Source organism: Ambystoma mexicanum, chromosome 8 (assembly GCF_040938575.1).
Source record: "Ambystoma mexicanum isolate Mex_15411 chromosome 8, UKY_AmexF1_1, whole genome shotgun sequence".
Classification (NCBI taxonomy): Eukaryota; Metazoa; Chordata; class Amphibia; order Caudata; family Ambystomatidae; genus Ambystoma; species Ambystoma mexicanum.
The window spans coordinates 1,534,579,422-1,534,651,510 of NC_090929.1; positions in this window are offsets into that span (position 1 = coordinate 1,534,579,422).

Here is a 72,089-nt window from a genome sequence, read left to right on the forward strand (position 1 = left end):
TTGTTGTGCAACCCCTCCTCAAGAAGCCATCTGCTGATCCTACCTGCATGGCAAACTATCGCCCAATCTGTACGACCCCTTTTCTGGGAAAACCTTTGGAAAAGCTGGCCATCTCCCAGCTTACTCTCACACTTAATCTATTGGTTGTCTCCATGACCATCAGTCTGCGTTCAGAGCTCCCAGAGGCACAGAAAATATTCTCCTGAACACCTGTGAAGATCTGCTCTCTAACCTTGATTCCAGCATTCCTTCTGTCCTCATCCTCCTTGATCTTTCCTCTGCTTTTGACATGTTCAACCATGCAATCCTGATCAATTGACTCTGTGAGAACCTGGGCATCACAGATCAGGCCCTGGAGGAGCCGACCTCCTTCCTCTTGGACTGCCTGTTCCAGGTCCAACTTGGCCCCTTTCTCTCCGGCACCACTCTCTCTACCTGTGGCATTCCCTAGGGCTGTACCCTCTCACCCTGGTGTTTCAACCTCTTCTTGGCCCCCCTAGCCCACCTGATCTCTATCTTCTCCTCTAATTATCTGTGTTATGGGGATGACACTCAGCTTTCCTTCAGGCTCCCCTCAGCCTCATCTCCTCTCTCGCTCATTCCTGACTGTCTATCTGTGATTCAGGAGTGGTTCCCCTCCAATGATCTCTGCCTTGATACCAGTAAGATGGAGATCCTTCTCATTAGGACCCCTGCCCCTGCTTTCCCTCTCTCACTCTGGTCACCCACCACGGGCCCTCGTCCTTCGCCTTCCTGTGAGGTAAAAAACCTTGGTGTCATCTTTGACTCCACTCTCTCTTTCTCTCCTCACATCTCGGATGTCACCAAGAAGACCCACTACCAGCTTCACCTCCTCAAAGTGACTCTTCCCTTTCACACTTTCCCCCAGATGCTCACTGTCTGCAGTGCCCTAGTTCTCTCTGGGCTTGACTACTGCAACAGCCCCTTTCTCAATCTGTCTTCCTCTAATCTCCGCCTTCTGCAACTAATCCAGAACAGGACTGCAAGACGGTGGCTGAACGGATCACGTTCAAGACCCTTTGCATTGTCCACAAGGCTTTCTGGGCCGGGGCCCGCACTACATCCAACGCTTCCTTCCAAAATACCTTCCTTCTCAAGCCCTTTGCTCAGCTACTTCCAACTCTCTAAGGGTTAGTCGATTCTCCAGGCAGAGAGTGGGGGGGGGGGGTAGATCTCTCTCCTCTGCAGATGCCTCCCTCGGGAATGACCTCTGAGACCCTCTGAAACCTGAGCCGGACCACCTCATGTTCCGGAAGCAGCTCAAAACTGTTCTCTTCTCCTCTGCGTTCTCTCTCTCCCTCCCCTGCTGACCTGCCTGACCTACTCATCTACTGTACTGACTGGTTGTTTGGCTACCCTCAGTATCTCCCTGGGTACCAGGCTCTTTCTTGACCAGTCGCCCTTGCACTGCCTCCAGGCCTATCATGCACTTAGGGGCTATAACTGTAACAATAGTGTCCCTTCTTCTTGCACTACCCAGAGCCACGCTGCCCTGGCTGCACATACTCAGAGCATTGTTGCCCTGTTTTCTACTCACCTCTCCCTTGCACTCCTCCATCCCTTTCCAATTGCGCTTCTCATTCTCAGACTTGCATCATCTGACTGACACAAGGCCTAGTAAGATTGTTGTCCTCCTTCTGTCTAACCTCCCTTGTCTTGTCACGCCTAGAAACAGGCGTGTAATACATCTTTTATCATATCATATAATTTTATTATTAAACCCAAACCAAAATTCTCATTGCATATGATCACTGCTAAAAATATGAAACAATAATCACAATGGCAAACCAAGCTTCTTGGTATTGTTCACCAGTTTGATTGAGTTGAAAATGCGACAGTCACTTTAGTGCAGCGGCAAGCAGATATCGAGGTGGGGTTGAACTGAAGGCGGCTGTCATTACTCGAGTGATGCGGGTCGTGGAGATCACCATGTTTGGCATGATGGTCATGTTCCGACGATAGATGGGCTGATGTCAGGATGCACAAGACCAGTTGGTTCAATGCTGTCATTGAAGGTTGCGGTACGGTAAGGATACCAGGGTCGATTGGATCATTGCCTTCTTCATTGATGTAAAGGCTGGCAGTATTAACATTGGTTCAAGCAATGCAGGTGCAGCAATGCTTCTTGGTTGGAGCCAAGGCAAAAATGCACTTTTAGGTGGTACTGTGCAGTGGTGAACAAGTTTGAGCATGTAGGAAGAGGTTTAAAGATCGAAGATTGCCAAATTCAGCTATGTAGTGTCCTGTTAGTTTGATTGTGGTGGAACGAGCTTTAATCATGGCTTGCACTGGCTCAACACCAAAATGTCTGCAAGCATGGCTTCCGTAGCTCTCTGGTGCTCTGAGTCCCACTCCAGGATTTCAGGGGAAGGCAAAGTCAGGTTATCTGGCTCCCAACCAAGTGGGAAAGCTTGCACACACCAGCAGAGGTCTTTTCTGCAGGTTGAGATCCGGGGCTCCAGTGTGGCTGGGCGAGAGGCAGTTCTTGGACCAGCAGCAAGTCACCCCAAATGTGCCTTGGAGATGCTGAGGGGACTGAGCTTGACTCTGCTTTGGACTACCTTTCTTCACCTCACAACTGGAGGACTTTGGAAAGGGCTGCTCTGCCAACATGGTCCAAACAACATATTCTTGAAGGTTTGAAGTCCCGAGATGATTCAGAGAGGATGTGGGAGACCCCTTCTATTAAAGGCAAAAGTCTACAGGAGGGTTCAATATATGTTCTTGAAACAAGTGGCCTTCTAATATCCCCCCAGATTGATTTGTGTTAAAGGAAGGGAGGGGACAGGCAGGAAGAGAGATAAAGATATAAAACAATATTGTGGAATGTTTCTCCAGATGGTATAGGCTAACCTTGTGCCCTTCCTTTATCAATAGTATCAAAGGTCTTTTTGGTATGCAGCATGCTGGTGTGAGGCTAGCCCTTTCTGAGCATGTGCACTTTGATTCCTGTTCCCAGGACAGATTCCAGTGGAATGGCTGCTATACTCAAGAGGATTTTAGCTGGGTTTGGAGTTCATCAGGTTTAATTTGAGGGTTGAGGGTCGATGGCAGACGAGGATTTCAGGACACATGATGGCCTATTAGTTGGATGTTGTTTTCCAAGGTCGCGGTTCAGGAAAAACACCAGGGCATAGCTGATCAGGGCTCATAGGGCTGACTCGTGTGATATCAACTTGATGAGGCAATACTAATTATGAGAGATACTAGCCACCATACCTAAAACCTAGGTATGGCTATTATGTACTGTTTAATGTGCCACCAGGATTGGATGTTTCCTACATATGTGGTTTTGGGAACACGGTGCATGTATTAAATGCAGCCCCAGTGCTGCAAACACTTTACTGTAACAACAGCTGTCAAGAGGTCACCTGTGGATTTAATATACATTTACTGATACTTTTGAAATCGAAGAACCCCAGGTTCAGGTAAGCAATAACTCTGGTAACCTATTTTGGATGCCACACAGCTAACACAAGGTAAGTAAAACCCACATAGTTTAACTTCACAATGAAGGGGAAAGTAAAACCAAATATCACACTTTGCTGAATAGGTATTCTAGGTAGGCAACAACCTAATATAGACTTATTAAGGACAGGCTAGCAGCAAGTCAGGGGAAGCAAGACCCGGTTGGGGAACACTCATACAGTTATCCTAACAGGACTAACCTGGTGATACCAACAGTTGGAGGACACTCATACAATTACCCTACAGGAATAATCTGGTGAAACAAACACATTACTTTTGTAAAGAGGTACAACCTAATCACAGGAGAGTAAAATACCTTCACATCTACTTTCTATTAGACTGGAAAAACAGTGGCTAAGGAAGAAAATATGTTAACCATACTTTAAAGAATAGTGCATCACACATTCAAGATCAGTAAGAACTTTTGTAACTTTTCACTCTTTGAATTACAGTTACCAACCAGCTCTTTACAAGTAAGCAAAACACTTGATTTCTTTTCTAGGCAGAAAAGAAGTGTTCTCAGTGGCAGAAGGGGGGTCACTAGGACTAGTGACCAACAGGCAGTGTTAGAATAAGTTGTTTAGTAGCAAAAGTCAGAGTTCCATAGGAAAACTGGGCAAACAGGTGAGTACTTTACTTCTAGAGTTAGAAGAGGGTCCAGGGGCTACACAGAAGACACCCCAGCAGGATTCTAGCAGTGGGACTGAGTGCACTGGACGAGGGACCTCCCAATCACAGAAAACACCCCAGGACTACACAGAAATCCCAAAAGGCTTACGGTAAGTATATACCTAAGCCAACACAGTACCTCAAGAGTGAAGAAGAGATTGCAGCAGGAGAACTTCGGGGTCTGCAGCCAAATACCTGGACAGTGGATTCCTTGTCCTGGAGACTGAACAGAAGTCATCAGAAGGGACTTTGCAGCAGGAATCGATGAAGAAGTCTCTAGGCAAGATTTCCCTCATGGCTGAATGTGGTTCTGCGGAGTTGGCACCTTTTCAAGGAGCACAGAAGAAGACAGAAAATCGTGGTTGAATTCTCGAAATTTTAAAGGTCCAGCACTCTTGTGAGGGGACTTTTTTGACTCAATTCATGTCTCTGGAGATACACCAAGATGCCCACGAAGTTTCAGCGAGATTCGGAATTCGGAAGACCGTGCAACGCACAGTGGCTATAGGTCCCAGGGTATTGGGGTATTGCAAGAATGCAAGGTTGCAGGAACCTGGGATGGCTCAAAATGCAGGTCTTCTTGAGTCTCGTGGGTCTCACTAGGTTCTGGGTTTGGGTCTCTGTTTTCATAGACCCCAGGTTGATTGGAAGGAAGCGATGCAGCAGGTTCCGGTTATACAGCAGGCTCTCTGGTTGCTGGAAATCATCTCCGCCGCTTTTCCTTCATCATCCCCTTTGGTTTCTTGTTCCAGTGGTCGACATCACTTCAGATTCCAAGTTTCCAGTATTTATCAGGAACTACAGTACAACATCTGCATTCTCTCCCCACATTTTACAAGAAAGGGGTGTCTGGTTGTCCAATCAGGACAGCCAGCACCCCACTGGGATTTGTCCCAGTGGAAGCAAGGCGCAAGACAAAGGATGGGGAAGTTTTGGACTCCTCCCCCACTTCCTGTGCTTACAGACTAACTGGAGCCTGGGTGGGGTGACCAGGGGACTCCCGCCGAAGACAAAAAACACACAAAAGATTTTCCTGCCCTGGAGGTCAGGGGAAGGAACACAAAACTATAAAAAGCACTAAAATGGCAGCAAAAGAAGACAGGGGTCATTTTGGTAAAATGAGCACCCTTAGGTGCCTTTACTGCAGCTGTGATCACAGTCCACGGTAAAGGTGCACCAGATTAGTAAAAGGTATCAGTGCCACCAGCCATTAAAGGTAAGCTTGTCATTGTAACAGAATTGTTACAGTTTTAATGTGAAAGGGGATACATTGCATCTCCCCAGCACTCCTCATAAGGTGAGGTGTGCTGGTTTCACAGAATAAAATGTAAAAGGGATCCGAAGATCCTTTCTACCCTTGGGAACTGTAGTTCACTCAAGGTTAGCACAAGCAAGTTAAATGGGGAGCCCCTAGGGCAACCCAGCAACAGCAGGCACTTATTGCCAATAAGTTGTTAAACAAGATAACTTTAAAAATACACTACGGAGGGTCTTAAAAATGCCACCCATAAAAAGAGTTAAAGATTAGGTGAGTGTGGAAAAGGGTTCCCACTCACTGATGTATTAATGAAAAATATCCCACTAGAAAAGCAAAACGTTCTGGGGTTGAACCAGGAAAGGACGATTTACCAGCTTTGTGGAAATCTTACCGAACACTTGTCCCCCCAGATTAAGGAACAGGAGAAGCTAATCCTCACCTAGATTGATCTCTTGTTTCAAGTTGGTTAAACTGTTTGCTGAGTCCACTAGCAATATTTTTGTAACCCTTGCTGTGATACATTTTCTTGTATTAGTTATCATTTGCAAACTATATTTCCTACAAGTAGTGGTGGGCACTTTACTCTTGTCTATGGTATACGGGATCTGATTTAACAGTCCCTCAGACATTGTGACAACTTCTGAACCTACAATAGGCTTTTTAAAGGGGTTCTTATTAAGAAATCCCTTAGACCTAGAGGGGTCTCCACGATTCCTCACCACCTCTCTCACATGAGCAGGTTGGGTCTCAGGTATCCTATTTGGAGGGGTTGTGTCATAGCATTGTACATCCTTCCACTTCCTCTTAGATCGGTTTTTACCTTGGTTAAGGTTTTCCCTTCTAACACCTGGATTTAGAAGGGGGTCTTCAGCAGAAGAGCCCACAATGTCAAGGGGTTTAGCCTTAGACATATCTTTTCTGGATTTCCACCAGCTTTGAGGTTTACCAGTCCTCAAAGGCCTAGTTAGGATTCCAACGTGTCTATCCACCCCTTCCTCAGAATCAGTGTGGATCAAAGACTTTAGCATTGGAACTGAAATGGTAGATCATGGTTTGGGCTCCCATTTCCCTAATAGTCTAGATTTTGATTTGCCTTTGTTAGAGGTTTCCCTTATAACATTAGAACTTTCAGTAGGATTCTCTATAGAGGATCCCAAAGGTTTAGAGTGGTCTCTTGAAACAGAGACCCTAGCCTTGTCAGAACACCTATCCATCTCTCCTGTAGTAGTTGGAATCACAGGCTTTTTTATTAGAAGGCCTAGTAAGAAAGCTGTTCTTAGGTTTCTTATGACTCTTTTTGGCTTTCAGTTTTTCAGGCTCGGAAGTTACATTCTGGGCACTCTGAACTAAAGGAGAAAACTCAGTTCCTACCTTGGGGTCAAGGAAACTCCTTGCCCTCTTAAGGGTTGTTAAAAAAACCTAAACTGTGTACATCCATCTGGATCATCTCCACTGTAAGTGGAGTTTCAGGTGTATCCATGTTTAGAGTTTTAGGAACCACTTCCAATGTAAGTGGGTTTTCAAATGCTTCAGCCACTACAGGTTTAACTGAAGGGGCCTTTATTCTAAAGGACATACACCACACAGGGTGTGAGACATGAACACTAAGGTTCTTGTCAGTTTCAACAAAGTTTTTACACAGTGTTATGGATTGGAAAGGAATATATACGTTTCTATCCACAGGATGAACCACTTCCACTCTAGGCGGGGTTTCAAGAGGTTCTTTCAACTCAGTGTTAACTGAAGGTGGGGTCACAGCATTGGCCTGGTTAATGGTATTACATCAGATTGGTAATATGACAGAAGTGTTTACATTTCTGAGAACTAGTTGAACCAGTTCCACTACATGTGGTATTTCAAGAGGCTCTATCACCTTAGTAGCAGCTGAAGATGGGGTCAAATGTGTGGCCTCTTGCTTTGTGTGACCACAGCTTTTCTGCTATACTTAGTATTGACAGATTTCTTATGGGATGAGGAGACAGCACTTTTTGACCTATCTCTATTCTCAGAGTCCCTTAAGGGGTTTAGATATGGAGAACCTTTCTTTTTATATCTATCTATGAGAGCTATTTTTACCCTATCCCAGTTAGCTCTTTGTACTTCATGTAAATCCAAGAGCACTTGGTAGTCTCTCTTGGGACGTCTAAAAAGAACCCAGTGTATTCTATCACTCTCACACAGACCAAACCTTTTACAAGTGAGGTCAAACGTTTTCAGCCATACAACAATGTCATAGTTCATTTCATACTGACTCACTCATTCTGGGAACCTGGAAGCTGTGGACACAGAAGACCTGGAAAAAGAAGAGGGGTGCAGAAAACTGTCTTCTACAGACATGTTATACTCTTTCCCATATTCCCACATTTCCAGATTGTTTTTCCACAGTTATTTTCTTATATCCAGTTCCTTAGATATCTCAGAGCACATGGTAGGTAGTAAGGTAGAGGCAAGAGAAAGAGAGGGGGTGTACTAACATCCTCCTCAACAGAACCCTCATGTTCCTCCTCAGAGGAGTTTGGACAGCTGCCTGATCCCTCATCATCCTCACTCCCAGCAATATTGTTAGAAGTGGACACAGGTTCACTGAAACCATGCATAATGTCCCATAACTTTTGTAGTAAGTCAAGCATACTTCCTTCACAATTAATGCCCTTCTCTATACGCACTGTGACCACATTTTCCATTGCAGCATAAGAGTAGTCCTCAGGCTTAAAGCAGGCCATGGTGTTGGTTCATGTGTTAAATACAATAAGTACACTTTAGCTTGGCTAAACAAAACCTACTGGATGGTTTCCTTTGGACACAAAGTATATCAATCATCAATGTAATGCAAACCACCTTTATCTCAGAGCATGCCAACAGTGTTAGGACAGTTTTTCTGAAGTCCAACTAAGGGCCTAATAAAACCATTCAACTGAGGCAGTACAAAACTCCCCTCTTAGTATAAGCCTGTACCACCTGAGTTCAGGGTAGTGTAGACAGATCAGCCAGGCATAGATTAGGAGGGAGAGAGGGCAGTAGAGAAAGTAAAAGTGAAACTTTAATGTAAATGATCCAAACAAACAGTGAAACACTATGTATTGTAAAAATAAAGGATTTATTTAAATACAGGTAGGCCTAGATAAATCTAGAGGTAAGTAAAAACTAAAACATTCTAAGAAATCACAGGATAAAAACACAACACTATACTTGAAAGCACACAGCTCCAAGTATAAACCTTATTTGGAACACCTAACAGTAGTTCTAGGGAAGTCAAAACCTTGTTATACACATTTAGTATAGGTCAAGCCTATTGTTTGGGCGTAAAAGACCAATGGTTACTTTCAGATTACATTCAGTAATAGAAGGGCAGTAGGCTCTTCCAGTTGTACATTGACTCTTGGCACAAATCACATAAACAGTCAACTGGACAATATACTTTTGGTGAATAGTTAAAAACTTATCATAGGTGCAGTAAAAACCTATAAATACTTGTGTCTTAACACACAGTTATACCAGGTGAGTAAAACCTAAGGATATAATATACAATTACTGATGCTTTTGAAATCAGGGAACCCCAGGTTGTGGTAAGCAATAACTCTAGTAACTTATTTTGGATGGCACCCAGTAACACAAGGTAAGTAAAACCCACATACTTCAACTTCACAATGAAGGGGAAAGTAAAACCCAATGTCACACTTTACTGAATAGTTATTCTAGGAAGAAAATAACCTAATATAGACTTCTTAAGAGCAGGCTAGCAGCAAGTCAGGGGAAGCAAGACCCAGTTGAGGGACACTCATACTGTTATCCTAACAGGACTAACCTGGTGATACCAACAGTTGGAGGACACTCATACCATTACCCTACAGGAATAATCTGGTGAAACCAACACACTGCTTTTGTAAAGAGGCACAACCTAATCACAGGAGAGTAAAATACCTTATAATCTACTTTCTATTAGACTGGCAAAACAGTGGCTAAGGAAGAAAAGATGTTAACCATATTTTTAAGAATAGTGCATCACACATTCAAGATCCGTAAGAACTTTTGTAACTGTTCACTCTTAGAATTACAGTTACCAACCAACTCTTTACAAGTAAGTAAAACACTTGATTTCTTTTCTAGGCAGAAGTCCCAATTCCTTCAAAGTTGTTCCCTTATTCTTGGAGCATGACTGTTCTCAGCGGCAGAAGGGGGGTCATTAAGACTAGTGACCAACAGGCAGTGTTAGAATAAGTTCATTAGTAGCAAAAGTCAGAGTTACATAGGAAAACTGGGCAAACAGGTGAGTACTTTACTTCTAGAGTTAGAAGAGGGTCCAGGGGCTTCACAGAAGACACCCCAGCAGGATTCTAGCAGTGGGACTGGGTGCACTGGACGAGGGACCTCCCAATCACAGAAAACACCCCAGTACTACACAGAAATCCCAAAAGGCTTAAGGTAAGTATATACCCAAGCCAACACAGTACCTCAGCAATGAAGAAGAGATTGCAGCAGGAGAACTTCAGGGTCTGCAGCCAAATACCCAGTCAGTGGATTCTTTGTCCTGGAGACTGAACACAAGACCTCAGAAGGGACTTTGCAGCAGGGATCGATAAAGAAGGTTCTAGGCAAGATTTCCTTCATGGCTGAATGCGGTTCGGCAGATTTGGTGCCTTTTCCAGGAGTACAGACGAAGACAGAAAATCACAGTTGAATTCTCGTTGTTTTAAAGGTCCAGCACACTTGTGAGGGGAATTTTTGGACTCGATTCATGTTTCTGGAGATACACCAAGATGCCCACAAAGTTAATAACTACTATAACAGAGGTCCAGCAATAAAAGTAATATAAATGACCAATACAATAGAAACAGACTCTCTACTGACCCCATACAGAATTCACTCTCTGTGATGGAACAATAAGTATGGATTACTGCTGGACTGACCTGGCGTGCTTCTTACCTGTCTCAGCAGATCAAGATGCTCCTTGGGCATGAAAATAGCATCAGGGGTTGTTGTCCAGTAAGAGACATTGCATTAAAAGCGTGATCAATTAAACAAATGGGTCAGCCCCAAATAATCCTACATGAAAAGAAATGGTGTTTTGTCATCCAAGCCCAGGACACACTAAACACGTGAAATCTGATGTACTTGTTCTTAGGATTGACTATTGCTCACGTCTGCAGCCAATGATGGTGCAAGGCAAGACAATGATATCTGTACACCAAACGCATGTATTGTAACACAATATCCCATGTGAGCATTATAGACCCAGGCACATCAGAAGTAAAATACTGGAACTATTATTCCATAATGCACTTGTTTATATCTGAGGACTACAGTCCTGGAATCCACTTTTATTGCACTGTATATATAGCACTATTGTCTTCCTGGATAGGTGTAGGTTCCTAAAGGTCCAGGCAGTCTGTAGCCTGCCAGGTAAAAATGAAAGCAAAAGTGTTCTTTTAATGAATAAATAAATAAACAAAATTCTGGTTAACTGCATAAATCTGTAGTGTATCCATGGCCTGCTATATCCATAGGTAAAGAGATGCCACACAGACTAGTCCTTACAGGGGCTGCACCCTAAATGACTACCATCCACTTCCCTAACATCAGAGGAGATCTTAAAAATTAGTTGCTGGGGTATCATAGCTGCCGGGGAAGGCTCGCTGTGAAAGACCAAATAAATATTGAGGCTTAGAACAACCAAAATGAAATACGCCAATCACGAGTTCAGAGATACATGTATTATTTATTTCTGTACAGATAGCTATCTGGCACCCAACACCTCGCAGTGTGTACCAGCAGACACCGTGGGGTGAGAGAGTGCTGGACATTACAAAGCATGCATCTTTTATACACAATCCCGGTTACATCATGCAGCCCTTCTCCAAGTTAACATTTTACTAGGGTTCATACCCAGTTCACATGACAAATACAGAAATGTTGTCTTCAAACACTTCAGATGTTTGTTTATACACAAAATACAATGGTAACATTGGTTCTCCAGCTTAATAAAGTAAGTCCAGTTTCAAGAAATGAACACAATGGGTTTCTGCAAACGCACACGGTTGCAGCTATTCAGTTTTATAATCCACTGTTTGAACAAGGATGAAGCTATTGGTGCAGACAACATCTAAATTGAGGTTCAGTTCAGCTCCAAGGTTTCTTAGTTCAGGATAAACATTCTACTTCTGCAGCCTCAACATGTTGGCACAGTGCAAAGTTCATGTTTCCCTGCTACAGTCAAAAACACACTTTAACATGATACAGAAACAAGAGTTAAACAAAATGGCGGATGATTCTAAAATGGTGGCATAGTCAGCCTCATTCAGGTTCATTCAAATGCGGTTTTCAGTGCGATGCGAATGTTCTTAGGGCAATGTTCATTATCAGGTGGTATTAGGTGAAATATGGTTTTACAAACCCTCCTTTGGCCTACACAAAGAGCATAACTCAAACATGTTCACTATAAAAATACCATGGGCCTCATTACAAGGCTTGCGCTGATGGAATGCAGGAGGCCGGTATGGGACCGTCGACCTTCATTCCGTCAGGGCTGACTACGGGGTTCCCTTTGCTTGACCCGGATCAGACGTCTGGTAAAACGTCTTTTCTGGGTCCCGCGAGGGGAAGAGGGAGGTAACAACAGGGCACTTGTAATGTGCCCATTGATACCTCCCTCACCATTCCCATTGAGCCCTATGAATGGATGGGGAATGGTTCCTGCAAGAAGGATTTACCGGGTCCTCTTATGTCGGAATGACCCGTTAAGTCCCCATTGCAGGAACCCAGTCAGAGAGCCCCTTTTTGCAGGCAGCCATGGAGCTAATATCTCTAATATAGCCATTAACTCCTTGATGGTAATATCCTGCATTACTAAGACATTGGTAGCTTTTTAAGGCATATGTATCTTAGGTCCTAGTGCACCTATGGCTTGTGCACAACATCCTCCTATCATAGAACAAATGAAAGGCAGACATTGTATACAACAACAGCAGAACAGAAAAATGCCCTTGATTACCAATAAGATTGCAAAGATTTTCCAACCCCAAGATGGCAACACGTCCCAGAGCCATATGCTAATATTCCAGTTTCCATCTGGGACATGTACTTCAGTACTTAAGGTATGTAGATTCTGAATTGCCTTAAATATGGTGGGAGAGGAATCGGGTACAAAAACACAGCATGCAGATCCCACCATTTTACATACTCCACCACACTCAACTAAAATGATGTCTAACACCATCCTATTTTTTAGGGCTACTAATCTAATTGGCTTCTGTTCTAACATCATGTTATACAAAATATAAGTGGTCCTATTGATGGTTTTCTCCAATACCTTTGCAAATTTTTCTGATGTCTTGGAAATTCATTATCTGTCCCCAGAATGGCACGAAGGATTTGGCAACATCACCCAAGACTTGTGAAGGAGTATCACCATTTTCATTCCGCTTGGGATGAGTTTTAGAGACTTTGGCTGTGGTGTCAACATATACTCCTGGCAGCAATATACTCAAATAACAAGTACCCTCCCAATCTCTAGGTAACCAGGGATAGGCTTCATTGCCGCAAACAAAGTAAACAGGATCTCCTACATACAAAGGTCTACCCTCACTGGTTAGAATTGCCATGTTAGTACAACCATCAAATGTACCCATTGATTGATAACCTTCTCTTTGTACGCAGAATGGAACAGAATTGGACCTATGATTGATAGTATAGGAAGGAGGCATGACATCCCTATTGCCTACGGGAGCCATATTAAAGGTAATCAATGACTGAAAAAGGCTAGATAATCTGTCAGAAGGCCTAATAGAAGCAACATTTAGCGTGCTCCTATTTGTGAACAAAGAACAAAGAACATCCTAGAGGTGTTAAAACCTGCTTTTCAAATCCATTAAGATTAGTCCTGTCAAAATTCCCAGTGACACTATCATTCCAACAGCCAAAGAATAGTGCCCTAAGTGAGGCACTGCAAGCAGTAGTTTAAGGGAGAGGATGAATATACCAGCCCAGTCCTTTTTCCCCATGTTGCGGTAAATGCGAACACACCCAGCAATGTATTTTGTTTAGAATGGCATGGGTTGTATTCATAATCATTAAAAGAGTGTTATTATGATAACTCCCGCTGTATTGGAGGTCTCGAGGAGGAATGCAGATGCACATAAGGTGGAGACACAGTGGAGATACTTCTAGTCGGTAACAAAACATCAAGCTTGATGTATATTTTCCAAATGCCAGAACCCAAATGTCAATGTAATCACAAAAATGCCTGCTATTGTAACCAGTAACCATTTGGTTCTTGAAGAACATGACAATTGACGGGCAGATTCATCATCAAACAAGTGACCAATATCCTTTTTAGTACAAGTGTCTTTTACAATGGGCATTGTTTTTCAGTGTCCGTTAAGAAGCCTCACTGTTCAGCTTTTTTAGTTCTTCTCGCGGTGGCTCATGACCACATGGCCTATGTTGATATGCAGAGGAATGATGAGAGACTGGCGCAACTGTGGTTTCTTGTGGGGTCTTGTGGGCACAGCCTAGTGGTGCACTTTCCTAACCTATTTACATTAACATAAATGTCAGCAACTCTAAATCTAAATCTGATTCCGTGGTTGCATATCGTACCTTGAGACTCCAGGTTCGGTATGATCTGTGAAGAAAATGTCGTCGTTTCCTGAAGATAATGAGGAACCTGAAGCAAGATCGCTCAACGGTGAAGATGAATTTGAAGAAGAAGCAGGATCCACTGACCAGGTCAGAGTCGATGACCTGGGCCCTCGTACTTTACAGGGAGGGCTGCTCGCACCTGTTAATGAATCAAATACAAGTTTTGAGGTAACTGGTCACAGTAGTCATAAAGAAGCGGATGTTCGAAATTTTTCAACAATCTGGGTTTTGGTATATTCCATTTATTGGCTGGCCACCCATGATGATTTCATAAGGGGAGAGCCATGTCTTTGATTGTGCGGTCATCCGCATTGATAATAAGGCTATTGGTAAGGCTTCAGGCCATTCAGGCCATTTCAAATTACTATGTGCACAAACTTTTGCTATCTTGTTCTTCAATATACCGTTATGGTGTTCTACAAGTCTGGCACTCTGAGCATGCCTGGCCGAATGGAACTGTTTATCGATCTGTAATCCCGCGCATACTTGCAGGATGACAGCAGCCATAAAATGTGGACCATTATCAGACAAAATGACTCTCGGCAAGGCAAATCATAGGAAAATATTCCTTCAGCATGGTTTTCGCCATTGACATTGCTGTAGCATCTTTTAGAGGAAAAGCTACAACCCATTTACTGAAGGCACAGATAACTACCAAAACATATTTATAATTCTGATAATGCTCAATCTCAATAAAATCAAAATGTAAAACCTCAAAAGGCATGGGGGGCAGCAAAACTACCCTTTGTTGTTGGTGTTCTTTTTTCAATATTTTCCAATTTTATGCTGCAAGCATATCATGCAACTCTGGAGAAAACTATCAGCAGTCTTCTGAATATTACTATTGTACCAGACAGTTTGCACATCTTTTTGGCACATATATGCGTTGAACCATGAGCCATTGTCACCATAGCAGTAACATAGGATTTTGGTAGCATCCATCTTTGCTTTTCACTATATACCCAACAACCCTCATCATCTAGACTCGCTGGACCCTTCGCCCTTTGTTTAGTTTCACCTGGAGTAGCGTCAGCCTGAATTTCTTTTATACAACCAATTCCTTTTTCTATCATACAAGTATCAGTGACCCCTTTTGTTGGATCTAACCTGTACATTTTGGAATGCAAATCGTGGCAGTCTGTTTAGCTATTCTGTCAGCAAAAGCGTTTCCTTTTCCTACATCATCTGTCACCTTCTGGAGAGTGGCACACTTCATTATTGCTAACTGTGTAGGAAGCGCAAGTGCTGAAAGTAACCAAATTATTAAAGTGCCATGCTGAATCTTTGTTCCATGCAAGGTCAAGAAACCTCTCTCGGCCCATAGTCGACCAAAGTTGTGAACTACCCCGAAGGCATATTGGCTCTCTGTGAATATATTTACACTGAGCCCTTCAGATATTTCACAAGCTCTAGTCAACACAATAATCTCTGCGGCCTGCGCAGACTTATGCGGAATTCATTTGGTTTCCACAATAGTGCTTAATGTGGTGAATGTGTAAGCAGTAGTGGATGTACCATCCAGGAGTTTAAAGCAGGAGCCATCACAAAACTGCTCCCCTTGCAGATTCTTTAGAGGTGTATCACTTAAACTAATTCTACCTACAGTTTCTTGTTCTGTGGTATAGATGCAGTCATGTGACATTTTGTCACTACAATCAGTTCCTTGTGGAAGAGGCAATAGTTTGGCCGGATTTAATGAGCAACATCTCTAAATTTGGACATGGGGAGCAAATAGAATCAGCGCGTACCTTGTTAGTCGTGCTGATGTGAGATGTTGCACCTGCGTTCTGTTCAATAGGACGTCTACGGAATGGGGTACCATCATGGTTAAAGAATGACCTAAAACCAAACCCTCACTTTGTTTTACAGATGCAGCAGCAGCAGCTACAGCTCTCAAACATCTCAGCAAAGCGCATGCAAGAGAGTCTCACGATGAGGAAAAATAACCTCATGGTCTATTCTTGCCCCCATGTTCCTGTGTTAAAACAGCCAAAGCGCATCCATCACATTCATGCACATGCAACACAAAGATCTTTTCGCTATTTGGTGTGTCCTAAACTGGTGCTGAACACAACACAGCTTTGAGCAGATCAAAAGCGTTCTGGCAATCCATATTCCACGGTAAAGGCAAAGAAATGCCCTTCTTGGTCAGTGCCAACATCGGTTTTATCATTAATGAAAAATGTGGGATCCACTGTCTACAGTATGAAGCCATGCCTATTAAAGCTCTGACTTCTTTCTTTGTTTTTGCGACAGGCATACTAGAGATGCTTTGTATCGGATCAGGTGTCAGTCTTCTTCCCTCCTTCGACAGGAGATAGCCTAAATAGGCAACCTCCTGTTGACAATACGGAAACTTTTTTAATGAAGCACCTGCAAGTACTTCAAGTATACTGTTGATTGGACTGGATGGACTGGATGGATTGCGAGCGGAAACATTAGCATTGGAAAAAGACTTCTGTTCATGGATGACAGTGTGAGCGATCTGCCGCAGTGAAGCTCTGCAAAAGGAGAGGATGCCCAAAGTGGCAACACAGAAGTTGCCTGACTTAGAGATTTTGTGATTGGTTTGGTGCTTAAAGTCCCGCCCAATACTTCCCTTGGACAGCTTGAAATACCCAGGGTGCAGGGCACTGCGCACACACCTGGAAGTACTTCAAGTATACTGTGGACTGGATGGACTGGATGGATTGCGAGTGGAAACATTAGCGCTGAAAAAAGACTTCTGTTCACTGGATGACAGTGTGAGCAGTCTGCCGCAGTGAAGCTCTGCAAAAGGAGAGGACGTCCAACGTGGCAACAGGGAAGCTGCCTGACTTAGTGATTTTGTGATTGGTTTGGCGCTTAAGGTCCCGCCCCAATACCTCCTTTGGACTGCTTGAAATACGCAGGATGCAGCGCATCACGTGCGCACCTGCAAGTACTTCACGTATACTGTTGACTGTTAACTATGAACGGTGAGCGGTCACTAGAACATAGATTACGTTTTAGCACTTTTATTTTATTTTTTATGCTAGATAGCCTGTTTTAACATTACAACATATAGATTTTATCCATATTGTGTACAGTTACTTTTAAGTGTATCGCTAAGCCATGGAATTACTTTCAACAAAAAATTGACATGAGAAAGGGAATGTTCCAGGTGATTATAAAATGAAGCAAGACTATGTTGACAATGTGAGTAACTTGAATGAATCTAGAATTAATCGTGCCTGTAAACAGAAGATTATATTACAACCCGGGCTCCTGACTGACTGTAAATTTGCGAAGATGACTACTTTCTTTAGTAAAATAGAACAGCCCAATGCTAAAGTGATTCAAACAGCAATTCCATCTATGACCGCTAAGTAAATAGAATGTAGTACCTCAGAAATTATGAGTGAATTAACCATGGCTTTCCCATGCATCAGCAATAAACTACTGGCACAAGTGATTATTCCTACTTCCTTGAACACAGAGGCAAATATTTGCTCCTCATCTAAACCAAGTATATCTGAAAATACTAACACAGAAACACAAGTAGAACTCATAAGTGCTGACATTGAGGAAGAAAACATTGACTTCCTAAATTCTGGTGAGCAGTTCGAAATTGACCCAAATTCATGGTAAATTGTTATTGGGCAAACAAGGCTAGCTATTAGCAATAAAACTCTAGAACGACAATTGGAAAGTTCCCAAGTAATATAGAGATTTTAGATGAGACAAGCTTTATTAGCATGGACACAGAAGAGCTATTTCAAGCATTGGAAAATGGTTTAGTAACTTTAGTTGAAAAATGTAATTCAATTGAAAGTAAACTTGCAATACATTCCTTGTTATTATATGAGATTAGCACAAAGAATAAACATAAGTGCTTTTATAAAAGTACAAATACTATGCATGAAAGTGAAAAAGATAAAGCACAATTAGATGAAGTCAATAACGAATATAATGTGCTAGAATATTGTGCACCTATAAAAAAAAAAGAAGAGGTAACAAAGGAAAATGTGAATACCAAAGCTCTAAAAGACAAGTAAAAGAAAAAAAGAACGGTAAGAAAACATACAGTTACTTAAAAAGACAGAACCCAAACCTTTATCCATACATAAAGAACCCAGCTTTGTTGGAGATCATAAAGCTATAATACATGATCAACTTGCGAAAACAAGCAGTAAAGACAAAACTAGAAAAATAAAAACCTAGTGATGTCGACTTTAGAGAGTTTTTCACCAATCCTTCCAAGAAATTATTAAATTAAGCTTATACAGAGCTACTAGGTCTGCCAAAAAAGGTGGAGATGAAGAAACGTAAAAAGCAGAAAAGTGTAGATACTATTGATGAAATACTAACTGATGTATACAAGCTATATGAGAATACTACATGTGCACAAGGTGAAAATGGAAGAATGAAAAAGACAAAAGACAAAAGTGGATAAGAATGTCGTAGCAAATAGGGTAAGTCCAAACAAGTGAAAATAATTAACGAAAAGCCAGAGAAAATATCTGTTCAAGAATGGAATGAGTCGGATGAGAGGAGACGGCTATTGCAAATTGAAAAACTTGATATTGCTGAGAGTGTTGTCCTTAACAGACGGCAGATCCTGGAACTATGTTCTTCCATCGTCCCCTTGCGAATGATTGTTTCAGATGATTTTAAGATAGTTGACCAGCTGGTGAGCACTGCTAGAATAGCAACAAATATATGGTGTAATGAATGGTCTATACAGGAATTTATCTTGAGCCAAAGCAAATTGTTTGAGAAATTAGGATATACCTGTGTAGAAAGCCTCATGCCAAAAGTAAAATATGCAATAGAAACTTGTAAACAGAAACCTAAAATGAATAATCCTGAGGGCAAAATAAGTAATATAAACACTAGAAATCAGAATATGATACGAGAAGAAACAGTTGTTAGACTGATCGATAAAACAATTCCTGATGGCTATTGGCAATGGCTGTTTGGTCGCAATCAAATCCCATTTTTAAGCGAGTCCCTGATGAAAATGAAATAATATTATCCTGGAATACGAGAGGACATGCACATTATACAGAAGATGATGGACTTCTAGACCATATAAGTTTGTTTAGAGTCATTGCATTACAAGAAACCAGGATAGTAAATGAGTGTGAAATTGATGGACGCAGTAATTTCACATGAAATGCCTCTCAAGGACCTAGAGGTCGACCTAAGGGAGGATCAATGATCTCCATCAAACAGCCATGGTTGGGAAGTAAACATACAGATTCCACTAACATGGTGCTTATAGTCATAGTTACTTGTAATTTTTCTAATGCGGAAACATGTGTGTTAATCAACATATATAACCCACCTGGAGGGAAAAATAATAAAGAGAACATAACTGCTAAAATTTTAGATTAATTTAACGATAAGATCACACTGATAATAATGGGTGATTTAAATATTAAATTTAATAGTGAGTCTGAAGTGACACTGGAACAATGAAATTCTGAACCCTTTGCTACACTAAATAACTCTAGAGAAAGTAAGGTGTGGTTATCCTTATTTAATAAATACGATTTGAATGTCTTGAATGGTAATACTCCTGGGGATCACATGAAAAATGTGACTCGGGTATGTGGTAAGAGTATGAGCACTCTTGACTACATGATTGTGAATAGAAATTCCCAAGAGACAGTAAGGGACATGTCTGTTGGATGTAGAGAAGAAAGTGATCACTTGCCTCTATATCTTTTTCTAAAAGAAAAAGTAAAAACCAGCAGTATATACAATTTGAATGGTGAGATTGGTATTAAAACAGCTGGTAATCGTATTAAATGGAATCCTATTAATATTCAAAAAGGTAATGAAAGAGCGATTCCATTGCTAGATACATTTATTGAGAAACATGAATATACAGAGATGAAACTAGAGAGTGAAATCTTTGATGAATTTAAAGATGTAACAGATAAAATTTCGGAAGCAGTTATGACAAAGCGTAAATATCGATCCATTAATGAAAAAATGTAATATGACACATGAAAAGTAATTTGACAATGACATCCACTTAAAAAAAGAAATTGTTAAGAGTAAATATACGTGGTAGCATACATGAGAATGAAAACTCTGGAATAGAAAAGATCCACAATCTCAAGAGTCAGCATACAACGTGGACAAAATCTCATCTGAAAAAGAAAAAACATGAGCTATGGCTCACCTTGGCTAATGCAGCAAAAAATAAAAATGATCAAGCAATGTGGGTCATTATAAATAACAAGAAGGAAAAAAACTCTGCCGGTTAACTGCATTCCGGAGAGTAGCTGGATTGCTCATGTTAAAATAACCTTGGGGAGTCTGACATGTGAAGTACCAAGTGACAAAAATCAGGAGAGTTGCTGGAATGGAACATACACTGTTGATTCCTTGACATTATTAATTAAGTCATTGCCTAAATCGAGAGCTGCAGGACCAGATCATACATGTAATGCCCTTTTGAGGGAATCTCCTGAACGTTGCGCTAAGGTGCTGTATATTCTGTTTAAGTGGAACAGTAAATTTGGCAAAGTTCCTGATTCATGGAAAAAGAGTATTATTCTGCCTATTTATAAAAAAGGTCCATGCAAAGGGCCAGGGAACTATAGAATGTTAGCGATGCTTGACATCCCCGCTAAAATGTTTGCAAAAATATTGCTATCAGAGCTTGATCTATGGATATCCAGCTGTGCGATACTTCCTGACAATCAGTCTGGATTCAGAGCAAAGTCATCTACAGTTCATAATTTAACTATCTTAGTTAGTACAGTGGAATATATTTGGAGGATTCGTAACCTGCCTATATATGTTGCCTATATAGATGTTTCTGCTGCGTTTGACACGGTCTCACGCAGGGAATTATGGGATAAACTAAAAAAATGGGGAATTCCACATGAATTGCTGTATATGATACAACTTTTATATCAAGACACCTCTGTAAGAGTGCGCCTAGATCTAGAAAGAAAACTGTCAGAAGATATACCTACAATACGTGGTGTCAAACAAGGCTGCACTTTAGATGCGACACTGTTTAATTTATATTTAGCAGATTTTCTAAGGGAAGTAGGCAGAACACAGATAAATAATATCAAATTGGGAGTAGCGGAATTGAGATGGCTTGGATATGCAGACAATCTTCTTTTATTAGACAACACTCCGAAAGGATTCCAAGTAAAACTGAATGAACTTGAAAGGTTTGCTAAAGTCAATGATTTAATCATTAACAATGATAAAAATAAAATCATGACGTTTAACCGTAAAATGATGAAGACAAATAAAAATCCAATATGGTTAATAGATAATAGACGGATTGGAATCGTTAATGAATACAAATATCTAGGAATCATTATTGACAATGAACTTAAATGGAAAAAGCATTGGATTGAGACCAAGAGGAAGTGTATGATTGCCACTATGGCGTTAAGCTAATTCATTGGAGCCCAAGGGAATATTTCTATATGTACTGTGTTGAAACTGTACTCAGCAAAAATTGTAGCATGTTTAGTGTATGGTGAGGAAATATGGGGATGCTATTTTAAAAATGAAATTGAGAATGAGTACTTATTGTTAGAATGCAATATGAATAGTGTCTATAGTCGCATCCAACTAATGAGTACTATGATATGGTGTTGATTCATGGAATTAATGTGCGCCGAAAATTCCCGCACAGAGGTGCCAAAAAGTGCAAATCGCAGTAAAAGTGCGAAAATCGCAGTGCATGTGCAAAAATCGCAGGGAAACCAGCGCACATCGATTCATGGAAGTCCGTGCGCGAGAAAAACATTGGATGTGCACTGAAAAAGTGCGCCGCGCACGCCGGCGCACAGGTCATCCAACAGCGTGCGCCACGGCCACGGCGAAATTGCACATAGCGTGGCGCACATCACAAAAGTAGGCGGAACACGGGGCATAACACTCGGAATGGGGAACAACGTGTGAAAATATGGGCGTCACGGGGGAAATACAGGAGGCAAGTTCGCGGAATGCCCACACGCTCGCCTACAACCCGTATTCATGGAATCGAATAGGGCAAACCAGCGCACGGTGAAAGACGCGCACAGGGCCAAACAAGTACGCCACAAGAAAGCAGGCGGTAGCGTCCCTGCGCCTGAAATAAATGTCGGCCAAAATGTGTGCTAACAAAAAGCACCCATATACAGCCATGATGAATGGTCCATACAGTGGCCCTCTAGGACAAATGAGGTGCAAAGGGGTACCGACAAACACAGACACCCGCTGCGTGAAAAATAGTGTGTGCGTGTGTTACTGGGTGCGCGGGAAGTTCCACACGCGTTTGGCCTGGGTACGTGTACTTCGGGGTGCGCGGGAAGTTCCACACGCGATTGGCCTGGGTACATGTGTTTCGGCATGCGTGGGAAGTTCTACACGCGATTGGCCTGGGTACGTGTACTTCGGGTGCGCGGGAAGTTCCACACGCGATTGGCCTGGGTACGTGTACTTCGGGTGCGCGGGAAGTTCCACACGCGATTGGCCTGGGTACGTGTGTTTCGGGATGCGCGGGAAGTTCCACACGCGATTGGCCTGGGTACGTGTACTTCGGGGTGCTCGGGAAGTCCCACACGCTATTTCAGCAGGGTACGTGTATTTCGAGGTGCGCAGGAAGATTCAAACGCGATTTCAGCAGGGTACGTGTATTTCGGTGGTGCCGGGGAATGCTACACGTGATTTGGCCATGTGGGTCCTCCCAGGTGTTCCCTCTACACCCTCCACGGCCCCTGCAGGCAACCCACACCACAGGGGAATACCTTGCACCCCTGCTCATGTCCCACAGGCAACCCATCCACCATGGCCATGCCCCCCAGCCAACCACATGTCACCTTGCACTACTGCTCACCAAGACATGTCTCCCAGCACCCCCAGCCCCCAGCACTGTGGGGCACCCTCCACCAGGCCCCCACTCATGTCTCCTGCACCCCCACCCCCCACCAGTCAGGGGCACCCTCCACCAGCCCCCCACTCATGTCTCCCAGCACCCCCACCCCCCACCAGTCAGGGGCACCCTCCACCAGGCCCCCACTCATGTCCCCCTGCAACCTCACCCCCCAGCATCCAGGGGCACCCTCCACCAGGCCCCCACACATGTCCCCCTGCGCCCCCACCCCCAGCATCCAGGGGCACCCTCCACCAGGCCCCCACTCATGTCTCCCATCACCCCCACTCCCCAGCAGTGTAGGGCACCCTCCACCAGGCCCCCGCTCATGTCCAACTCATGTCTCCCATCACCCCTACCCCCCAGCATCCAGGGGCACCCTCCACCAGGCCCCCACTCATGTCCAACTCATGTCTCCCATCACTCCCACCCACCAGCATCCAGGGGCACCCTCCACCAGGCCCCCATTCATGTCCCCCTGCACTCCCCCACCAGCATCCAGGGGCACCCTCCACCAGGCCCCCACTCATGTCCCCCTGCACCCCCACCCACCAGTATACAGGGGCACCCTCCACCAGGCCCGCACTCATGTCTCCCATAACCCCCACCCCCCAGCAGTGCAGGGCACCCTTCACCACGCCCCCACTCATGTCCAACTCATGTCTCCCATCACCCCCACCCCCCAGCAGTGCAGGGCACCCTCCACCAGGCCCCCACTCATGTCCCCCTGCACCCCCACCCCCCAGCAGTGCAGGGCACCCTCCACCAGGCCCCCACTCATGTCCCCTTGCACCCCCACCCCCCAGCATTCAGGGGCACCCTCCACCAGGCTCCACTCATGTCCCCCTGCACCCCCACCCCCCAGCAGTGCAGGGCACCCTCCACCAGGCCCCCACTCATGTCTCCCATCACCCCCACTCCCCAGCAGTCAGGTGCACCCTCCACCGGGCCCCCACTCATTTCTCCCAACACCCCCACCCCCCAGCAGTGCAGGGCACCCTCCACTAGGCCCCCACTCATGTCCAACTCATGTCTCCCTGCACCCCCCCCCAGCATCCAGGGGCACCCTCCACCAGGCCCCCACTCATGTCCCCCTGCACTCCCACCCCCCAGCATCCAGGGGCACCCTCCACCAGGCTACCACTCATGTCCCCCTGCACCCCACCGCCCATCATCCAGGGGCACCCTCCACCAGGCCCCCACTCCTGTCTTCCAGCACCCCCAGCCGTGCGATTTGCCTGGGTATGTGTATTCCTGGGGTGCGCGGGTAGTTTCACATGCGATACTATCAGGGTCCATGTATCATGGGTCCGCGTGAACTTCCACACGCAATACCAGCAGGCTACGTGTATTACGGGGTTCGCAGGAAGTTCCACACGCGATTGTCCCGGCTACATGTATTTCGGGGTGCGTTTGAAGTTTCACACGCGATTTTGCAGGGTACGTGTATTTCGGTGTGCGCGTGAAGTTCCACACGCGACTGGGCCTGTGAGAGTGGGGTACGTGTATTCCAGGGGTGGGCGGGAATATTTACTTGCGACTGGGCCTGGGAGAGCGTGTTACGTGTATTCCTGAGGTGGGCGGGAAGATTCACTCGGTGGCCTACAACGCGCCAAAAAATAAATGGTCCAATCCTGAAACACGTACACCAGCATGAAGCAGGCATACGTCGACCCGCGCAGCATGAAAGTGCGCGCAAGCAACAAACAAGTTCAGATGCCAGGATGAATATACCGTTCCTAGCAGCAGTGGCTGTGGGTTACCAAAGGAGAAGGAGGAGGATAGTGAGCGCCAGAATTTTCACTCCCAGAACCAGCCTTTTTGGTATGCCTGATGACCAGGTGTATGGGAGGTACAGGTTTCCACCACACATAATACTGGACCTGGTCAGTGAGTGGGAGGATGACCTCACATCACCCACCCTGTGCTCCCAAGCACTCAGCCCCCTGGAGAAGGTCCTTAATGCACTGCACTTCTTGGCCACTGGATCATTTCAGCGGACAAGTGCCATAGTGGGTGGTGTGTCACAGGCCACGCAGTCACACTGCCTACACCAGGTCTTGAACATCATCACTGCACGCCCATCAGTCCGCAGGCACATATACCTGCCCAGGACACCTGCAGAAAGGCAGGCTGCCGCCCTGGATTTCTACGGTGTGGCACAATTCCCCAAAGTGCTAGGTGCCATTGACTTCACCCACGTGGCACTACGTCCCCCCAGGGCATCTGAGCACATCTATAGGAACCGTAAGCACTGGCATTCCATCAACGTGCAGGTAGTATGTAATTCCAAGGGAATCATCACCTCAGTATATGCCAACTATCCAGGGTCCACCCACGACAGTTTCATTTACCGAATGTCTACCCTAAGCCGGGACCTAGAAGCTGGGCGGCATGGCGATACATGGCTGCTTGGTGAGTATGAATGCCACTGCGCATGCATGCATGTCAGATGCAGAGTTATGTCACTACCTCACTAATGATACCCATCACCTCCTCACCAGGGGACAGTGCCTACCCTCTGAGCACCCACATGATGACGCCAATTCGGAACCCCATCACGCCTCCCGAGGTAAGATACAACAAAGCCCATATTGCAACCCAGGGCATAGTGGAGCGCACATTCGGAGTGCTCAAGTCACGCTTTCACTCCATTGACCGTTCTGGCAGGCAGCTGTTATATGCGCCCCCAGTAGTGTGCAGGATCATAGTGGCAGCATGTGTCCTGCACAATGTTGCAACACGCCGGGGCCTGGCTGTGGACATGGTGGTGCCCCCACAATCCCAACCACATGCACGCCCGCTGCGCATGGGAGGGGAAAGGGCACGGGGTGAGGCAGCCCGTACGCAACTGGTGGCTAATTACTTCACATAGAAATCACACCCCTGTGGAGTGCACACAGCCCTGGCGCATACCATCTGATAAGCAATGATGACTCAACCTGACAATTATGACGAACAAAGGGACAGTCAACTGTCAGAACCATACCAGCCTGAGATTGTTCATGTGGAAGTGTCAGAATGTGTGCATCCCTACCTACACAAACACCACCAATGAAGTGTCATCAAAAGACACACTTCAATGCTGCAGAAATGAATACCCACTTGCAAAATACTACATGAGAACAGTGCAATGTCACCCAACCCCTCCCCGGCACGGCCACACAACACACCATGGCATGTCATGCAATGTGAGAGCAAACAAATTAATCCCCACAACATGCCCCAAGTGTCACCAACTACAGTGTCCCTAATGGAAACTGGCCACACATGAAATGCTCACAGTAATGCAGCACCTACAACACACATTACCAAATACTTACCAAGAATACCAATCACCTACACAACCTCCAACCTACCTTAAACATGACATTACAGACTTAAAAAACTGGTAGCCTCACTACCTGATAATGCCAGCACTTCGAACACTTCCAAGTATACAGTGTTAGCGCCACGCAAGAGTGTAGGTGCACTGCTTACAACATGGACTCCAGTTCCAAGGTAGACCGCCTTGTGAAGACATGAGAAATGGACCTGCAAACTAGGAGGATGAGATGGATGCAGAGGCACATATCAATACACCATGCAGTGTACAATACAACAACAATATGCACTATGAATGTATACACAGTATTGACTACAGACTGCCCACACATCAAATGGGAGTCCAACGTCACCATGTACGTCAATGTCACTTGGGCACACCCTTTGCAAGCCCATGGAAACGGGAAGCAGGAAGGGTGTGTGTCACACAAACCCAAGCATCTGAACCAAATTCATGACAAGCCTGCATGTGCCCAGCCACAATACAGCGTATGCCCACGGGAGCCACACAAGGCAACACACTGTCCAAAAAAAATAAAAATAAAATAAAAATAAAAATAAAAATAAAATAAAATGGCCATTAATGGGCCCACGGGGGTGGGGGAGGCCACCCAGGAGGTCCGAGGACAGGGTGCCCACCAAAAGCCACCTGTGTGGATCTTGCGAAAAAAAAACACCTCCATGGGCTCATGGCCTGCACGGCTACCCTATTGTGAGAGAATCACTGCTGTCGCTCTCCTCACCCTCTGCAGCTGCATCAGGAGGTGGTGGCACTATGGGAGGCAGCCCACGCAAAGCCCTAGTGTGGTCCTCCATGGCAGCAAGCATGCGGGTGTGGAAGGTCTCGTTCTGGAGGATAATTGTGCATAGGTCCCCATGCAACAACTCACGGGATGCCCGGACCTCCGCCCTAGTTGCCTGCATCTCAGCTGAGAGCGTATGTGTGAGACGCTGCAGCTGCTGTTCTGTTCTTCTGTTTGTTGAAGCCTCAAGCTCAACAAGAGTCGTCCTGAGGTGAAGGAGTTCCACCCTTAGGGCTTCCCTGTGGCCCTGGGACACTATGTAAATGGCTTCCCGCAGAGTCGCCAGTGCCGCCCGCCTGTCCCTGTCGGACGCCAACATGTCCTCCCTGTGTGACTGGCAGATGGAGTCTGTTGCCTCTGTAGTCGCTCCATCAGCCTTTTGGGGGGACAATGGAAGTGGCCACACTATCCATGGCCTGAGCCATCATCTCTGATGATGCTGCCTGTTGGGTTGCCATACCGTATATGGATTGCTCCCATGCGGTATTGCCAGGTGGGCACCACACCTGTCTGGGGCAAGGCGAACTGCGCCTTGCTGTGCCGGCACTGCCTGAGGCTGCAGGACTGCATTCCCCCTCTGATCTGCTGGCCCAGGAACAGGATCAGATGTTGCGGCGTGTGATCCTGCATCCGTAACCACCAAAGGCATACCTGCCAACACTGACATCCCTAACCCTGGTGCAGGTGGGTCAGACAGAACAGAATCCCTCCCAGGAACACTCACCTGCGACGGCACATAGGTCTCATCATCCGAATCGACACCTGAATACAGCTCGCGGGAGGTGCAGCCAGAGACACCCCTTGAGAGCACGACCTGCAGCAGTTGTGGGTTCTCACCCACCACCATACCACGTCCCTCACTGGTGGTCGTTCGGGCCTGCGACCCCTCCTGGGTCTGCACCATCTCCACTACCCCAGCAGTATCAAGTGCGTCATCCCCTGCAAAGACATAAAAGAAAACAAATGGAAACAGGCATTAGCACTATGGCACACAATTAGGGCTGAGAAGCTACAGAAACAGTACTTGATTGACACATGTCCCACATGACTAAAACCCTCCCATGCATGCCCCGTCACTGCGTGTGAAGGGGAGGCAGATGGCACACATTGATGAGACCAAGATGGAAGATGAACACATTTGCTGCATGCTGCCTAGCAGTGGCATCACACATTGGCCTGTGATTGGCAGGTCAAATACACATGCCATCACACAGATGGCATGTACCCTAGCCATAAAGTGAAGAGGGAGAGGAGGGCACCAATTGTTCATTCAGTCTAGTTTGCTCATGAAATTGATTTTTTCATTGAAATGGTTCAAATGTTTAACCTGGAGCTGCCAGTCCAAAATGGTCCTATAGCACAGGGACATGTCTAAACAAATCATGTCCAGGAAACAAAGCCAGTCCACTGTACCATAGCCATGTCAGACATGTGACAATAGGACTGAGAAATGCCTAGTAAAAGTGGTGGTATGCAAACAATCTGCCTGAATAAACAGAGGAAAATAAGCAACAATGTTGTGGCAAGATGACACTTCAAGGGCAACTGGAGTGGTGTTGGGCTGGATGTCTAATGTTGGCAGAAGGGATACTGCTATACCCAAATGCTGGTGCGCAGAATGTATTGGATGAGGCACATGAGTGACCCAAACCACTCAGGCACACACACCCTCACCTGGCACCCAAACAGAAGCCCTCACACACACACCATGCACATGGATGACACACACATGCATGTGCACTCACCGGACAATGCCTCGTAATCTGCCAGTTCTCCCATGCCTTGGATCTGTTCCTCCATGACGTAGGTCCAAGCAACATGCTCATGTGGAGTGAGTTATATGTCCTCTGCTGGAGACCCACCTCCAGTCACTAGAGTAGCGGCCTGACTTGAGGCCAACTTATTCTTTGCCCTGCGCTTCAGGTCATTCCAGCGCTTGTAGCATTCATTAGCTGTGCGCCTCATGATTCCAAGGGCACTTATGATGTCCGCGATGGTCTGCCAGTGTGCCAGACGTTGTGCAGGTGTGGTCTTGGATCCTGCAACAATCAACATTTCGCGGTCATGTGCGGACACATACTCTACAAGTGCATTCAGCTCGGCCTCATTGAAGCTGGGCTTCCTTGACGGGCCGGACTGTGTAGCCGTGTCTGGGGCATCAGCCTCTACTGGACGAGCACTCTTCCTCTTCCGCTTGGAAGGTGGTGGGGATCCTGAGTGTCCTACGCCGCTCTGGACACTAAGGGCAGGAGCCCCGGTGGACTCTGTACTAGGAGTGTGGGATTGCACACTCAGCATGGGAGTTGGTGCAGGCATTAGCTCAAGTGTGATGGTGTCAGGGGGAATGTCAGCAGGATGCACTTGGACCACACTGTCCTGGCTGGGTGTGTGAGAGGTGGGGTGTATGGAACCGCAGCTTTCCCTGCAGCCTCCCCAGCCTGCCTACGCGGGGCAGCAGATGACCTAGCTGCCCCTGATCCACGTGGCCTGATGACACCAACGTGCACCGGCCTAGACCTGCTGACCTGGAAGTCAGCCATGGAGTCACCCTGTGCCAGGTCTGGTTCCACAGTGGGCTGGTCCAACAAGGGCTGAGCATGGATGGTGTCAGCCACGTTACCCTCAATCAGGGGGGGGGCATGGGTGTCCCTGAATGCTCCTCCACACATGGGGGGCTAGGGGCACCCTGCAAGTCACGGCCATGTCCCCTACCAGATCCACCATAGTCAACACTTGGGGCTCGGCCACCTTTGCCACCCTTACGGCTTGTTCGCCTCCCAGCCATGGCACTGATGTTATTGTGCGTATGGGAGTTGCTGTGAACTATTGTCCTGGGCAATTGGGGGTCAAAGGGGTTGGGTACCAGATGGTAATCATACCCTAGTGCTCTAGCAAGGCTGTATATCACCCCTGGGGAAAGATGACGGGTCACGCAATACACAGGCACCCCAAAAAAGGGAAGTAAGGTGCACGCAACCCCTCCTAGACCACGTATGTGGAAAAATAAACCTGCACTACGCTGTGGCACCCAGAAACACAAGAATGAACGTATGCGTGTCACACGTAGCCTCGAATGACCTCTGAAGGGGTAGGCTACACACGGGGCAAGCACAGATGTTAAATACGTGCGTGACTCACCGTCTGCCAGGAACAAAAGCGTGAAAAATATGCGCGTGTGCGCGTTGGCAACACCACCGCCAAAAGAAGATTTGTGCGCTGTCTGAGGAGACAGGACAACAGTAGAAGGGAACGCTGTTTGAGGAAACAGGCCCAGGAAAAGAGAAAAGAGAAAAAGCTGTCAGAGGTAACAGGGAGTACGAACTTGAAACGCCGTGAAGTAAATCGCGTGTGAACCGACAAGAAGTACAGATTTCACACACTTGCTCTCCACGAAAAGCACGTACAAGGAAATGGCGTTCTACACGTATCTTTTATACACACGTCACAGACGCGCATACGTGATGAGGCCATTTCCACCAATTACACGCTTTGACACTCGGACGTGTATCTTTTTTTTTACACGCGCCATGCTCTCCGGCCATGCGCGTGACGTCATGAATGCGCATGGGGGCCTTTGGGCCAATGAAATCGCATATGCGTGCAGACGCGCTTACGCGCTAAGGGCCTTTCCACGAATTACACGCAGACGTGCAGGATTTTCACGTGCCAAATCACTCCGTATCAAGCTGGCCACGCGTAAGCACACGGAAGACCACGCTCCTGCCCAGAAAGCCGATTTACCGCCCCCCAGAGCCCCGAGCACGCTCCCACCTGCCATCTTATGCTGCCTGACTGCCTGCTGCCCACGTGCCCTGACATTTGCTGCCTGCACATCAGCCAGGGGTGCTGTTGCTGTGACCACCCCTGCGGGAACCGAAGACTCCCGACAGGGATTCCATCGCTCCACAGCCCAGCCCCAGGACCCAGTTGCCCACCCACTCCTGCCTCTGGGGTTGTCATGTCGGGCACTGCAACATCTGGCACCACTGACAACCCCCGGCCAGAGAGGCAGAGGGGCACCAGCTTCACTGCCACTGAAGTTGGTGTCCTGGTGGAGCAAGACCTGGGCAGTATGATGCCATCTTCGGAAGTGTGCGCGTCGATAAGGAAGGACGGACTCGGATCTGGACGGACATCGTGACTGCCATCAACGCGGAGGGGGTGGCAGTCTGCGACTTCCAACATGTCAAGAAGCGCTGGGAGGACTTCAGGTCCAGGACCCTCAACAAGGCCCGGCGCCTCTTGAAGGCAGCGGATGCTAAGGGGCTCCGGGGCCACTTGTCGGAGGATCAGATGAGAGTCCTGGAACGCATATCCCCAGCGCTCCACGTCCAGGTCCTTGAGAGGCACACCCGTCTGGAGTCGAGCGGTAAGTGTACATGCATCATGATTGTAAGCTGTGCGTGTGGTGATGTGCAAGTATTGTGCAGGTTGCACATCTGTTTGTATGGGGCCGAGTATGGGTGGGGGTGTACAGGGCCGTGAGGCTAACACATGCAAGGGCTGTCATGTGTGAGACATGGATGGTGCTTTTGTGTGTAGGCTTGCATGCCAAATGCAGTTGTGTGGGCACACGTGTTTGGATGAATGTGTATGTAAGTAGGCATGTTCGTGATGTCACGCATGTATTTTGTTTTCAGCTCCATGTATCAGCACTGTGTACATGTGCATGTGTGTGTATTTGACAAGGGTGCAACAGTGATGCAACATGGATGCATGTGACAGTGGGATGTGGAAGCCTGATTGGCAGATGTGACATGGATGCCCATCTGAACACTGCGACAGTTGGCTGAGGTGTACACATGCATGCAAGTGTGGTGGCGTGCGTGCATGTGTAGTGCACTCCCTGTGTTGCATGTGATGTCTGGCTCACCTTTGCCTGCTCATGCTGTTGTATGTGTATGGATGGTGCTGGCAGTTGCGATATGGCTGTGGTGTGGTTCATGTGTGCAAGTTGAAATGACATGTGTGTTGGCGATTATGATGCCATGTCTGAGGTTTGCCAATGCCACTCATGTGCAACTGTCATGTGTGTATGTGTCCATTGTACAGTGCCCTGATGCCTGTGTTTTATTTCTCCCTGTCTGCAGCGTCAACTGATGAAGAGGGCGGAGAAGGTGCTGTGGAGCACAGCGGCGGGGATCCCACTGTCAGCCGGAGACGCAAGGCCCGGCTCCCCTCCCAGGTTGTGATCTCGTTGGGGAGTGAGGAGTCTGGTGCCGCGTCCCAGGCCGTAGCTGCCGGGGGAGGTCCAAGAGGCGGAGGTCGGAGTTGGACTCCTCGGCAGCAGAAGGGGCAGCTGGGACCCCACAGGGCCCAATGGGGGAAGATGGCACAGAGTCATCCAGGTTGGTGGGGGGTTTGGTGGAGGAGGAGGCCGTGCAAGCAACAGAGACAGGGTCTGGAGGTGGGGATTCCACTGGTGCTAGTGGTGCAGTGCAGGGCCAGGGACAGGAGGCAGCACAGGTCGCTGCGGAGGTGCCTGTGTGCAATCCTGTCCCTGATCCTGTCACTGCATCATCTTGCACCAGCAGGGATGCCTACGTCCAGACCCGTTTTCAGGCAGGGGATGAGCTCACGACAACTGGCCTTCCTCTGCCTGCGGACGTGGCTATCCAGGTCCGGGTTGAGCCTGTCCTGACTGGTGTGGCGTTGCGTCAACGGGCCATGCGAGGTGACCTGCAGTCTTTTCATGAGGAGACTGCACGTCATCTCGTATGGCTCGTTGACCGCGTCGGCCTACTGGGACAGGTCACCCAGGACGGATTCCTCCTTTTGATGGGGCTTGCTCAGACCCCTCCTCAACTGAACCCCCTATGCGCCAGTCGTCCTCCGTGCCATCTTCCCACCCATTAGTCACCTGGGTGCCCTGTGGAGCTGCCTCTGACGGTGCGGCCAGGCTGGTGGAGGAGGCATCCCTGCCACAGTCGGGAGTCGGACGTCCAGCAGGGGTGGCCACATCAACGACTGCACCCCAGCCAGCGGAGGATGTGCAGGCAGCAGGAGGCAGTGCACTGGCAGATGCACAGCAGCAGCAGCAACGTGGTGGGAGCCATGATGGCTCTGGGCCTTCGACATCGGAAGGGCAGGCATCAGCCGGAGGGCAGGAGGACCCAGGACGGGAAGTGTCTTCCGTGTGGCAGCGGTTGGGCCACGCCATAGATGCGGAGCGGCAGCGGGCAGAAGAGGCACGGTTCACGATGGTCAGGGCGGAGAACTCCATGCGGAGGGCCCTGAGGCGGGCCGAGTGCCTCGAGGCAATCCGCAGGGAGTTGGGGGTGAACATGTCGACGGCCCTGCAGACCCTCGGGGCCATGGAGAAGGACCACCTCCGGGACATTGAGCAGGAGTTCGATGATGCCCTGGCCCGGAACATCCCGAAGTGATCCGTCGGACTAGCCCGCTGCCCTTGTAAATAGTTCTGTAGTTAGTGTTAGATTTCCTTTGGTTTTGCATTTTTTTGAACCTTTTGGACAATGGGCCACATTTTTGTATATAGTTTTTTTTTTAGGTAGTGTTATTAGATAGGTTTCATTTCTTCTGTTGGGATTATGGACCCTGGATTGTTTATCTGTATATAGTTGACTGTTGGATTTTCATTTTTTTTTATGATTTACCCATGGAGCAATGGTTTTCGATTTTAATTTTCCATTGGATTTACTTTTGTGGACTGTGACTTTGGACACCTTTCCTTTGGATTATGATTTGTGATTTTGCATTATTTCATGGACATGCTGGTTTATTTTTTTTAATTTTCAATTATTGTTTGTTTATTTTTGTTTCAATTTATGTTGCTTTTAATACATATTTTTTCTTCAAACTTCAATGTGTAGTATCATCTCATTGGTTTCATGCATTACATGATATGGGTTTTGACATTCACTGACACCCATTGGGTGTATGTGAGGGACATGTGTTCATTTCCATACTTGGAATTGGGGTTCTATCATGTTATTGCCATTTCTAAGTGGGTGGATGCAATACTCGGGTAGGTATTTGGCATTTGGAGGCTGACCATAAGGGCCAGGGATCTAGATTGTGATGACATGTCGGCTGGGGGACATGAGTGGGGGCCTGGTGGAGGGTGCCCCTGAATGTTGGTGGGTGGGGGTGCAGGGAGACATGAGTGGGGGCCTGGTGGAGGGTGCTCTGTACTGCTGGAGGGTGGGGGTGATGGGAGACATGAGTGGGGGCCTGGTGGAGGGTGCCCCTGACCGCTGGGGGGTGGGGGTGATGGGAGACATGTGTGGGGGCCTGGTGGCGGGTGCCCTGCACTGCTGGGGGGTGGGGGTGGTGGGAGACATGAGTTGGACATGAGTTGGGGCCTGGTGGAGGGTGCCCTGCACTGCTGGGGGGTGGGGGTACTGGGAGACATGAGTGGGGCCTGGTGGAGGGTGCCCTGCACTGCTGGGGGGTGCTGGGAGACATGAGTTGGACATGAGTGTGGGCCTGGTGGAGGGTGCCCTGCACTGCTGGGCGGTGGGGTGCTGGGAGACATGAGTGTGGGCCTGGTGGAGGGTGCCCTGCACTGCTGGGGGGTGGGGGTGCTGGGAGACAGGTGTGGGGGCCTGGTGGAGGGTGCCCTGCACTGCTGGGGGGTGGGGGTGCTGGGAGACATGAGTGGGGGCCTGGTGGAGGGTGCCCTGCACTGCTGGGGGCTGGGGGTGATGGGAGACATGAGTTGGACATGAGGGGGGCCTGGTGGAGGGTGCTCTGCACTGCTGGGGGGTGGGGGTGCTGGGAGACATGAGTTGGACATGAGTGGGGGCCGGCTGGAGGGTGCCCCTGACTGCTGGGGGGTGGGGTGATGGGAGACATGAGTGGGTGCCTGGTGGAGGGTGCCCCTGACTGCTGGGGGGTGGGGGTGATGCGAGATATGAGTGTGGGCCTGGTGGAGGGTGCCCCTGGATGCTGGGGTTGGGGGTGATGGGAGACATGAGTGGGGGCCTGGTGGAGGGTGCCCTGCACTGCTGGGGGGTGGGGGTGATGGGAGACATGAGTGGGGGCCTGGTGGAGGGTGCCACTGACTGCTGGGGGGTGGGGGTGATAGGAGACATGAGTGGGGGCCTGGTGGAGAGTGCCCTGGGATGCTGGGGGTGGGGGTGCTGCAAGACATGTGTGGGGGCCTGGTGGCGGGTGCCCTGCACTGCTGGGGGGTGGGGGTGGTGGGAGACATGAGTTGGACATGAGTGGGGGCCTGGTGGAGGGTGCCCTGCACTGCTGTGGGGTGGGGGTGATGGGAGACATGAGTTGGACATGAGTGGGGCCTGGTGGAGGGTGCCCTGCACTGCTGTGGGGTGGGAGTGCTGGGAGACATGAGTTGGACATGAGTGGGGGCCTGGTGGAGGGTGCCCTGCACTGCTGGGCGGTGGGGGTGCTGGAAGACATGAGTGGGGGCCTGGTGGAGGGTGCCCTGCACTGCTGGGGGATGGGGGTTCTGGGAGACATGAGTGGCGGCCTGGTGGAGGGTGCCCTGCACTGCTGGGGGGTGGGGGTGCTGGGAGACATATGTGGGGGCCTGGTGGAGGGTGCCCTGCACTGCTGGGGGGTGGGGGTGCTGGGAGACATGAGTGGGGGCCTGGTGGAGGGTGCCCTGCACTGCTGGGGAGTGGGGGTGATGGGAGACATGAGTTGGACATGAGTGGGGGCCTGGTGGAGGGTGCCCTGCACTGCTGGGGGGTGGGGGTGCTGAGAGACATGAGTTGGACATGAGTGGGGGCCTGCTGGAGGGTGCCCTGCACTGCTGGGGGGTGGGGGTGCTGGGAGACATGAGTGGGGGCCTGGTGGAGGGTGCCCTGCACTGCTGGGGGGTGGGGGTGCTGGGAGACATGTGTGGGGGCCTGGTGGAGGGTGCCCTGCACTGCTGGGGGGTGGGGGTGCTGGGTGACATGAGTGGGGGCATGGTGGAGGGTGCCCTGCACTGCTGGGGGTGGGGGTGCTGGGAGACATGAGTTGGACATGAGTGGGGGCCTGGTGGAGGGTGCCCCTGACTGCTGGGGGGTTGGGGTGATGGGAGACATGAGTGGGGGCCTGGTGGAGGGTGCCCCTGACTGCTGGGGGGTGGGGTGATGGGAGACATGAGTGTGGGCCTGGTGAAGGGTGCCCCTGGATGCTGGGGGGTGGGGGTGATGGGAGACATGAGTGGGGGCCTGGTGGAGGGTGCCCTGCACTGCTGGGGGGTGGGGGTGATGGGAGAAATGAGTGGGGGCCTGGTGGAGGGTGTCCCTGACTGCTGGGGGGTGGGGGCGATGGGAGACATGAGTGGGGGCCTGGTGGAGAGTGCCCCTGGATGCTGGGGGTGGGGGTGCTGCGAGACATGTGTGGGGGCCTGGTGGCGGGTGCCCTGCATTGTTTGGGGGGTGGGGGTGGTGGGAGACATGAGTTGGACATGAGTGGGGGCCTGGTGGAGGGTGCCCTGCACTGCTGTGGGGTGGGGGTGATGGGAGACATGAGTTGGACATGAGTGGGGGCCTGGTGGAGGGTGCCCTGCACTGCTGGGGGGTGGGAGTGCTGGGAGACATGAGTTGGACATGAGTGGGGGCTTCGTGGAGGGTGCCCCTGGATGCTGGGGGCTCGGGGTGCAGGGGGACATGCGTTGGTGGGCAGTAGTTCAAGGTGACATGCGGGTTGGCTGGGGGCATGGGCATGGTGGATGGGCTGCCTGCGGGACATGTGCAGGGTAGGCCCCTGTGGTGTGGGCCGCCTGCAGGGGCCATGGAGTGAGTAGAGGGTACACCTGGGAGGACCCACACGTGCAATTCACGTGTGGTGCTCCCCGCGCACCCCTGGAATACACGTACCATGATGGAATTGCGTGTGATACTTCCTACGCACCCCTGAAATACATGTACCCTGCTGCTTTTGCGTGTGATACTTCCCGCGCACCCCTGGAATACACGTACCCTGCTGCTTTTGCATGTGATACTTACCGCGCACCCCTGGGATACACGTACCCTGATGGAATCGCGTGTGATACTTCTAGCGCACCCCTGAAATGCACGTACCCTGCTGTTTTTGCGTGTGATACTTCCCGCGCACCCCTGTAATACACGTGCACTGATGGAATTGCGTGTGTTACTTCCCACGCACCCCTGACTTACACGTACCCAGAACAATCGCGTGTGAAACTTCCCGAGAACCACTGCAATACATGTTCCCTGCTTGGCGTTTGCTGTTTAGCAGCCCTGTGAACTGGTCCAGGGTTAGCGCAGCCCTTTGCGATGATTTGGGAATTTTTAAGGCTTTTCCTTGCGCGAGGGCGTTCTTGGGGGCATAACTGGCGCTGCTGCAGGGTCGCTGCGCCACTCTGCGCCAGGGCTGGTTTCGGAGGCTAAAATCCATGAATTCGCTGTGTGATGAAAAGGATTTTTTTGCACGCGGCTGGCGCAGTGTATCGCACATAAGGTGGTATTGGAAGTTTAAATTTAACATATGTGATGTATTCACTATACTTGGAGCAAAGATTGGTATTCCCAAAGAACTCAGATATTGTAGACTATGTTGGATAAACATGCTAAAAACTGCCTACCACATATTATGTCAATGTGAGAGCTTGACATGTTTACGTAACACTTATCTTATGAAATATAATAATAATATGTACAATTGCAACTTTGTAAATATATGGCAAAGATTACTTGATGGACATGATATCAATGTGATATTTTATATGATGAAATTTTATGTGATTAGGTTAGATATGTTAACTGAACTATCAAATGGAATCTAAGTATTTTAAAATTGATATGTATTTTAAGTATGATGGATATTGGATTTTATATAATTTTATATGATTGATATGCAAAACGTTTGAAGTTGTAAGCATATCATTAATAAATAAAATAAATAATTAATGAAGCCTTATGCCCATGTTCTGCAAAATGAATAGGCAGTAACACAGTGCCCTCCTTACAAGCAACTTCAGAATCTGCAGCTAGAAGCAAATCATCTATGTACTGCAACAAGAAGGTAACTCAAGCGTATCAAGTTGTTCTTTCAATGCTCTACTATAGATGCTTGCACTCTCAGTGTACCCTTGTGGAACACAAGGGAATGTAAACGAGCATCCCCCTAAGGTGAACGACAACAGATATCTGCTATCAACATGCACAGGAACACTAACAAAAGCGTTTTTCAAATCCACAACACTAAAATGTGTAGCTGTGGCTGGAATCATGGTCAATGTTGTAGTAACATTAGGTACAATCGGAAACTGTGGAGCAACAACCTTATTAATGGCGCATAAATCAATAATTAACCAAAAAGGAATTGCATTATCCCCTTTCTTATAAACTGGTAGAATCAGACTATTACACGCTCCCTGTGATTTCCTCAATCACACCAATATGTACAAAATCAGAAATAATAGTGGGTCATTACAACCTTGGTGCTAAGTACACCAACTTTACCACCATGGTGTAAACTACGTTTACACCATGGTGGATGGCGGATTTACCGCCCCATTCCAAGGTGAGTGGGGCGGTAAATCCCCATTTCCCATTTTCCCTTCCCCATTCCCATTTTTGCCCCATAGGGCATAATGGGAGTGGGGAAGGCGCTAATTACGCCACCGTAAATTATGGTGGCGTAATTAGCATCATGGCGGATTAGCGCCATGGATTTTAACGGCTGCTAAAAGCAGGCGTTAAAATCTGAATCAGGCGTTAAGGGTTAACGGTGGCGTTAACCCTTAACACCTGAGTTGTAATGAGGGCCATACTCTTCAAAGCCTGTTCACCTCCAACCAAAATCTTATACTGCGGAATATGTGGCAATTAAACACCTGGTTTCAACAAAATTTTAACTGGTTCAATTTGTAAAACACCAACGGCGTTGTCATTAACTGCCCATAGACATGTTGGAACCTTATTCAGTTCAGGCGGTAAAGGTCTAGACAAAAATTGTGGAACGGAAGTTTGTTGAGGTGAAATTGTTAAATGCACTCCATCTGGAGAACAGTAAATTACAGCATTCAATTCTTTTAATACATTTAATCCCAACAGATTTTCACCAAAATTTGTCGTCAAAGGAAATGGACATGAATCAGTGAATGGCCACAGTAAAATCGGTACTGACTGAGAGACCGTCCTAACCACTGGCGTACCAGAAAACCTGACAGAAATGTTGTTCTGCCCTGACAGTGGAATATATCTATCAAGAATAGAAGCTTCCTATTCCGCATCTTCATTTCAACATAGGGCCCTTTCTGATCAAAGGGATTAGGTACCGGTTCCAGACTATGCTTTGGGTTGTCCTACCCGAACAGTATATCATCAAATACAAGCTCCTCAGAAAAATAGACAGTCGAAGGATTATCAAAAACATTCCCACTATTAACACTTTGTTGCTGAATGTCTTGTGAAGGTGTGTGTTGATTCTGTACAAACTGACTTCTACGAGGACCCCCTATGCCAGGACGGCCTCTGGATCGTCTACCCATGGCACTATATGTGCTATTTGATATCTGCTGAAGGATCGGGCATTGTGCTAGCCAATGACCTTTCTGTCTGCAATATGCACATTGGTTCATGTGTACAGGACCTAGTTGTGCATCACTCGGTGGTGTAAATTGACCTCTAAACTGTGTATTCCCACCTCTGGCTCCTCTAGCAATCTGCTGCAAAAATACTGTAGATTTCAAGTCTCCCTTCTTCGTTTCCACTCTCTTTCTGTATCAACTCTATTTTTATAGTACTGAGCCATATGTAATACTTCAGATTGTGTTTTCGCTTGCCAAGCGCTTTCAGAAGTCATTATCTGTGATTGGATTTCAGGCAACAATCCACGCACAAACTTGTCTACAAATAGCCTTTTTCCTGATTCTGTACTTAAGTCCTGACCACTAACCTGAACATTCTTGCTCTAATCTATTAAGATATTAAGTTGCACCCTCTGACTTCAATTGTATGCACGTGGTTTCTCACCAGGATTCCCTTCCCCATCAATTGATACTAAGTTAACCAATGTATCACCCATCCCTGTCTGATCATCTAAGGATCTAATCTGCTTCCATAAATCAGCAGGAAGGATCAGTGTGAAAACTGACAAATTCAAAACAGATTCAGTTTCTTTATAAAAACCTGTTGGATTCTTCCTGATATCTGGAATTGTTTGTCTAATGGTATTCACTTCCTGTCTAGGAAATGGGATAGGAACAAACTAAGAAACATAATATGCTTCAATAGTAGTAGCATGCGTTCCTGCTGCGGCATTAGCTGGAATTTCTACTTACAGAACAAATGTCGGGGGAACCTCCCTCATCTGCAATTGTAAAACTGGCAAATCTGAGCGCTTATCAAGCAACAACGCTAAATCAAGTGACAAAGTATTTAACTACTTTACAGTATCGGGCCAAAATGCTCTCCTATAAATGACCATCAAATTTCCGGGACAACAGACCTTTCTCTTCATAAACTCATCTTGTGGATACTCTACCATCAACTGTAACACTTTCCTTTGCATTGCCGGAGCATTCTGACTAAAAGTGTCATGCACTTCAATGGGAGAAATTGAACATCCGAAATCCATCTAAGAGAGTTTCATGGGCAAATGCGCATTTTTTCACCCATTGGTTTCAATGGAGGAAGAAATAGTTTCTGCACATATAAAGCGTTCCGTCCATTACCATCCAATTCATTTTTTGGTAACTGTTACGCTCACCTGGCTCCCACAGGGGCGTCGGTTGGACCCGGACAGCTGTGGTCTTCACCCACGTGATGCGTAGTGCAGTGATGACTGACTGGATTAGCCCTCATAATCTTGTCTGCTAAACCCGTAGAAATATTCTCCTGCAAGTGGAGAGATGGATTTAACCACTTGTGGATTCAAGTGATGGCACCCCCACAGTCCTCCCCAACGAATCATCTCCGAAATGCCCTCACAGCAATCTCACCTTATATTCTTGAAAGATGAGCTCTCCATCCTGCATGGATTTGCAGGGGCGAGTCGATTCCAGTAACTTCACTGGTTTGAAGGCTCGGGACAGTTCCGGAGAGTATTGACTCTGAGGTTCCTGGTGAGGACCAGTAAGTATTAAGTTCATAGAGTTCAATATGTCAGATGTTCACTCATGTTCCCCCCTTCCTTTCTTGTCTTGCAGCTGGCTTGTGAAAAGATGCTCTTGTGGCAGCTGGTGGCGCTCAGGTAAGAGTCTGTATTACCCGGCGCTTTCCGGTAAATGTTGCACGTGGAAAACGTGTTGTTTTGTCTCTCTTTACAGATGCGGCACGTGAAAATATGGAGAGTCACAAAAGGATGCCTCCGGTGGTAAATCAGGTAAGTCTATGGTGGTAAGAATTATATGTGTTGTTCCCTCGGCTCACCTTGTGGTTTTCTTTTGTCTCCCAGGTGCCGAAGGTCAGCAAAGAAATGATGGAGGCAGCGCCGACCCGAAAGATGCTGTGAAGACTGGTGAGTATGGCGCGGCGCTGCAGCTGGAGGTGCAGCGCATGCAGAAATGATGTTCTTTACAGGTCCAGAGACGAGATGGATCCAGAATCAGGTGTGGAATAGAAATAAGTTTGTTTTCTAACCTTGTCCCTTTCTTTCCTCTTTGTTTTAGGAGCTCCGGATTCGAGGCGGGTGCGGCAGAAGACTGGATGCAGGCTGCAGGCACGGTGAGCGTTACGCTGATGGATGCAGAATAACGCGAAGCGTGTGTTGCTGGTCGGGCGTGGTTTAAATACCGTCAAAAGTAGTCCCAGGTAAGAAGTCCCTAGAACCACACCCGAGTAAAAAATAGTCCCTGTAGAAAAATAGTCCCTTTCAGGCTTCATGTTGGATTGGAGTCATTTGAAGCATGGTCTGCCTGAGGTAAGTAATGACTATGAGCCTGGCGCCTTAGGCACCAGGACTGATTTTTACTATGAGCCTGGCGCCTAAGGCGCCAGGACTGAACCCAGATAGCCCCTAGCCGGGGCAGCTGAGGTTTAACTAAATGTCTAGATGCCTGCTCCCGGGGCTGATGGGCTTGGTCCAGATGCCTGGGAGTAGGCATCATGACAGCACTCCCCCCCCCAAGGCACCTCCTAAAGTTGTTCTTCCCCTGGGCCCTGGTTTGTCTGGGAAGTTCCGATGGAATCTTTTCACCAACCGAGGTGCATGGACGTGGTCACTAGGTTCCCATGACCTTTCTTGTGGTCCGTAGCCCTTCCAATCGATTAAATAAAAAAGTTTTGATTTAACCATCTTGGAGTCCAGGATATTTTTTACCTCGAATTCAGGTTCTCCATCTATCAAGATGGGGTTGGGTGGTTTGGTTAATCGTGTTCCTGGTTGAACTTGTTTTAAAAGTGAAACATGAAAGACAGGATGAATGCGCATATTGGAGGGTAATTCCAATTTGACGGCTACTGGGTTGATAATGGCCTTAATAGTGTAATTCCCAAATATCTAGGGTTAAAAGTCCGAGTTCCCTTCAGAGGTATGTGTTTTGTAGCCAGCCAAACTTGATCCCCAATCTGGTATTGTGGAGTTTCACTTCTATGTTGATCAGCATTTTTCTTATATTTCTCTTTTGCTTGTTTCAAATGTTCTGTTGCCTCTTTAAAGGCTTGTGTAATAGTTGAATGCAAATGACTAACTGCAGGCATTTCTAAATGCTGTGGCAAATCTAGTTCTGAGGTTACAGGGTGATGTCTATATATGGTATAAAAGGGGCTTTGTCCGGTTCCTGAATGTACAGAATAATTGTATGCATACTCGGAAATCCATAAAATATCTTTCCAATTACTTTTGATCTGGTGTAGCATACAAAGTAGGTACTGTTCAAGGTTCTGGTTGGTCCTCTCCGTCTGACCATCTGTCTGGGGATGGTGACTGGTTGATAACCTCACGTCGATTTGCGCCAGTTGACAACATTTCTTCCAAAAATGTGAAATGAATTAACTACCTCAGTCAGAGACCAATACGGAAGGAAATCCGTGTATTCGAACAATGTTTTCGAGGAACTCCTTGGCCAGAATTGAAGCAGAAGGTAATCCCTTTAGAGCAATAAAGTGGGCCATCTTGGAAAAAAGATCCACAATAACTAGAGTGTTGTTAAATCCATTACATGGAGGTAGATTTGTAATAAAGTCTAACGATAAGGTGTGCCATGGTGTAGGTGGAATATCCAAAGGTTGTAAGAGGCCAGCTGGTTTTTTCTTCTGACTTTTGTTTTGGGCGCAAATGCCACAAGACATTACAAATGACTTTACGTCTTTTCTCCAGGTGGGCCACCAGAATTGTCTCTTAATTTTAGCTTCAGTTTTTGCGATACCTGGGTGTCCTTCCATCAGGGTGTCATGATAATTGGAGATGACTAGTTATTGTAGTTCCTTGTGTGGTAGAAATAGTCGCCCTTGATAATAAGGTAGGTCATTGATGACTGAGTAGTCCGGGCCTTTCTTCACCCAGTCCTGCAGGGCTGTTGGATCGAAGAGTTGTTGGATCTTTACTTGAATATCCTCTAGTGTCTGTAGAGTGGTTATGCCAAGAATTCTTTGTTCTGAAATTATAGGCACCGGTTCCGGGTTTGCATATGCTTCTCCCATCCCTATTCGGGATAAGGCATCTGCCTTGCCATTTTTACAACCTGGTCGATAAGTGATCACGAAATCGAACTCGCCAAAGAACAATGCCCATCAAAGTTGACGCGACGATTTGGCCTTGGCTGTTTTTAAATACTGCAACTTCCGGTGATCAGTGATTACCGTAATGGTATGCCTGGCAACAAGAAGATAATGCCGCCAAGCCTTGAAGGCGGATTTGATGGCTAATAAATCTTTATCGGTAACCGCATAGTTTAACTCGGGTGCCGAGAAATTTCTGGACCAAAATGCTACTGGGTGAAGTTGACCGGTTTCAGGATCCTTCTGGGACAGGACAGCTCCTATGGTTAAACTGAATGCATCAGTTTCAACTATGTATGGAAGTTCGGGGCGTGGATGCTTTAAGACAGGTGCAGACGTGAATTTCGCTTTCAGCTCTTGGAAGGCCCTTTCAGCTTCTTCGGTCCACAAGAATTGTTTGTTTTTTCGCAAAAGTGCTGTGATAGGGTGTACAACATGTGAGAAATCCGGAATGAATCTGCAGTAGAAATTAGCAAATCTGAGCATGCTTTGTACCCCTTTAACTGAACTGGGTGATGGCCACTTGAGGATTGCATCCACCTTTCGAGAGTCCATTCGGACTCCTTTTGGAGTCAGGATAAATGCAAGGAATTCAACTTCCGTAGCATGAAAAACGCATTTTTCCAATTTCGCATATAACTTGTGCTGGCATAGTTTCTCAAGGACTGCACGAACCTGCTTCACATGGTCTGAATCTGAAGAGGAGTACACTAGAATATCGTCTATGTATACAACAACACAGACGTCAATGAGTTCACGAAGGACATTGTTCATAAAATACTGGAAGGCTGCGGTGCATTGCACAACCCGAAGGGCATCACCTGGTATTCGAAATACCTGTACTTAGTGCGAAAAGCAGTCTTTCATTCGTTGCCTTTCTTTACACGTACCAGATGATATGCCCCTCGAAGATCTAATTTAGTGTAGATGCAAGCGTCCTTTACTTGGTCTAGTAATTCAGGGATCAGAGGCAATGGGTATTGGTTCTTAACCGTGATCTGATTTAATGCGCGGTAGTCTATGGACGTTCTGAGGTCACCTTCCTTTTTAGGCACGAAGAACAAAGCTGAAGATGCAGGGGACTTGTATGGATGAATGAAGCCATTGGTATTGGTCCAAGTATTGTCGTAGGTGAAGGTTTTCGGGTTCCGTAAGGACGTAGGTCCTACTACATGGAGGTTGTGCACCGGGTATGAGATCGATTTGACAATCGTATGATCTATGAGGTGGTAGGGTGTTTGCCTGTTCCTTTTGGAAAACATCCTGGACTTCTTGATATTCCTGAGGTAACTGCACGACTGGAGTGGCGACTGTGGCCAGGCCTTGGTTCAAGGGTTTTTTCGGGTAGGAAGTATGTGCACAATCCGGGAAGGTTATTCTCTTCTCTCGCCAATCAATACAAGGATTATGTGTTTCCAACCAAGGTATCCCCAGTATTATTTGGAACTGCAGGCCTTTGATTAAATCAAACACAATAGTCCCACGATGACCATCCTGACTCAATAGTGTCATCTCTGCAGTGGAATGAGTTACAGGCCCAGAGGCAATTTCAGTTCCATCGACTGTGGTGATGACATCTGAAGTGGTCTTTTTGCAGAGAGATAGATTCATCCTAGAAGCCAACTCGTGGTCCACATAGTTTCCTATGGCCCCGCTATCAATGTATGCCCTCACTGCGTGCATACGTGATGGCTGCCTTGGATCTATAAGGACAATTGGTATGATGAAGTGCGAGGTCTGAGTATCCTTCTTCAAGCTCGGCAAGCGGACCTCTATGCTTGTCGGGCGTGGTCGTTTCCCGAATCAGGCTCTGTTTGATTTTTATCAGCAACTCCGACTACTTTTTTAGATGTTTTTATAGGGCAATCCCATAGAAAATGTCCTGAGGTCCCACAGTACAGACACAATTGTATCTGCCGTCTTCTTTCTCTTTCCTTTTGAGTTAAGGGTCCCTTGACCCCCCCGATCTGCATCGGTTCTGGTACATCTGTTCCTTTGAGGGTAACATTAGGTTTAACCAATACCCGATTCTCGAACTTAGTTCGATCAGCCTTTCTATTCTGAAGTCGGTGGTCTAACTGGACCACTAAGTCTATATATTCTGCACAATCCTGAGGTGGGTTCACAACTTGGGCCAAAACGACTTTGAGTTCACCCCGAAGTCCATGATGAAATAATGTAATTCGTTTTACCTCTGGCCATCCGGTTTACACCACTAACCTATTGAAAGTGGCGATATAGGTTAGTAGATCCTGGTTACCTTGTCGTAATGATAAAAGTTCGTTATCTCGGCCTGTCCCTGTGAATGTCTGGCAAATAGTCTTTCCATGCTCAATTGAAAACTTTGAAAATCCCGAAGAAGAGGGTCATCCTAGTTAACTAATGGAATTGACCAATCCGCTGCGCTGCCACTAAGATATGATAGCACAAAGGCTACTTTGGTTTGGTCGTTCGGAAAAGATCCAGGGCTGCATAAAATGTGCAAGCGGCATTGGTTCATAAACACGGCTAACTTTTTTGGGTCCCCAGCAAAACGTTCGGGTGGAGCTAAAGGAGTGCTCCCTCGTAGAACCACTTGCACAGGATTGCTCGATGAAACAGGAGTTGGATTCCCCCCAAGTTCAGGTAATGGTCTTTGCCCGGCTTGGTTTTGCAGTAATTGTCTAGCAAGATCATCAGTGCGCTCCTTTGACACAATCAGTTCTCTCCTGAGGGCATTAGTCTCTTGGCGCGCGGAGTGCACTTCTGCCCTAAGTTCCCCTAACAATAGGGCGAGTTGGTCGGTTTCTGAGGTTTCCATAATGCCCGGGTGGGGATTTGTAGGTAGGCTTCACGTTCTGTTACGCTCACCTGGCTCCCACAGGGGTGTCGGTCGGACTCGGACAGCTGCGGTCTCCACCCATGTGATGCATAGTGCAGCGATGACTGACTGGATCTGCCCTCCTAATCTTGTCTGCTAAACCTGTAGAAATGTTCTCCTGCAAGTGGAGAGATGCATTTAGCCACTTGTGGATTCAAGTGATGGCACCCCCACAGTCCTTCCCAACTAATCATCTCTGAAATGCCCTCACAGCATTCTCACCTTATATTCTTGAAAGATGAGCTCTCGATCCTGCGTGGATTTGCAGGGGCGTGTCGATTCCAGTTACTTCACTGGTTTGAAGGCTCGGGAGAGTTCCGGAGAGTATTGACTCTGAGGTTCCTTGTGAGGACCAGTAAGTATTAAGTTCATAGAGTTCAATATGTCCGATGTTCACTCTTGTTCCCCCCTTCCTTTCTTGTCTTGCAGCTGGCTTGTGAAAAGATGCTCTTGTGGCAGCTGGTGGCGCTCAGGTAAGAGTCTGTATTACCCGGTGCTGTCCGGTAAATGTTGCACGTCGAAAACGTGTTGTTTTGTCTCTCTTTACAGATGCGGCACGTGAAAATATGGAGGGTCACAAAAGGATGCCTCCGGTGGTAAATCAGGTAAGTCTATGGTGGTAAGAATTATATTTGTTGGTTCCCTCGGCTCACCTTATGGTTTTCTTTTGTCTCCTAGGTGCCGAAGTTCGGCGAAGAAATGATGGAGGCAGCGCCGACCCAAAGGATGCTGTGAAGACTGGTGAGTATGGCGCGGTGCTGCAGCTGGAGTGGCGGCGCGTGCAGAAATGATGTTCTTTACAGGTCCGGAGACAAGATGAATCCAGAATCAGGTGTGGAATAGAAATAAGTTCATTTTCTAACCTTGTCCCTTTCTTTCCTCTTTGTTTTAGGAGCTCCGGATTCGAGGCGGGCATTGCAGAAGACTGGATGCAGGCTGCAGGCACGGTGAACGTTACGCTGCTGGATGCAGAATAACGCAAAGCGTGTGTTGCTGGTCGGGCATGGTTTAAATAGCCTCAAATGTAGTCCCAGGTAATAAGTCCCTAGAACCACACCCGAGTAAAAAATAGTCCCTGTAGAAAAATAGTCCCTTTCAGGCTTCATGTTGGATTGAAGTCATTTGCAGCATGGTCTGCCTGAGGTAAGTAATGACTATGAGCCTGGCGCCTTAGGTGCCAGGACTGATTTCTACTATGAGCTGGCGCCTAAGGCGCCAGGACTGAACCCAGATAGCCCCTAGCCAGGGCTGCTGAGGTTTTACTAAATGTCTAGATGCCTGCTCCCGGGGCTGATGGGCTTGGTCCGGATGCCTGGGGGTAGGCATCATGACAGTAACCGATCTAGCTCCCTTTTAAACTCAAATACCTTCTCTACATGCTCATGTACTTTCTCTACAGTGTCCCTTGAGTGGAAAGGATGTTCAAATCCCTCAACCCCTGTGGGAAATTCATGTCTGTCAAATCACTCCTCTTCCTGCTCCTACCTGCAAGGCAAAAAACCTCGGGGTCATCTTCGACTCCACACTCTCCTTCTCTCCTCACATTTCTGACGTTTCTAAGAAGTCACACTACCAGCTGCACCTCTCAGAGGTATCCTTCCTTTCCTCTCCTTCCCCCAGAAGCTCACTGTCTCCAGAGCCCTGGTTCTCTCGAAGCTGGACTACTGTAACAGCCTCTATTTAAATCTGCCTGCCTCTACTCTCCGCCCGCTGCAACTCATCCAGAACAGGACTGCGAGACTTGTCCTTGGCCTCAAGCCCAGGGACCGTATCTCTCCAGGACTGAAATCGTTACACTGGCTCCCTGTGGCTGCGAGGATTAAGTTCAAAACCCTCTGCATTGTCCACAAGGCCTTCTGGGGCCTTGGGCCAAATACCTTCAACTCTCTCCTCCTAAATATCTTCCATCTCGAGCTCTTCGCTCATCCGCCTCCAACTCCCTCAGGGTCAGCCGCTTCTCCAAGCAACGAGTTGGGGGGAGATCTCTCTCCGCAGCAGGGGCCTCCCTCTGGAAAGCCTTCTAGCCTCCCTGAAACTTGAGGAGAACCATCTCCGGTTCCGGAAGCACCTCAAAACCTTCCTCTTTGCTTCTGCTTTCTCTCCCCCTCCCCCCTGCTAAATCACTGCAACTGTACTGAATCAGCAACTGGGCCACTCACCAATCTCGGTCCTAGGCCCAGCCACTGTCCCCTGCACTGTCTCCGTGGCAACCCCTGCACTGCGGGACTGTCTCTGTATCCCTACAGCCCCCCTTCCCAGCACTTGTCTGCACTTATACTGCACTTGCCACCAGCTGGCCCTTATTATTTATCTTGTATTTTACTAATCACTTTGTACTGCACTTTTCCCTCTCCCTTTCCCCTTTGCACTTTTCCCGTCCCCTCTACCCAAGCACTTGCGCGATCTGAATGACACCTGGCCTAGTAGGATCGTTTGTCTGTCTCCCCTTGTTTCCCCCTCCCTGCATCGTCGCGCTTTGAAACACTTGTTTATAGGCGCGTTACAAATGCCATATCATATCATATCATATCATATCATATATCAGCTAAATGCGTTCCCAGTCCTTCTATCAAAATAGTCTGTTCAGGAATACTTTCTTGAACAGAAATTGCAACTAAAACAGCCGATTCATTGCCTTGCTCTATGTACTTTTTAGCCCACTCATGCAGTTCTCTTTTTCTAGCTATTCTAGAATTAGCCCCCGTCCCTTCAACTACTACAAGTGGACCAGAACCACTTGGTAAAAAAAGTTCTGATAAATCTTGTTCAATAGGTAGCAGAGACACTACCGCTGGCGGTGGATACGGAATTAAGGGGACGGCAACTGTCTGTGAGGGTGGAGGGGAAGGAGGAGGAGCAATAATAAGAAGTGGAACAACAACAGGAAGAGGAGAAACTACAACGAGAGGAGGCACATAAGGAGGAGGTGCAGTTGCAACAATTCTACGTTCATTCAACAATGTGTTAATTAGTTCATCTCATGTATGAAAATCCTGAGACGGATATATCTTCTGCACATTAAGTGAGAAAGCCCTATCCATACTTCTGATAGATTCAGACTGTTTCTACTGATAATGCAATAATGCTTTTTCAGTATTTGTCATGTGTCTACATGCATGCTTTTCTTTACTTTTAAGTTGCTGCATAGCTCCTTTCTCCAATCTTTAATTGCATCAAATGCTGCAGGCTAGCCTTTTTCTTCAACAAAGGCAGGCAATTTCGAAACTGCCATAGACTGGCCACTGAAGTTCAAAAAACAAGTCTATTTTGTCTGTGCCAAATATCATTAAATACAATACTACTTGGACCGTACTTACAGTGCATTAAACAAGCCAGTGACCTTGTTTGTATTCTCAATTACAAATCTGCATCCAATATCAGGATTCTTAGGAATCGGGGCACGACTCACCTGATTTCAAAGATACTAAGGGTCCGATAGGATTTCAAAGGATTGTCATGGCTGGTGATTTCAGCAAAGAGCCCGCCTCAATATGGGGACCCTCGTCAAGATGTCCTCCTGGGTTTATAGTGATAATACCAAATACAAAAATCTCGAAAACAAAAATCTCGAAAAAAAAGGCAGAAAAAAAAATATCGAATTTTTTTTATGACGTTTTTTTTCGAAATGGGGGATTCCCCCCAACCCCCCTTTTTTTCTATTTTTTTTTATTTTAACCCTTTTTTTACTTACCTGACCCCAAAAACACATATAAATAAATAAATAAATAATTCGCTATTTTTTTTTGTTGAGATTTTTGTTTCGAGATTTTTGTCATTCGGTATTATTTTTTCGGCCTTTTGACTGACCACCGTCCTCCTGAACCGCTTGCTCGCTGTCCAGGGATTGGATTGTGCAGTCTACTGTGGAGTCACGTCTCGCTTTGCAGGGGCACCCTTCACTCTCTGATCTCAGTCCGGTAGTCGCGTCTCTTTTTCAGCGATGTGACATCAATCTTAAGGGTCCCTATTTGGGCACCATATGAAAGACCAAAGAAATATCGAGGCTTAGTACCGCCAAAATGAAATAGGCCAATCACGAGTTCAGAGATACATGTATTATTTATTTCTGTACAGATAGCTATTTGGGTCCCAACACCTCCAAGTGTGCACCAGCAGACACCGTGAGGGGAGAGAATTCAGGACATTTCAAGGCATGCATCTTTTATACACAATCCCACTACTACGTCCAGCCCTTCTCCAAGTTAACATTTTGCTAGGGTTCATACCCAGTGCACATGACAAATACAGCAATGTTGTCTTCAAACACTTGAGATGTTTCTTTATATGCAAAATACAATGGTAACGTTTGTTCACCAGCTTAAAGTAAGTTCAGTTTCAAGAAATGGACACAATGGGTTTCTTCAACTCACACAGTTTCAGCTATTCGGTATTCGATTCCACTGTTTGAACAAGGATCAAGCTTTTGGTGCAGACAACATCTAAATGGAGGTTCAGTTCAGCTTCAAGGTTTCTTAGAGCAGGACAAACATTCTGCTTCAGCAGCCTCAACATGTTGACACAGTGCAAAGTTAATCTTTCCCCTGCTGCAGCCGAAAACCCAGTTTAACATGAGACAGAAACAAGAGTTAAACAAAATGGCAGATGATTCTAAAATGGTGGCGTAGTCAGCCTCTTTCAGGTTCATTCGAACACGGTTTTCAGTGCGATGCAAATGTGCTTAGGCCAATGTTCATTATCAGGGGGTATTATGTGAAATATGGTTTTACAGGTGGGATACGAGTGTGCAGCACCACTCACAACCCCTCAGGCAGGAAGACTAACAGCTGTTTCATTAAATACGAGTATAAATAATAACAGCATGTTGCCTTGCACTGCAGAGGTCTACATAACTTAAAACTAAAACAATGATTCACATGTTTAAAGTTATCCTAGTGTGAAGGGGCCCCCACAGCATTGCCTTATACTTTTGATGAATTGCTCTGCTACCCAGAACTGTACAGTAGCCGTCACACATCACAATACATTGATTTGTGGCAAGGTGAACATGGGCATATGTGGACTTCTCATTAGGCTAATGAGTGAGTTGTTTTTCTGGGGAAATACTCATTTTTTTCTGTGGCTGCAAATGCTCAGAGAGCCACCTATGGTTGCAAATTCGAAAGATGTTTGCTGCTTCACTCGAGAAAGCCCTGTCACTCATTATAACTTAGTGAACACTTAGTTATATATAACACGTGTGCAGATTTTAAATGTCTTAATTTGGTGTATCAAGTAAACCTATTAAGGAAGAATTGAGGCCACGCCCTATATCAAATGGTAATGTAGTCATTATATAGCATCAGACACACATTGTTATCAATATGAACATTTAATGAGCCCTTTTGAATACAATGATGACATGTTTAAAAAAAAATATTTCTATTAAAATATGTTTGGTAACTCGGTACATGATGTAATGTTTTAATAAAATACAACAGTAACTCCCATAGGATATGAGTACCTGGGCAGAACATGTCAATTTATGGCAAATAATGGCATTATGAGGGCCATATGCTGGCAAAAGTTTGCAAATGGTGTGATTACAAATGTTCAAAAGCCAGTACCGTCTGCCAGCATGCCCAGATTTGCTTGCAGGGTTCAGCCATGGATTTGTCAAAACTTTTTCCACTACCAAGAGTGCTATGGTTCTATGTGTTCATTATTTTATGATTTATGAGAGACATGTTAGCCCACCTAGAACCTATAATGCAAGATATAGCTACATTTGGTGAATACTCTTGAATACGAATAAATCCGAGTCAGAACTGTTTCCACTCACAAATGCTACTTACACAAGTACATACTGCAATAGATTTTAATTGGCCCCCAGGCCATATTATAGTACTGAAACTATCTAGATGTATAGAGATACCATATGACTATAAAGTAACTCAATCTGCCCTGCAACTAAAAACTAGATTACAGCACTGGGGAACATTCCTATATCTGTGGTTAGGAAGATTTCCATCATAAAAATAACTACCCTTCCCAAACCAATGTACCAAATTTTGCCTAGCAAGCTAATTGTGAAATTGTATGAGTTCTCACAAATGTTATCTAACTTTTTATGGCATTCTGGGGTTATTACCGAGCGCGCAAAGGGCATCATCTGGTGATTTACCTGACTGTTGGGCTGTGGCTGCTGTGACTGCTACCCCCTCGTCTGCAGCCTGTTAGCTGTTAGCTGTTTGGACTTTCCGTGAGGACGCCTGTGCAGCGTGTGGAGAAGCAGCGTGAGAAGCGGCGTGAGGAAGGCTGGAAGGATAACATCATTGCGCCGTAGCGCTTCCTGGCCCCGCCCCCTGCCTGTCCCCGGCTCCTCCCACAGGAAGGAAGTGCTATTTAGCACTCACCCAGACACTCTTGCGGCGTTAAGCCCGAGCACGCAAAGGGCATCATCTGGTGATTTACCTGGCTGTTGGGCTGTTTGGCTGCTTGCTGTGGCTGTGACCTTACCCTGGATCCGGCAGACGCGCAAGTCCGCCTTAAAACAAAGACGTTTTTCATAGAGGAGCTGCACGACAGGATGAAGTCAGCTCCTGCTTACATGGATATCTCAGCAACAGGGCTGAGAACTCGGCTACAGATTTGCCTCTTTTCCAGAGGTAAATGGGAGCCCTGAGCATCCGTTAAAAATGACAATGCTTAAACAAACCTGTTTGCTCTTCTATACTAAGAAGCGAAAGAGCTTATCTGTGGAGGCGAACACGAACACAGGGGAAAATGAACCTCTAGATATGGCAAATGCAGATACCTTACGTCTGGTGCCAAAATCCCCGGAGCAACCTATGGCATGTACAATTCCCACTATAGGAGGGCTTATGAGTCAATCACCCATAGACCTAGTAACATCGGAGTTGCCTGATGATGATACCAACCATGGGAATGGGAATGATCAAACTATCTGTGAACCAGATGCAATCAGCCAAAGTGTCTGTCCTGCTCCTTCAAAAAACCCGGATTAACTTACCCTGCTCCTGGGTGAATCCCTCGAGAAAGTTTTACACAATCATGACAATCTGAGATCCGAAATGGAGATGGAAAAAACAGAACCAAAAAACAAATTTAGTGCGAGGAAGAACCTGCCCAGCTCCACTTTACTCTCTGCCTCCCTAATTGAAGAAAATCCCCACTTGAGTAAGCCGGCCTGTGAACTAGCAGGAAGTCCAAATCTGGCTATAATTGACATGGCTGCTTGTCCAGTAGAGGTGAGGATTGAGGGTCCAGCAGAGGCAAGGGTGGAGAGCAGCCTAAGTGACACTTCAAATACCTCAACGATCCCCATAAAGGACCCCAGTGATGGGATAATATCCTCAACTCGTCCCATAAATGGTTCATTATTATCAGTGACCGCATGGGAACATGGAGGCCAATGGAACATAATTGAGTTGGGCCAATGGGAAAAAGCCCTGCAAGAATCTATAATTGAGATGGGAGAAAAATCACAACACCTAGGCTCCATGGAGGAAACCCCAGTAACCTTTGACATCTTCCAGCCATATAGGGAAGATCATTGTATCCAAGACCCTAAGGACAAAAATAATCAAACAACTCAAAAAAAAATTCAGACTGACGAAATGGATATGTCTTCAAAAGACTTTGCTGAATATGAAAGCCCATCCCTGATCTTACATAAAGAAAAGACAGAGACGTATCTCACTGATGGGTAATGCCCCACTAAGGTGCTTCTGGACAAGCAAGCTCAGAATGACTCTGAGAGGACGCCTACCTTAGGAATCCAAGGCACCAACAGTAACACACTGCTGCCGCCAGCCAACCAGAGTAACTCAAGTCTTGCAAACAAAATCTTGCAAGACATAACGCTACTGACGGGTCAAATTGAAAGAGAGAAAAGGAAGAGCTTCTCTCTAATAAATGAGAGGATGGCGGCATTGGACAAGGAACAAGCCAAAGGGAGATCTTTTGAGGCTGAAGACTCTGTGACATTCTCAACAAAGCAGCAGGGTGACTTTACGTTAATGAAGACTCCTCTGGAGAAGGAAAATCTATGCTTTGGGTGTCGATTGAAAGGCCTAAAATCTTAAATACCAGCTTGTGGAGATCAAATGACAACTAAAATGACCCAGACACTATTATTGGAAGAAGTAAACCAGAGCCCAGATGTCCTATTGAAAGACCAAATCACACAATTAATAAGTGAAGCCTGTACAGTTGGAAGAGGAAAGGACCCTGAACATATTCAACAAGTGGTTATGACCTCGTTAAACATCACATTGGCACCTTTCCTAAAACTCTATGAGGTGATAAAAGACTCTGTTTAAGATGTGACAACTACGAATATGCAAATAAAAGAGGCAAATATGCAAATGGACTTGTCCTTGCAGAATCTGAATATACGAATGAACAAAGAAGCGGAACAAACTCAGCTTTGGCAAAACCGCCTCAGCGAACTAGCAAGAAGGGATGCTAATGACAAGTCATTATTAATGGAAGCTGTCCTTGAAGACTGCAAATGGATGAGAAATTTGCACAAACAAAATAAGCCTTATTGGGAGAAAATCACAATGGAGGAAAAGGCCCTATGAAACTGAAACAAGGTAATGGTATCCATCCCAAACAAACAGAGTTAGCACTTGAGGAAGTAATTTTAATTTCCCCTGGTAATAAGGGGAAGAAAAAACGTGATCTGAAAACCCAAGCAGAACAACCCAACTTTGCCATCTTCTCAGGTGCAACTCCCAAAGACCAGGGCCCCCAGAGGGGAAAAGAGGTTGTCAAAAAAAAAATGAAAATGGGAAAAATTAAAAAATGAAGTCCTCAAACGGAAAGTGAATGGCTCAAGAGCATTGTTGAGGAATTTAAGAACACCACCTAGAAGAGAAAACCTTCAGTGCGCAAAGAAGCCCAGAAGAGAATTGGCTACGAGAGACTTGGATAGTCTGGAGACTGATGGGGAGAACTAATTTAAAAATACGGCACCATCAGCTGATGATAAAGGGGACGATCCAGACCAACCGGCGGATTTGAGCGACCGGATCGAACTCATGGACAAAAATAGTGATGAGGAAGATTGGGAAAAAGCATCAGTCCATCAGAATGGAAAACTATTGATAACTGGGAAACTACTGATCAGGGTCTAAAATCTATAGACCGTAAGAAATCTCAAAAAGAGTCAATCCCCAAGAACGCAAGGGAGTTAGGGAGAAGAGTTGATCCCTTTGAAAAAGAACACGAGAATGACGCTGATGATGAGTTCATTCACTTTAAAACCTTGGAACAAAAAAGGGAAGAGTTGGTTAACAAAGAAAAAATTGTACGACTCCAACTAGAAAACTCTCAACCAAAACAAAAAAGTAATAACAGAGACAAGGAACATACTGAAGCTAAGAAAAGACAAAAGTCGCCCGCTCCAATTCCGTTGAAAACTACTTCATCCAACGGATGTTATCTGAAATTGGAAACCACATCCAACGGACCTAGAAGGGCGCTGCTAAACAGGAGCTATGTAATATCTCTTTGCAAGCAGACACCAGCCCTCCACATGGTTTCATCTGATGACATAAAAATAGTGGAATTTCCAAGAGAACAGAGGATGGATCAAGTAATATTACATCTTACTTCAAATGAAATTAAGCAAAAATTCCTGCCGGCCAACGACATCCTCAAAAAAAAGGGTTTTCGCTTAGAGGAATTGGATGCCGATAGTAAACAAAACAATCCAAAAACAATAACAAAGGATGGAAGGAGAGTCACGGATGAGACCTCAAAAAGCGATAAGGAAAAAGCTATGGGAAAAAAGGGCATAAAAAATAGCCCAGACAATGAGGATGTGAGAAAAAGGGATTCAAAGGATCATGAAAAAGAGGGGGAACAAAAAGAAAACAATCATAAAGCTCACCCCTCCATTATAAAGAAAAATGATGACAAATTGAAAACTCTGAGGTTTACGGTGGACAATTCAGAGAACCCAAGGAAGGTGAAAACTAATTTGAACAAAATGGGAAACAAAATAAACGCCTGCCCACGGATGGCGAATACCTGTAACTCTAAGAAGAAGCAATAGAGTGAGGAGGAACAATATAGACCTGTCTACTGTGCCTCATGGAACACCAGAGGATTTCAACATCTATTCTCGAAGGACAGTTGTTTTTTGGACAAATACGATCTAATTTCCATCCAGGAATCTTGGCTGCGTGAACCCCCAGTGTGCGAGGGATTTGAAGTCTACTTCAATCCGGCCAAAAAGGGCCCAAAAGGTAGGCCATTTGCAGGACTTATTGCTCAAACATGAGATCCCAAATCCCTCTGTGCAAATTTTGAAAATAGCTTTTAAAGCAGAGAAACAGGAGGAGACGAAGAAAATGATACTGATTAACACCTATCGGAGTGAAAACATGCCGAGCCAGGGGAATTACCTAAAATCCATCATGAACGCCATCGACAAATCCATGACTGAAGAAAAAGACCAGCTGATATTATTGAATGGGGATCTAAATTTCAAGCTTTTAGACAAAGATGGTAAAATCAAGGTAATGGAAAACTTACTAAGAAAAGAAAGACAATGGATGAAGGAAATGTCTATCTGTGATATGAGGATGCTAAACAGCCAGACTAAAGGTGATCTAATGGGTGCTAACACATGGCACAGTGGAAAAACGGGAGCATGCCTAGACTACTGTTTTGTAGGAGGAAACACGCTTGCTTGGATAAAATCATTCACAATAACCAAGCAAGCGAACAGTGACCACTGTCTACTGGGAACCAAACTCGTCTGGGACATAAGATCAACCACAAGGAATAAAAGTATGATGGAAACAGAGGTGCCGTGGGGAAGAAATCGACTGAGACTAAAAAACCAGGCCATACTGAAGTTGGTGCAGGACTACAAAGAAGCCACCGAGAAAGGTGAAGAGACGGCCGAGTACAAATGGCTGCTGGAAGCCTTTGTGGTCAAGCATGACTCAACTAAAGGGAATAAAATCAAAAAAAGCATGCCTATGATGAACTCGTAGTTACCAGACGAAAGCATTATAGAGCGGTCCTCAAGTGTATAAAAAAGGCCAACAGCATAGAGAAAGATGAGCTCCTGAGGAAATGCCGGCAAACCTATAAAAACTGGCTGCGCTCAACTCGTTATTTAAGAACACAAAGAGATGCAGAAAAAAATGTTGACAGCATTATCAACAAATAATACAAGATATACATGGGATTTAATCAACAACAGAGACTTGAACTAGTTGGCAATAGGCGTAAATAAAGTCTCAGAGGAAAATTGGTTTCAGCACTATACTGCGCTGTTTAAAGGGAAAGCCGAGGAGAGAGTCCAAGAGAAAAGAACGGAGGACACTGCATGGTCCCTGGAATTTGATAGAGAAGACATACTAATGCTCATCAAAAAACTTAGCACTTCCAGGGCAGCAGGCCCAGATGGCATTTCCAACAAAATGCTGAAAGAGAATTGCAAAGGATGGTCTGACCTGATATATGCACTTTTTCAACAAATAACAAAAGCCAAACAAATTCCAACCATGTGGACCGAGGCTTATATCGTGCCAATTTTTAAAAAGGGGGATTGTGGTAATCCAAGGATTACAGGCCGATCACGTTATTGGATTCCATTGGCAAGCTTTTTGCGGCTATCTTGCTAAGAAACCTAAAAAAATGGACCTCCCAAATTAACATCTTGGATGAGAGACAAACAGCCTGTGTAAGCGGCGTCGGTACCTCCCTTAATCTGTTTGTGATCAACATACTAAAAGCTAAGGCCTTGAAAGGGAATACAACAACCTACCTGGCCTTTATTGTCCTTGAACAGGCATTCGACGGGATAAACAGAGAGCGCCTGTGGTCAAAACTGAGAAATTTGGGGTGTCCGACGGAATTGTTGTAAGCTATCCAAGCCCTGTACTCTGACACGTCAATCCAGGTACAAATGACTGCAAATGTAGAGCTCTCTAGGAAGATCAAAACTGCCAGGGGAATCAAACAGGGATGTGCATTAGCCCCCTTTCTCTTTGTCCTTTATATAGATAACATGAAAATATCACAAGATCAGATTTGTGCCTTCCCTCCGAAGGTGAATGGAACTGAAGTACCGTGGATGCTATATGCAGATGATGCGATATTTGCAGACCAGACGCCAATAGGTCTGCAGCGAAGGATTGAGGCCTTTAATAAATATCTAAAAGACAATGACATGCAAATAAACATCAAAAAATCCATGATTCTAACTATGAAATCATGCCGTGGAAAGAGAACAGCAGTGAAAATTCGGACGTGGATGTTGGCAAAAGAAAAACTAGAGGAAGTGGATACCAATATATACCTTGGTATAAGGATAAACAAAAACTGTAATGAACAGGCACATTACTCACTGATCCGTGAAATACTAACAGCTCTGACCAACCAAGGAATACTTCTACATTGTAGGTATGGAAAATTCTCGCTGCTGCCGATTATAACATTCTACAAGCAAAAGGTGGAGGCTCTCATTACGTACGGAGCAGAGGCACTTCTAGCCTTAAGATGGGAAGTCTGGAACCTTTTTGAGTCCTTTTCTGGCGAAAGATCTTACACCTTCCGAATTCGCTACCCTTAGAACTCATAACTTCAGAATTAAGACTCAAATCCATGGTCTCAATCACGGTATGGAAATCTTTGTCACTATACAGAAAATGTATTCTTGACAATCCAGCCCAGCCATTCAGAATTCTAGCATGGACTGGTGTACCTAATTGAGACACAATCCTACAGGATTGGAAAAGGAGATGTGAGGTAACTCTGGAACAGGTAGACATCTCGGAGGACACTCTGAAGTGCAACCCGGATAAGGGTAAAAGAACTATCCGGGAAAAAGAGTGGGAGGAAACCCAGGAGAATAAACTGTCACGAAACCTGTGTCATAATATCGTCTGGGAACGTAAAGTACTTAATATGCTCCCACCGTACCTGCAGAAAATCCCATCAAAACATTATAGAGACTTGTTGTTGCGCTGCAGACTCAACATATGGCATTCCCGTGAGGTAAAATGGAGAAGAAGGCTCATTGAAAAATCAACAGCATACTGCAGGTTCTGTAAAAATAAGGACCAACTAGAATCTGTTAGGCATGTGATGCTAGCCTGCCCGAACCTGGCATTATAACATTAGTTACACATGGGAAGCTACACGAGTAGAATCTCTGAGGAAACTGAAGAGGAATACTGGGAGCGGCTTATAGCAGTCGATAAAGTTGGTCGTACACTAGATGCATTAAAGTTTGTTGAATCCCTAAACTTGGACCAGGAGGAAGAGGATCCTGAAGTGAGAGCCACCTAAGATGGGCTGGATAGACCGAATGACCTGGCTTGGGGGATACCTTCGTAATTCCCATAAATTTGGACATGATCTTAAATTAAAGATGATGTATTTCCTAATGGAGGAACGTTAAAGGTTTAATTTTGATTAACCAATAAACAAAATAAAAAGTTATTACCATGAAGTGGTCTGACCTTAACAGAGCATTTGAAGATGGAGGCTTGGACACACTGAATTTATAATTGTGCTACTTGGCGGCGCAGGTACAATATGCATACTTCAAGTACGGAGAGTACTGAACATCCCCATGTAAAAATAAAAAAAGAACTGGCAGTAGAAGATCTTGTTTCCATTTCTTCTTATAAGTAATTACTATTACTTTTTCAACAAACATCCCTGCCTATCTGAATCTCACTGTTATAAGTCCACAAAGCCATTCACTTTTAATCACAGCAGTCATCATATAATCATGTTGTATTATAAGAAATACTAAACATTCTAAATATTTCTCTTCTGCAATAGCTTCTCTAGATAACTTATTTTACCTCTGCTAGATGACACAAGTGTGTTTAAAACATTTGATTTTCTCCACTATCAAGACTTATTGAGACAATTTTGACATATATTTAACAACACAGAATACATTGGCATCAACATGACTCCTCTATACATCTGTGAGGTTGTGAATGTAGGTACTATGTGAAAGGGATGTATATGTGGGCAGTGGTAAGCTTAATATTATCCTGCAGGTTTATATTTGAAATTGTATGCAGTGATATATTTTTCCTGTTCTGAACATGGGTGCAGCTTTCTGTAGTCATAAAAATGTGACGTTCACTAAACATGGATGTGTTCCTCACAGTCTAGATGCATGCAGAGTTTAAATGGGTGCATATATAATACATTCAGTCTCCTTGTATTTCTGGGTTGGAGATTAACTATTCACCAGTAACAAATAATCAGTGGAATACACCCTTTCCTCCACATTACACCTGGCTCAGCCTATGCATTGAAAGACAAGGGAATGCAGAGGTTTGCACTATCCATACAATTTTTAATAGATAGAAATCATTCTCTCACCATACAGTTGGTTGCACAAACATCTATTACCAGACTATGGGCCTCATTAGGACCCTGGCGGTAGCCGTGCCCTTATTTAGGGCACAGCTGCTGCTGGTAATGATTTTTTACTGGGTCCAAGAAAAGGGAAATAACCGGGTCATGCCGACCTCGCGGACCTGGTAATTGCCCTTTCTTGGACCTAAAAATTAATCCCTATTCCCATTTGAGCCCCATAGGGTTCAATGGGAATGGGGAGCATGCCAACAACGGGCCTGTTGTTAGCATGCTGGGCCGCTCGCGGGACCCGCTAAGGATGTCTGGTAAAACCAGGCATCGTGAGCGGGTTCACCGAGCGAACCTCGTAATGAGGCAGCATGGGGTTAACAGCGCCAGCAGCTCTACCGGCACCATTAACCCCATTCCTCCAGGGTCGTAATGAGGCACTATGACTATGGCTTTACCCAAATGCATTCCGACACTCCAGGTATTAGCAGTATGCATTTACACTATGAGTCAAAGGACTATGCACCTGTTTGAGCCACTACATATATTTAAAATACTATTTAACCTTACAAAACAGTTCCACATTAAAGTGACATCAAAATGTATTGTTTTACATTTCGTTTTTCAATGCAAGTTCAATAAGAATTTTAATAGCAATATCTCACTTGGCATTTATTTATTATTTAGTATTTATAAAGCACATGGCAGCCTGTGGGCATCCTGGCACTGTTACAACAGTGAGCTTGAATTGCATATGCATACATTTTACATGTGATAATATGGTACAAACTTAGTTACACTTCCTTACAGGAGCAGAAGTTAGTTGAAAGGAGTGGTTTTAAGAGTTTTGCAAAATGCAGTGAGGGATGCCTCTGCTCTTGGTGTGTTAGGGAGGGAGTTCCAGCGGTTGGGTGCAATGTGGGGGAAACTGATGCCTCCTGCTTTGGCTCTGCGAATGTGAAGGATGCACAGTTCATTGTCATGGTCAGTTCTCTTGGGACGAGACGAGATGTTTTGGCAATGGTTTCCAAGAGGTAGGGTTGGGCAGAGAGGTAGAGGCATTTGTGCGTGCAGGTTAGGATCTTGAAGGTGATCCTTTCTTTTACGTGAAGCCAGTGGGCATCTCCCTTGGCCTGTGAGATGTGGTCTCTCTTTGGGATTCTGAGGGCAGCTCTGAGAGCATTGTTTTGGACAGTTTGAAGGCAGTTTAAGTTTTTAGCAGAGGTGCCAGCCAGGAGGACATTGCAATAATCTAGTCTTGCCCCAGTGGTGGATCTATCTAACGATAAGCTGTTCTGGTTGGAAAGGAAGGGAGCAACAGCATTAATGAGTTTTGTAGTGTGAGCAGATGCAGATGAAATGGCGCTAACTTGCCTGGACATGGAAAGAGTGGAGCCTAAGTAGACCCCCAATGTTTTGACTGAGGAGGAGACCTTGATAGTGGAATTGTCAATGTAGAAATTGCAATATTGTTGTTTGAGTTTGGCTAGTGTTTCTGTTGGGCCCAGAATGATTATCTGCATTTTGTCTCCGTTAAGGCACATACCATTGGCCGCCATCCAAGCTTGGATGATGGAGTAGATCCTGGAGAATGCGGGAATACTTGCATATCATCTGCATAGTTTGTGTAAGCTATGCCAAAGGAGTCTAGTTTGTCAAAAAGGGGTTTGGTGAATAAGGTTGTAGAGTGGGCTGGGTAGGAGCCTTGTGGGACACCACAGTGGATGGTGGAGGGTTCTGCGTTGGCTAGGTCAGAGGAGACCTTCCTGGATCTACCTTCCAGGAAGGAGGTTATCCATGAAGAAGCATTGTGGGAGAAGTGTGTGGCCTGGGTGAGGTGTGTGGTGAGAGATTTACGATCTACAAGATCAAAGGTGGCCAAGAGGTCCAAGTAAAGGAGGAGAGACGGTTTGCCTTTATCCATAATAGTGGTCATTTGGTTTTTGAGATCTAAGAGGGCTGTTTCTGTGCAATGGCGTTTGCGGAAGCCAGATTGCCTCTTGCCCAGGATGCTATCAATATATATGTGGGAGAACAAATGGCATGAATTTATCAGCATCCATGTTCCTGTTTATTCAAATACCATTACCTGCAATTTCCTTTCCTTTGTCCACCCAGATATTACCATAATTAATATATGGAACTGTTGGGTTCAGTTGGGGTTTTAATTTATGTGTTTCTAGGCAGCATCTGATTTTGGAGCCAGCAGAGGACTCAGCCTGAATACATTCCTTCAAAAAACCTTCTTCTTAGATGGCTTTTGGAAATCATCCTCCCAAAGATGGTCACACTTCTCTCCAGGACTGGGAATAGTCCTTATGCTATCTCGGTCCAGTTGGTTTCTTAATCTTCATCACCTAATATTACATATTCTCTCTTACTCCTTTCTTCTTCCTTATTTATCAGCCTCTATCTTCTGACTGCATCAATATAAATATATATATTATATAAGGGACGTTATGGTTAAGTTGCACTAATAAAAACCTATGAAATTCAATAAGAAACTTTGTTAAATAAATCTACTATTTTAACTTTTGTATCATGTACTATATAAAACTATTGTAAAGTTGATTTATCAGCTATTCAAGCCCCTTTGTGTGTGCTTCTCCCTTTGTTACTATTTTGCATTCCTAAGCTGGGTAGGCCTTGAAATGGAACTACACGGAGTGTTAATGGTTCCCTGTTAAACATGGACAAACCCCCCTCCCCACATCAAACCACAAACTGAAGCTGGTCACTTTAGTGTCCAATGCCATAATTCTAAGTGAAAGCACATATGCCAAAACTAAATAGAGCTGTTAAGTTGCTTTACTTAAGGCTGCAGAAGACCTGGCATTGCTACCATTTCGTCTGCAGATTCAGGCTGATTTCCCTTGAGGCTAACATACTCCAGGTTGCTCAAGCATGAGAACATAAATTCTGACACTTTCTATACATTCTGGCCTGATGCATTCCTCATTAAATACATACTTCAGTTTTGGGCCTAGTTTTCAAATGGAGCACAGCCTTTGTTTTCTTCCCAGCACTGTTCTTTGAGGCTGTCACACAGTGGCTTAAAGGAAATATATAATGCCTTTCTATTTGAACATGGCAGCAAGCAAAGTGCGCACTTTAATCAGGCATTCTTTTAATCAGGACAGTAAGTAAGAGGCAGTATGTATGTGTGATGTCTCTCCTGCTCTGCCAGTAAAGCCAGTAAAGCCTTTCACATTATCCTTTATTTTAGTCAACATTCCTACCGTATAATGTTCCACACCATCCATACAATAAGAACATTTCTATATGGAATTGTTTAGCTTTACCACCAACAAAAGATCAGTTCAATGGCTATTAATTATATAGTCCACTGAAAAGGATGCAATAAAACTGTGTTAACCTTGCATCTACTACATCTAAAGCAGGTTTTTATAATGCCCCTTAAGAGTCGGCACAATTGGACCAGAGATCCTGGGGAGAACATTACAGACAACAGATGGCTGATCAGTTGTAAATTAACACGCGATGGATCCTTTAATTCAAGATTTACACTCATTGCACTGAACATCCTTAATAGGTGGCTCGTCACTCGAGCGACGTTATAGTTTATCCTCCCAAAAAAACACGACGGTCGCTACTCTAGGTGCACAGCTGAGGGTGTATATAAACGTGATTCGGTCGTGCCCCCATCTGCAGCACTACTGGAAGGAAGTACGTCATACCTATACAATTATCGATGGAGTGCTCTTTGATGCCACTAAATTGTTTATATGCCAAACTGGGTGAAACAACCAACATGAAACGTAGATTACTTCACCTGGAACTGCTGATAACAAAAAGGTGCACGCTCTGTAAATGACTACACAAGAGAAGCCCAACAAAATATAATTGGATGAAAGAGTTATGCGTGCAATGAAGCAGAACATATATGTTCAATGTAAATGATATGCAAATACCTCACGGGCTGTTAAATGTGTATAACATATTGCAACGTGTACAGGTCTTAATATATAGCCCTATATGCAAGAGCCTGTGCCAACACTGGTTATAACGCAAGACGTGTCATGTACACCACTTTATGAACATGCTTATGAAGGTATGGCAAGTGTATAAGTAAAGTTACAAAAAAAAATAATGCTTATGTTGAATCAGAGAGTTGCTAACTCATATATGTGTATGCATGGCTGGACATTATTGGGGTGGAAGATTGAGCAGAGCAGACAATCTGCCTTTGCGCAGTTCGAGAGTCAAGATATCTCTTTGCTTTTTGGCAATTGCCCTAACATGATTTAATGGGTGTAGGTAGAGCAGTTTTGAGGCTACGGAGCATGTCTTATGTCCTGATACCATGTCATATGTCAAACTGCCTGTTCTTCTTGCTAAGGTCTGTACTCAAATACGAACCAATGATCAGTTTCTTCTGTTAGCTGCAGGGCAATACCTGATTTTGCATTCTGGTGAAGGATTAGTTTTGAGCGCAGCTGAACACGAACCTTTTTTTTCAGTATGCACAAACACTAACAATTAACGAAAATAGAAATGAAACGCAGTTGTTCACGCTTTCTCCTGCTTCTCTGGTCTCTGATAATGTCTCTCAAAAGCCCAGCATCCCTCACTAAGACTATCTGCATTTCCCTGAGGTTCCTTGTATGGACAATGCTCCCTCAACGTGCTTCCAATTTTCCTGCAGGACATACACGCAATGCATGTTTCCAAATACACGCTCGCAACCCTCAGCTGGCACTTCTGTTGCTGCTGCGTTTGCTCTTCTTTTACATATGCAAAAAAAACATGCAGCAACACCTCTCCCTTCAAGATACATGTGTTTTGCTCTGGTCCTGCTGCTGTAAGCATTGGCCGTTGTGGTACTAACAAGAGCACACCTGACAAAGACATAGGACCTGACTTACAGAGCGTGCTGCAATGGGATTGTGCCATTGTAAAACTCTTTTGTAAATCAGGCCCATAGAGTGAAAGAGAGGGGGCGAGGCAGTGATATTGACGGTGAATGGAAAGAGCGTGTAGGAAGAGATGGACAGAGAACGATGTTAGATCTGCATTTTAAATAAATTGTCAACATATGCAACTTAATGCGTCCATGGATCTTTTTGCTGTCTAAGCTGATCTAATTCAAGGGCACATTTGAATATCGGTATCATTGTGGCTTATCTCCATTCTGTACTTGTCTAACAAGCTCATGCTGCATTAAGATGTGCAGATTTGCATCTCTTTTGTCAATGTGCACATCAATATTCAAAGATCTGTGCTCCACTATACTGTTATAATTTGACATGCTAGTTCTACAGGCATATCCTTGCCTTTTGAACAAAAAGATTTTGATATAATATCACTGTGTGCATCCTGCTGGGATAGTCCAGGAATTCATTGTCTCTATAGTGATCCTACGAATATTTTGAATGTTTAATTTGGATTTCCTATTGGTCTAGGCGTGGCTTCATACTATATGTGTTCTGACAAGATTTCAGGCATAGAAGTACTAGAGGTACTCTGCTGTAAGGACCCCACAATAAGCACAATAAGTCACATTTAAGCAATGGACATCAATACGAGTTTGCCATCAAAAATCCGAGTTGTGCTCACAGGTGCCTTTCATTCCAGCCAGGTCTGACCTGGCTGGAATGAAAGGCACCCTTGAGCACAGCAAGCCTGTAGCACCGGCACAATAATGAACCGTGCCTGTGCTTCAGGCATACCCATTCCCGTTGAGCCCTATGGAGATCTCCCGATTCCGGCACCCGGTCAGGTGGGGCCAGAATACCCCGGTAATTGCCCATTCGTGGGTGCCGGACTTTCTTGCAAGTAGAGTCTTACCAGCAAGGCTACCTCCAACCTTGTAATGAGGCCCAATGTCCTGTTTGCTAAACTTATACACAACCACTAGAAGTGCTCTCATTGCGCGCAATCTACTTTATGTTTGCCGCTTATAGGTTAACGCAAGCAGCGTTCAATGAAATAAAATGTTCAATGCTCTTATTGAAAGATGTCAATGTCCTCCCTATTCTAATATGTATAGTGTGATGCCAACATGTCACCATTACTTATTAGTAATCTCCAGTACTGGAAGTCCTATCTCCTCCTCCTGTTCTTTAAATGAGGGAAATCCAGGAGAGTTGGTGTTGGGATGAGGAAGTAAGGGGTATAGAATAAAACCTTTCATAAAAGATTCTGACTTGTTTTGCTCAGTAAGGTTATTTTGAATATTGTTATTTATATTAACCATATCTCCTGAGAGAACACTGGCTTGTTCTCAATTCTATAGGTAGGGCATTACAGTGCATATGTAGAATGACCACTACCGTGCAAGCAATTGATCTTGTTTTGCAATATACACAAGAAAAGAATGTACACAATCAAAATGTATTTATCTATTTATTCGTATTTTTAAAGCGCACATCAACCCTTAGGCATCGTGGCGCTGTTACAGATATTCATTACTGGTTACATGGGAGGAAAGCTTGGTAGTTACATAGAATTTTGCATTTAGTTTCATCTTAGAGGTACATGGTAACATAGAAATTGCATTTTCGTTTAGGATTTGAATTTCGCAGGGATTGGATAGCTGTGTGGCATAGGGTGTAGTGTGAGGCTATATGAATAGCGTGGTTTTGAGGGATTTGCAAAAGGAGTACAGAGGGGGTTCTGCTCTAAATGCGTTGGGTAGGGTATTCCAGAGTCTGGGCGCTATTTAGGGGAACCCAATGCCACCGGCGTTGGCTCTTTTTATGGAGTTGGTTGGTGTAATGGCTTCTTTTGGGGCAAGCAGAGATGTTCCTGGATATGGTTTCTAATAGGTAGGATGGAGCGGAGAGATTGATGCATTTGTGTGTGAGGGTGAGGATTTTAAAGTTGATCCTTTCTTTAACTGGGAGCAGTTATATGGTCAATTTTGGAGATGTGTAGGGCGGCGCAGAGCGCATTATTTTGTACTATTTGGAGCCTGTTGATGTTTTTTGTAGATCTGCCTGCAAGAAGGGCATTGCAGAAATCAAGTCTGGCTCCTATGGTGGATCTGGCGATGGAGAGGCAGTTTTGAGTGGTAAGAAAGGGTTTTATGGCATATGTCAGTTTGGTGGTGAGGTCAGAGGCAGAGGAGATGGTGCTAACCTGTCTTGTCATTGAGAGTGTAGTCTATGTAGACTCCAAGGGTCTTAACTGATGTCGAGACTGATATGTTTGTGTTGTCGATGGTGATGTGAGAGTATTTTTGGTTGAGTTTGGCAAGGATTTCCTTGGGGCCTAGAATGATATCCCCGTTTAGGCAGAGACCATTGATTGCCATCCAAGTTTGGATGAAAGCATATATCTGAAATTGAGCTTCTGTGTCTTTGTCATATTCACCAGTGAGGGGGAGGAGGACTTGGGTATCGTCGGCATAGTTTGAGTATGCTATGCCAAGCGCATCCAGCATGTCAAAGAATGGTTTGGTGAACAGGTTGTAGACTGTAGGTGCAGTATAGGATCCCTGGGGACTCCACAGTTGATGGTGGTGGGGCTGCATTGGCCTGTTCCGAGTACACCTTCATGGCCCTACCTTCTAAGAAGGAGGTTATCCAGGAAGAGGCTCTATTCGAGAAGTGTGCTGCCTTTGATAGATGGGATGTGAGGATGTCATGGTCGACAAGATCAAACACAGCAGAGAGATCTAGGAGGAGCAGGAGGGCAGGATGGCCTTTATCCATTATTTTGGTGATTTGGTTCTCTAAATCTAGGAGGGTGGTTTCTGTGCCATGTCCTATGCGGAAACCTGATTGTCTTGTGCCTAGTATGGCATTGGATTCCAAGCAGTGTTGGATTTGGTTGTGGGTGGCTTTGTCTAGGATTTTAAGGAGAAAGGGGATGATGGTAATAGGGCAGTAGTTGTTGGGGCAGGCAGGGTCTAGGGTGTTTTTTTTTTATGAGTGGGAGGACCCAGGCTTCTTTTAGGCTTTGTGGTACAATTCCAGAGGAGAATCATGCATTAATGAATGCTACAATGATAGGGACCAGTAAGTCTGTGCATTCTTTGATGATGGTCGGGGACAGATGTCCTCTTTACATGTGGAGGGTTTGATGTGTTTGAGTAGGTCCGTAATTTCCGTCTCTGTGACATCCCTGAAGACAAAGAGAGGGGTTTGAGCGAGAGGACTAGGTGCGGGGAGGAGTGTGGGGGTGAGGTGCCCTGGCTGGGAAGGGCTTTGCACTGTGCTAGTATTTTTTCTTGGAGCAGCTTGACTTTGTTGATTAGAGTGGCTGGAATGCTGGAACACCAGGCTTCGTCTTTTATGATTTCATCAGGGCTGGTGGCAGTGGTGATGAGATCTCTGAAGATCGAGAATATTTCTCTAGATTTAGAGTTGGCTTTGGAGATTCTGGGGCAGGAACATGGCTTTTTTTGGTACTTTTTTTGAGCTTCTAACTTTGGCCGGTGCGGCATACAAGAGCACCCTGCGAATAGGGATGGTGGGAATAGAGAAATGAATACAGTGGTGATCTGTCCACGGGAGGGCTGAGATATTAGTAACGGATGAGCAGCAGTTGTGGTCTGAGATTCAATCAATGGATCTGCCTTTGCAGTGAGTTGCTGCAGTGATTTTATTGTAAAACCCAATGTCAGAGAGTTCCCTGGCTAGTGAGGCAGCTGCTTTAGGTCATGCAGGCCTAGGTTGAGGTCGCCAAGCATAATGGTTTTGGTTCAGCTTTTTAGGTTTTTCCCTATGGTTTGGCGTAGGTGCTTTTGGTAGTCTGGTGGTGAGCCTGGTGGCCTATAAGTGATTAGGATGTTAATGGTGTAGTTGGGGGAGAGAGTCAATTTGGCAATGAGGAGGTCAGCATTGTTATCCCACTGTTGGTTGCAGAGTATAATGGAAAGGGTATCCTTGGAGATGAGTGCTATGCCGCCAACTTTGGATGTCTTGCGGTCCTGTCTCTGGATAGTGTATCCTTGAAGGAGAGCAAGGGAGATGGATGGGCCTGATGCTTTGTGGAGCCAGGTTTCAGAGATGGCTAGTAGGTCATGTTTGAGGGAGGTGATGGGGTCATTGATCTCCAGTGCATGTGCTGGTAGGGAGCGGGCGTTGATGAGCACGCATTTCAATTCAGTGTAGGGCAATGTTGGAGGTCAATAGGCGTGTGTGCTGGGGTTTGGGCCGGGGGATGTGATGATTGATTGGTTGGGTGGTTGGGAGAGTTCGGAGCTGGGCGTGGTACAGTGGATGTGGGGATGGGAGTTAGGAGACTGAGGGTAGAATGAAGTGTGTGCGTAGACAGTGTGGAAGTACGATAGCTGAGTCTGAGGTTTCTGAGGTAAGTAGTGGGTGTAGTGCTGCGGAGAGTGATGTGCAGCTTAGTATGTGCTCTGAGCCTGAGGAGCCTGGGGTGAAGGAAGATCTGGTCCTTGAGTATGATGGTGTGAAGGCTAGGGTGAGTGTTTTGTAGGGGGGTAGAGGTGACTTGAATGAGGTCTGGTGATGGTGAGAGTTCTATGTGCGTGAGATACATATTGCTGATTGGCCAGAGGGCGAGTGTGGTGAGTGTGATGGAGAGGAGGGTGAGATGGAGTGTGGTGCACTGCAGCGGTGCCGCTGACAGGCGGGGTCTGGAATGATATATTTGAGCAGTTTAGTGACGGTAATGTGTCTAGTGTTGATGCAGATCCAGCTAATCAGTTTCAGTTTCAATAGACATTGCAATAACTGTGGTCATAAATGGTCAAAGAAGTGCCGGGTGCAGACATAGCATTCATGAGTACAAGCTTACGTAAAACCACTGTGAGGGTTAATAAAGAGTTATATAGGAAGTTTCAGTTTCAATAAACATTGCAATATATCACTGCATTAGGTGCGGGCAGAGAAAACAAGCATACATTACTTATAATCAAAGCTGAATATTGGTGCGGAAGTAGCTGGGCAATTACGTCTTGATTATACAATGTAACGTGTATCCATGCTGACAGAGATGGTTATGATAAGATGAAGAGTGTCTGGCATGGCTAAGCAGAGATAGTATAGCGAGTGCATGTCCGTATCATTTTGGGAGCAATAAGGAGCATTAAATACAGTGCCTGTAGTTAATCAAGTTGCGAGTGCCTGGATCATCTAGCAGTAAGAAGTGGACAATATGTTATATATGTTTAGACAAGGCGATGCAGAATTGTTAAACACAGTGGCCCTCATTACGACCCTGGCGGAAAGTAACTGACCTGACCGCCATAGCGTAAATAGCGTTTCCGCCATTGCACGATGGAGTAAAGTGCGGCTAATTCTGACCCATCGGGCACGAGCATTACGCCATGGCGGAAGTGCAAAGTCTGCGATGGCGGAAATGTCCCCAAAATGCCCCTCACCGCCGTCGTACGGCGCCCTAGGTGCAATTCCGCCACCCATCATAGCGGTCACCGTAATGAGCGGTAATCGCAAAATACGGTGACCGTAAATATACGGAAACGGAAGTAAAAACATGGGGCCGGAACGGGAAACAGCACGCCGTACACCTATTAAATCAGAATCCCAACACAACCATCAAAAATCCGACCCTGAGACACATCCCAACCCGTCAGCCACCCTAGTTAAAACAATCAAAATGGGAAAAGTTGCTAAAAAAGCGTGCGACCGCAAGCGGCAGGTCCACTTCTCCCATGAGGAACTCACCGTGCTCACAGAGACCCTCCAGGAGAATGCTGCCGTCGTCTTCTCGACGCAAATGACCAGGACGGCACTTGCGAACAAGAAGGCCATATGGGCCCTGGTGGCACAGCGGGTAAGTGCGGTGGGGACCGCACCCCGCAACCCACAGCAATGCAGAAAGCGATGGGACGACTTGCGGATACGCGTACGGAGCATACTATCAGCCAACCGTAACATTGCCACAGCTACCGGGGGAGGATCGGAATCACCCATCAAGTTGACCCCCTGGGAAGAAATCTGTGCCTCCACCATTGGAATGGAGAGTATAGAGGGAGTCGGAGGGATGGAGAAAGGAGTGCAGACATCCGAAGAATCAGGTAGGTGGGCCAAATAAAACAATGCTAAATCCACAATGTCCAATCATGTGAAGTACCATGTGTCCACATAGTGCAACAGAAACACATGTCCAGGAGAACGTCCACATACATTGGCCTGATAGCGCACTTTAAAAGTCACATTAAATACATGAATAATTAAAAATCCTAAAAACACCCTCTACACGTGCAGCATGCACACCCTAACTGCAGGCTGCAAAACAACTGCATCCTCAATCCACACAAAAATGAAACCACCTCCAAGGCCCTGACCCAAATCACCCT